Source organism: Coenobita brevimanus, chromosome 45, assembly GCF_032717465.1.
Source record: "Coenobita brevimanus isolate Jiangsu-jjx chromosome 45, ASM3271746v2, whole genome shotgun sequence".
NCBI classification, from domain to species: Eukaryota; Metazoa; Arthropoda; class Malacostraca; order Decapoda; family Coenobitidae; genus Coenobita; species Coenobita brevimanus.
The window spans coordinates 21492701-21564789 of record NC_136998.1 but is presented as its reverse complement, the minus strand read 5'-3'; the positions used below and the strand labels follow the sequence as shown (position 1 = coordinate 21564789).

Genomic DNA, 72089 nt, shown 5'->3' with positions numbered 1-72089 from the left:
AAGATTTCAGATTTAAATTCACCTCCACTATCACTTATTAATACCTCAGGTGTGGTGAATCTACAGATAATATGGTTTATGATTACCCTTGCCACTGTTTCTGCTGTCTTATCCTTAACCCCTTAACCATGGGGCGTCACTTTTGTTACGCTCTGACGCAGTGGATCATACCGCGGGGCGTCAGTTTTGTGATTTTGTGTTATTTTGAATTTGCCTGGGCTTTCCAGTGGTGGCTTGTATCATCTATCAGTACTGCCAGTGTCCAACAATAGTCAGCACTGCTAATATCATCTGTACTCCCATCCATTGTTGACAATTTAGCCATTTTTCCCCATTCTTGACTCCCCTCCCTACCTCCCTTCCATTACCCTCTCCTCTTGCCTGTCCTGCCACGCCGCGCTATACAGATCTTCCCCGGAAATTTCCACTGATTTCATCCATTGAAATTAGCCCTATGCCCTATTCTTATACAAAATAATATATATATAAAAAGAAATAAGGTAATTGATAGTGCCATACACCTGGAATTGGCTAATTATCACCTGGCAACACCCCACGTGCACTCATTCACTAATTTTCCTTGCTTATTTCCCTTTGAATTATGCCGTATGACCTATTCTCGTAATAAAAATATATATAAGAAAAGAAGGGAGAAGCCTAAGTGATATTTACATTCACCTGGAACTACCCAATTTATTATGTATTGTCTAGATTTTCTACTAATCATTTCATAGCATATAAATTAGCAGCTGTCACCACACTGACATTGTCAGCCCTTGGCTGCCCATATATGCCACATCATTCACTTCAGTGTCGTCCTTTGAGGTGAAACTATGTCGCACTCACATTCCTCCATTTCCGCCGCTTCTGCGCCCATTGCAAAGGGCCCTGTGACCTCTACCCCTACTAAACCTCGTGTGGGAAGCGGTAATGGATTAAGTGACTCTGCAGTGGAACGTGAACTGGCTGAATTATCGATGATAATGATGGATAATGACTTTGATTTTTTGGATGAATCTTGTGATGAGTCTGGGAGGAAATCGTGACAGAAACTGCCAGTACGAGTGCTTCAGTGTCCCAAGTTCATCCTAGCTCCAAGGGAAAGGAGCCCTTAATGCTCTCCCGGCCCCACTTCCCTAATTTCTTCCTCCTCTTCAGCGGAAATTTCTCCTGAGTCTTTGTCGTCGGAGTCTCCACCAGCACCTACAGTGAAGGCAGGCCGTAGGGGACTAGGTAAATCCCTGAGTCATCGTAAAAGTATAGTAGCCTCTAGAGTAAGGGCTGCTAGTGCTACACGGCAACCTAGGGTCAGTGTGAGTGACCTTGAAACAGCCCAGTCTGCCTCAAAGCCACCCTCATCCAGCCTACACCACCACAAGAGGGAGCCCTGGATGTCTTTGTGTGGACGGAAGGTTCCAATTTCGTCCCTGAACAACACCACTTTGACGAGAGTTCCTCAGGGATACAGCCTGCCTTCACTCTTGACGAGGATGCTGAGTGTGTGGACTACCTTTTGGTCTTCCTTGATGACGAAGTCATGCAGCACATATGTGATGAGACCAACTGGTACGAGTCGCAACGTGCTGCAAGTGGTGCAGGTGCAGCGAAAATGCAACAGTGGACCGTGCTTGGAGTGCAGGAACTGTATGTGTTCTTCACCCTCATGCTTCTCATGCCCCATTCAAAGAACCATGAGTTGGAAGATTACTGGTCCATGGACTCCTTACTACCCTCACCCACGTTCAATAAGTACATGGCCAGAGATCGCTTCCGTAACATCATGGGAAACCTGCACTTCACCAACAATGATGTACCTTCCCAGACTGACCCACTCTAGAAGATCCGGGAGATTCTGAACAGAGCGAAAGATAAATTTATGCCATTCTTCCACCCATTTCAAAAGGTTGTTATAGACGAATCCTTGGTTCTGTTCAGAGGACGTCTGAGGTTTGTACAGTATATTCCAAGCCAACGTCATCGCTTTGGAATCAAATTCTTTGTACTGTGCGACTGTAAGATGGGGTACATCCTTGACTTCATCTATTCAGCCAGCACTGTCGATCTGGACAAAACACACCACCTTGGCTTCTCAGGCTGTGTAGTGAAAGTCCTGCTTGAAAGGTATTTTGGTGGGAATCATGTGCTGTATCCTGACAACTACTATACAGCACCGAAACTTGCTAAATACCTTTCGGAGCACGGCATTGGCTCCTGTGGCACTGTCAAGAGCAATGATGTCCACTTCCCCAAATTCCCCGAGGCAGGAAATTCGCAGCGAGGAGACGTGCACCTACGCAAGTCTGAGAAGATGCTGGCAGTACGGTGGCATGACAAGAGGGTCATGCACATGCTCACCACTGTACACAAGGGGGAACTGAAAGACAGCGGGAAGGTCGACCATAGGACAGGCGAACCTGTGAGGAAACCTGATGCTGTCATTGACTGCAATATCAACATGCAGCTGGTGGACAAGTCCGGCATGATGAGTAGAGAGATTGACTGCCTCAGGAAGAATACTAGGCAGTACAGGAAAGTTTTTCTGCATCTCATTGACATGACGATGCTGAATGCCTTCATCATGTACAAGATGAAGGTAAAGCCACCCAAGTCCTTCTACCTGAGGTTCTTCGGCAGGACTTGTGTTCAGCGGCTGCTTGAGAGGTATGGTAGGGTGATAGCAAGAGCTCCAAGGCGCCATTCTGTTAGACTTCCTGACAGACTTGAGCAGAGGGCGTACATGGATCGGCACAGACTGGTGCAAATGCCTGCCACAATGAAGAGGAAGGCTGTGATCCGCAGGTGCCAGGTGTGTGCACATACCACCAGATGCACACCTGAGCACAAACGCACCTCTTGGCAGTGCGTTGAGTACCAGGTTCCCCTCTGCGTAGCATGCTTCTTTGATTACCACAGCCTGAAGCAGTTCTAAAACAGTGCAAGTGGAAATGTAAATAATGTGTAAATAGCAAGTGAAAGCAATGGATGTAAATATGATTCAACAGTGGAACAGTTTTATAAGATACTGCAAGTGACAGTGCATAATATAGTGTAAATAAAATAGAAGTGTAAAAAATGTAAATACAATAGAAAATGTAAATAGAAATGTAAATAATTAGTAATATAAGAATATGCATACAAATACTTGAAGTAATGACAGTGAAAGTGAAAGCTTTGCTGTCTACATAGTTTACTGAACGAGAAAGTGAATGCCTGGATTGAAAATAAACTACTATTACTGAAGGAAACCTATGGATAAATACTGTAGATATATATAAGTGTAAAAAGTAATAGGAATATAAAGTGTGAGTGTGTTTATGAATAATAAATGACAGAATACCAACGGGGAACGAGCGTGGGTGGGAAGCTCCTACGCTCTCATAATATTCATTGCCTTTACAGTGTGTGTGTGTGTGTTTTTTTTTTAGTATGGATTCCAAACTACTTGAAAATCATAGAGTAGTGTTTCTAGTGATAATATCAGGCCGTGGTAATCTTATTATGGGGTGTCGAGAAGTGTGAAGTGGAGACTTCGTTACCCAACTTCAGAAGTCTCCACAAGTCCTATGGTAGTCGACGAAGGCTCAACAAACACCCTAGGAGAAAGCTGAAGGTATGTGCCATATGCATATGTAATTATAATATTCTAGGACTAATAACTGATTTTTGGCAAATATTTTTAAAAAGTCAGTCAGAGAGCGAATATCCCCAGAGGACGTGCAAGGACCGCCTCCGACATGCCCGCGGTTTAGGGGTTAATTGGGACCAAAATCACATATCTTGAGAATCATCTGTAGCAATGAAGTGATATTGATTATTATTGTAAGATAAGGGTAACTTAAGTAACCCAACTGCGACAACGTCCCACGGTTGGTTAGGTACAGGATGTTTCCCTGCAGGTGCAGGTGTTAACATGTAGCCTTTGTGTCTCACTCGTGACTCACATCTGTCTGTGTGATTGTGTATGTCTTTGCATAATGATGGCCAGTAGTATAACGTCCTGGCTTGTCTGACTGTCTTATCTTTGCCAGGATGTCCTGCATGTGGACTATTGTGTATTGTCCTTAACCCATCGCATCTGGGGGTTGTTTTCACCATCCAAACTGTCAGTAGATGTTTTTCTTAAAAATCACCATTAAGCCATAATTTTTCAGATAACCTATCATATAAAATTATAATATGCTCATATAATATGATGCAGTAATCATAATAATAATACAGTTACAATAATACTACAAAACACTAGATCATGTATACATGCCACCCGGATGTCCCCAGGTTGTCATGTTTACATTCCACCCGGACGGGAGGGGTTAAAATGTGAGGTATCATTTCATTAGGTACCACTATTTGTCTGTTATTTCTTCTGTGATTTGGTTATCCTGCATTGATCCTATATAAGGCATTGTCAACTACTGGGAATTGTTCGAATGGTATATGTAGCTTGGGTAATTGTATTCTTTGCCACTCTCTAACCTGTATATAACTTTAGACCATGTTGGATCAATTTTCTGTGCTTTCGAGAGTTCATCATGGTTAATGATTTTTTCCTTTACACGTAATGTTGCGACATGAATTGTTGTCGGGTTCCTAGATATTGCGTCCGTGACTAAATTTATTTTGCCTTGTATATAGTGATTATGTACACTCGCACCAAAAACCATCAGTGCATTGTGGGTCCGATACCATCCGGAATTATTCAATCATGTGGCAGTGACAGCCCATTAATACCTGTATATATAATAATCCCTCCACTTTCCGATGTAATAGAGCCAAAAGTATGTCCGAAAAGTGGTCCCGTCCGGAAAGTGGGCCCCAGCCTCCTGGACTTGTACTTATGGACCCTAACCTACCCTGACTTAGAAAAACACCTATACAACTCCCTACTGGACATGCATAGCACTTATTTATGACCCAAGTCACACCAATAAGGGACATAAAAGACTGAAATAAATGCAAAAGAACCAGAGAATGAGGTTTTAGAGGTGAGTTTATACAGTATTAAACATTCTGGGTACTTACAAGTCCCTGGCTCCTGGACTGGTACTGAAGGACCCTAACCCAGCCCAACTTTGAAAGCCACCTAAATAACTCCCAACCGGACATGCATAGCACATATTTAAACCTATTTAAGACACAATTCACACCAATAATGGACATAAAGCATGAAATAAATGAAACGGAACCAAAGAATGAGGAATTAGAAGTGGCTGTACCTCAGCCAGGGTACTTACAGCACATTTGTGGCTGCCTTCTCTGGCTTTGGCAGTGGTGAAAATGCTCTTGAAGCATGTACAGCAATCCAGTGATGTGCTGCACTTACAGTAATTCTTTGCACTGTGAGTTATAATTGTTTAACACTGTACATTGTTAAATGCACCACATCAGTTTCAACCGCCAGTTTCAACCGCCAGTGTGCACTCCACAGTTAATCCTTTGCACTCTAAATTCTAATTCCTTGACACTGCACAAGACTGTAAATTCCCGTGTGGTCTAGTGGCGAGATATTGCAGTTTATTCACTGTTTATTCACAAAAAACAAGCACATGTGGCTTCCATTACGATAAGCATCTGCTCTCGATCGGAGTTAGGCTGTGACTATTGATGATGGGGTAACAGAGTTGCCAGATATTGCAACAGCCACATTACCAAACTCCTCAATATTCATTATCAGATTTAACTTTTCATTACCAAATTCGTAAAGCTTGCATTTATTCTTTACTAATTATATATACAAGTGGAAATTCATGTAATCACTCTTCTTATAATTAACAGCATGTTGATTATTTTCACGCTAGCAGATTAGGCTAGCAGATTAATCAGAGAGCAAACAATGCACCATCTCCATCCTGTGTATCCTCATACATGTGAAAAAGCCGTTTGGTATTGCATTACTCTGATTCATTACCAAACGAATTTTTCATTACCAAATTGGCTCACATATGGTAATGAAAAATATCAAATGGCAACCCTGACAGGGGAGGGGGAAAGGGGGAGGAAGGAAGGGGTGAGGGGTCCATGGTGTAATAGCTGTTCGGTGCCGCGTGGCAATTTCAAATTATGGGTGGGAAAAAATTCGGGTTTTGGGGGGATTTTTTTTTTTTTTTTTTTTTTTTTTTTGGCCATTTTGGGTTCTGAAGGTCCAGGCCCACAATGTCCAGTAAGTGGAGTGTCCGGAAAGTGGGCGTCTGGAAAGTACAGGGATTACTTATAACAACTACTGCCATTCCCTACTCATTATGGAGGACACAAGAGGTATTTGAAATAGCATTCATCTGTCGTCTGGGATGCCTGCGTGTGGGAGGACAGAACCGCAATTTCCAGTTACCTTTGTTCCGTGTGCCATAATATTTAACACATTCTGCACTGATACTTTTTGGTGCAAGTGTACATTATAATTTTCAACTGTACATTTCCATCTTGCACTCCTCCCAGAGAGGAGTTTTTCTTGGAACATGCCCACGAGTGGTTTATGGTCAGTGAATAAGTGAATTTCGTAACCATATACCAGATCTCAAAACTTGTAATGCAAGATCTATAGTGCAATTATTTTTCACTTTTTACAGGGTATTTGTCTGCTAGCGAATGCAGTTGGTTGATTTTTCCCACGCTTATCTTCTTACATCAATGCGGCCCCTGATGTTTTTAGAGATGCATGTGTGCAAATTATTAATGGTTTTGTGAAATTAGGATAGGCCAAGCAAGGTGCATATGTAAGTTTAACTTTTAATTCATTAACCACTAGTTTTTGTTTCTCTCCCAACTGAAGTACTTGCTTGTTTTTTCAGTAGGTGGAATAATGGTTCTGCTATGTGAGAGAACTGTTGTGTGAATGATCTGTAGTATACAGCTAGTCCTAAAAACTGTTTTACTTCATCCACATTTGTAGGTTCAGAGAAATCCCTTACTGCTTGTATTTTCTCATTTGAAGTGTGGATACCTTCTGCATCGAGTCCGTGGCCTAGGAATGTTATTTCCTTAAAGCAGAGTTTGTATTTAGACAGCTTAATTTTCAAACCAGCCTTGGTTAACTTGTGGAGGAGCTGGTCTAATTTCTGTAGATGTTCATCTATTGTGTGTGTTGCAGTTATGATGTTCATGTATACAAAGATATAATTTCCTAACGTTCCTGAAAATACACAATTCATTAATCGATGGAGTGTGCCTGGAGCTGTGCTCAACCCCATCGGCATTCTTTTATACTGACAATGCCCTGTATTTGTAGAGGATGCAGTGTATTTGTGCAGCTTGTCATTAAGCTCGATGTGATAACAAACATTAAGCAAACTGATTGTGGAAAATGCATTATTTTTTGGCCCAATACTTTGCAAGACGTCACTTAACTTTGGCATAGGAACCGGTCTGGGATTGTGTGTTGGTGTAATTTACGGTAATCGACTACCCAGTGCATCTCACCATTTCGTTTGGGCACGAAAAATAATGGGGCATTCCACGGAGAGACTGATGGCTCAGTAAGACCCATTTTTAACATTTCATCAACATACTGATTTACAAGGGTACATTGTGAGTGTGCTGTCCTATATGCTGGAACATATATTGGTTGTGTGTCCTGGTGAACGTTAGCTTGTGTTTAATCAGGTTAGTACAACTTAATTTTTCTCCAAATAATGCGACTGTCTGTCGATGTTTTGTAATAAATCCAGTAGATCATTTTCCACATCAAAATTTCCTGAGTGAATCAAATTCTCCTTTATGCATGCTCAGTATTTCGATTTTATCCTACTTGATGTTCCACCTATTGTTACTTCATGTATAGGAGCAAGACAAGTCTCTAAATTGCATATACAAGTTCCCTTTTTGATCTGCACTTCTCCATTCAACTGATTAATTAAGAACACATGAGTTTCCCCATCGTTATTCATCTGACATAAGGCATTTTCCACCAAAAGTCCTTTCACTTTATATGATTCATCTAAGACAATACCAATACTAAGGTGACCAGAGTCCCTCTTTTTAGGTGGGACAGTCACGCTTTTTTGACGTCTGTCCTGCTTATTTACTTGCGAGTAAATGTGCTGCTTTTTTTTTTTTTTTATATAGCAAATTGTCTTACGTGTCCCTATCTATCTAACTATAGCCCGACGCCTTAATCCCGCAAAGGGTGGCCACTGACAAAACGCCTCCAAGTCGCTCTGTCACCCACCATTTGACTACCCTCCCCCCACTCACCCCCTCCTCCCTCATATACCTCTCAATTCCAACCCACCACCTCATCCTTGGTCTACCCCTCCCTCTCCCTCCCTCCACCTCACCTACTGTACATACACCCTCTTAGTCAGTCTTTCACTTTCCATTCTCTCTACATGTCCAAACCACTTCAGTGTATTTCTCCTAATCTTCTCAACCACATCCACCCCACAACGTTCCTTCACTTCTTCATTCGTCAACCTGTCCCTCCATGTCACTCTACATGCTCCTCTCAAGTAACTCATTTCCACTGCTCTCACTCTTGACTTGTTCCCCTATTGCAAGGTCCACGCCTCGCTTCCATACGTCAGAGTAGGGATCACAATACTATCATGCAGTGATTTCTTAACTTCCATACTCACCTCCCTGTTTCTCATCACTGCTTTCAGTGAACCAACAACCTTCCTTCCCTGCTGTACCCTTTCATGCACTTCATCCCCCAAAGTTCCATCCTTACTCATCACACTACCCAAATACTTGAATGCACTCACACTCTCCATATCCTCACCATCCAACCTCACTGTACATTCTGTGACTTCATTCCTCTCAAAAACCATTACTTTACTTTTGTTTACATTAACTTTCAGCTTCCTCCTCCTACACACTGTCCCGCTTTTAGAAAATTACCATTACCGTACATTAGATATAACATGACCTTCTTTAATGAAATTATGATGGGAGTTAAATTATGCATAATCCAAACCAAATTAAATACTGAATCGTTAATATAGAATATGTAATACTAACTTGCAACTTGGTCGGCCATTCACCGTACCGTACGGTATGTTCGGAGTTTGTCAATTGTGTGAGACGTTACTGTGTGATTAGCAGTCCCAGGTGAGGTGTGGCGCTTATATATATATATATATATATATATATATATATATATATATATATATATATATATATATATATATATATATATATATATATAATCAGCAGCAGCAGCAGATGTTTGAGTATCCACTGCAGGACCGGCCTATCCAGACCAAAGTCGGGATGATACAGCCAATGTATTTCTACCAAGTGGCTTAGGCTGTCTGGTAGAGACTGTATGTAGGGTAAGAAGTGCTTGTAAGAGTAACTGTAGAGTTGGAGTGGATTTGGATGTGTGTCTGTAGTTTGTGAACCAAGTGCAATCGGCCCGCACAAGCCGACTGGGTGCAAGCATACTTGTTGTAAGCGACAGTGGTTCAACCACAGCACCCCTTATGTCCGCCAATGCAGCACGTGGCCGGATGAACACTCCCAAAGTTTACTACCCTGGCGGGGCGCGAACCCTAGTTCACTCGTGTATGAAATGCACACTCTACCACTGTACCACAGAGGCTCCATATATATATATATATATATATATATATATATATATATATATATATATATATTTATATATATATATATATATATATATATATATATATATATATATATATATATATATATATATTTATATATATATATATATATATATATATATATATATATATATATATATATATATTTGCGTGACACTGTCCCACTTTCAGCTCCAATAAATCTGGTCACTTTAAACAATACCATTCTTCAATTTACTCTTTATAGTGACATTCATATATGATTTAGGTGGATTAAGTACAGTACATCATTGGTGAGATGTGCGGAAATTAATGTTGGAAGTTTACTGTCACCTCGGTCCCTGGGGAAAGGGGATCGTTGGGATGGGAGGGCAGGTAAGAGTGCATGTGTACTCTCGTTTTCTTTGAGGTCAGATTGAATCGTTCTGCTAAGGTGTGTGATCGTTCCAAATCGTTCTGCTAAGGTGTTTAATCTTTCAAACTCTCTTATATTTTCTACAATTGTTGGGTGACATTTCTGGTGAAATTTCATCAACGAATTCGTTGTCATATTCTATCTCGTTCATGTTTGGGAATAATACGATATTATCATTCCACATGGTTCTCAAACCCAATAACACGTTAGCTCTTATTGCTAAGTTCTCTACTTTATGGAAATTAGGGGTGAATGTTTTCGCAGTCTCTGCAAAATTGATGTCTAAGTGTATCGTGCCCTTTAAGGTTATTTGTTTGCCATCAACAGCATATAAGTCTGAATTAGATTCCTCCACGAAGGTGACTTTCTTCTTATTTCTAAAAATCCTCTCTAATTCCTCTTGTGTTATTAAATTCACTGGTGAGCCTGAATCCAAGAATAATTAAATCTTTTGATCTTCACTGGAAGCTGACACCAAAATACATTCATTTCCTTGTATGCTTCCTATATGCACTCTATGATTTTTTTTTCCCTCTATGTATGGCTTTTTTTTTTCTTTTTTTTTTTTTTTAAGTGACATACCCTTCCCTTGGCTTAAAAATATATACTAATCTTTCAACTGTCTTACAGTGCACAATCCAGTGTCCTGTATTTTTATGCTGTCTGCAGTATGACAACATCCCTTTCTCATTATTAATATCTTCCGTGTGTTTGATACAACAGTCAGATTTCATGTGACCGGGATTAGCACAATAACAACATAGGGTAGCCTGTCTGACGAATGTGACCCACGAGATGACTTTCCATATTTGGTTCTTCTGTGGAACGGTTTCTCCCTGGACTACGTACAAATTTTTGAGGTTGCCTGTGGGCTGGTGTTTGCGTACGCTGTCATGATGTTAGATGTTTTGTTTGCCTGTTCTCAGGTCGCAATCTTTTTTGTTCTGTACTAGTGCTAGATGTATTCATGGCTGCCACTGTGTCTTTAATTCTCATCCTTGTTGTATTGGATTGTGATAATTCACTCACCCCTGCTTTGCTGCCATACATCTCTATCTCGTTCATAAATTTTATAAACACATTCCTGGGGTATAAGCAACTGTTTTTGCTATCTTGAGTACCCCATTAGGTAATTTACAAAATGCAACTATATAAACAAGGAGTCAACAACATGCATTGGTGACATCTCCCCATCAGCTGTTACCCAGTTTGAGTTCTCTATACTGGCTAGCAATGTTCTCTTAATTGTGGACACATCCGCTGTTATTTCACCTAAGACAGGGTTTGTGGTATGTTGTCTCATAAGATCCACGATCTTATGAAATTCTGGAGCTGTACCTGGCAAAAAATTTATACCTCCAAAATATTTCTTGAGGAATTCTGTTGTAAACTCTTCACATGTCTGAGCTCATAAGAGCTTATCAGATCTAAGCAGATCATCAGCTGTTCACCTTTCTTAGTTAATCCATGATGAAAAAACAAATATCTTTTCATACTCATCCGTTATGTGTCTTTTAACAAATAGTTGCTCTGACTCATTTAGAAGTGTTATTACATCGATGCGGTCTTTGTCCATGCCTGAGAATTTTGTGAGATTTTTATCCTCTTGATACACAAGTACTTGATGTGGGGAAGTTGACGATGTGGTATTAGTTCCGCTCGCCATTGTGTTAGTTTGTTTGGTCAGATTCACTTGAAGTCCCTTGTCGTTATGAGAAGGAATTGATGCGTATGTATTTCCGGACCTATGTATCCTATTTATAAGTTTTCATAAGTATGGTATGTCTGATCTATAATCTTAGCCTTCTGCGTCAGAGAAAACTGTCCAAGAAACGTCGTTATCCTCAACTCCTCTCACAGAAGTGCATGTTTCTTGATCTTTTGTTCGTGGAGAACTGTGTGTTAGTTACGTTTTCCTGTCGTTCTACTAACTGTGAATTGTCATCGGGTAATTCAAATGCTGTCTCTTCTGGCAATAAAGTTGTTTTAAACATCCTGTAATAACACTAATCTCTAATTAGGAGGTACATTTTGCTAAAGAATGTTGTTTAGTTGTACTCATGAAACACTTATTTTATATATGTGCTAACTGTATAGATGGCAACAATGGTTAGGAATAAATTATATATATATATATATATATATATATATATATATATATATATATATATATATATATATATATATATATATATATATATATATATATATATATATATATATATATAATTGTTACTGTTTGTACTAGCACTTAGTAATGGACTCTATATAGAGATATAATTGAAGAAGGTGTACTTATGCAAGTTTGTATATAAATGAAGTAGCGATTGTTACTAGAAAGAGTAAAATTTGGTAAAAAAAAAAAAAATAAGAATGGCTTGTGAAGGGTTGTCGGGGTCAATTGTGTTGTGTAAACCCAGGTCGTATCATCACTCACTGCCTGTTTGCCTTCTGTCTGTCTGTCTGTCTGTCTGTCTGTCTGTCTGTCTCTCTCTCTCTCTCTCTCTCTCTCTCTCTCTCTCTCTGTCTCTCTCTCTCTCTCTCTCTCATCCTGCTATCTTCAATAACCCTATCTGAAGATGTTACTTAGTTTGTTGTAAATATGATAATTGTATTTGTAATTATAAAGCACTTTTTATATCTTTGTGTACTGTACAAAGTGTTTGTTTATCATTTTTGTATTAGCGATACATCACTACAGGATAGTGGCGATATTCATTTGTGAAGTTACAGGCAAAAAAGGGATTGTATTTTTAAGCTTTCTGGGAGAAATGGAGTAAAAGTATATAAACCCACTATACCTCATACCACTTAATCTGGCCAGGCATGTATGGCAACACTGTTCCTGCCGAGATTCTGATTGGCTGGAGGTGTTTGTTCGATTTCGTTGTTGCTGAAACTGATACTCTTTTTATTATCAGATATGATACTGAATTTGTCGAAAATACAATCGTCAAAAGCAATAAGAAATCCGTTATATACTTAACAACAATGAAATTTTCGTAGGAAGATAGAAATATGAGTCAACAAAGTATTATAACAGTCCAAGTCAAGGTCAGCTTTCGAACAATTCCTTTAAATCTCCGACCCTCGATAATATAACAGAAAATTAAGGAAACCTGCTTAATCTATGCGTTGGTGTAACACACATTTAAATTTTAAGATCAGACCGTACTGTGATAATAGAGGAGATATAATGAAATAGTTTTCCTTTAGCCTACTTTGATTTTCGCAATTTTTTCAAACCTCCCTTCCCGCACAACTCGTTTTTTCATTAGAATTTTTAGTTATTCAGAGTTGTGGCACGATTTAAGGGTGCTGACTGATCTTAAAATTTAAATGTGTGTTACACCAACGCTTAGATTAAGCAGGTTTCCTTAATTTTTTGTTCCATTATCGAGTCTCGGAGATTTAAAGGAATTGTTCGAATGCTGACCTTGACTTGGACTGTTATAATACTTTGTTGACTCATATTTCTCTCTTTCTACGCAAATTTCATTGTTGTTATGTATATAACGGATTTCTTATTGCTTTTGACGATTGTATTTTCGATAAACTCAGTATCATATCTGATAATAAAGAAAGTATCGGTTTAACCAACAACGAAATCGAACAAACATCTCCAGCCAATCAGAATCTCGGCAGGAACAGTGTTGTCATACATGCCTGGCCAGATTAATTGGTATGAGGTATAGTAGGTGCACGATGATGTGATGGTTGCTATGCTGGCGTCACCATGCCCCGTCATCCTCGACGATCCAGCGTCGTGGTGATGGAGTTGCGGTGAGTAATGGTGAGTGAGGTGAGTGGTGAGTCAGGGCTGGTGAATGTAGGCTTAGGTTGTTGCTGTGTTGTCTCTCCTGTCACCACCAAATCAGTGCTTCCTCACTCTCTGCTGCGTTGTTTGTTTTTGCCTACTTCCTTTCCTTCTCTTGATGTTACTAATTTGTAGGCTTGTGATTGGTTGCCCAGCGTTTAATTGTAGTTTCTTCCTATATGGTGCGAACTTGTAGCTGATCTTGGTTACCGCCTCTCCTGCTTGTAGTTCACTTATAGGATCGTAGTATCTTGTTTTGATTGTAGAGTTGTTTCTTAACCCCTAAAGGGCGAGCAATGTTCCCAAACGTCCGCTAAGGAAAAGGCGGTTGACGTTCCGAAACACATTCCAATTCTATGGGCCTATTATATGAAACCAATGGGAGATATGGTAACAGTGCGTGTTTGAACGTGAATATATCTCAGGACACCACTTTGAGTCACTTCCACTTGATGCAATTGGCCGTAAACAACAGAGAAGGTGTGTTGTGTGCAAGAATTCAGCGAGACGCCCAGGTAGACACAGAGATGTGACTGCATGGTGCCCTGAGAGTGGTGTGGGTCTCTGTATCAGTTACTTTACAGAATACCGCACAGTAAAAACATATTAGTGTGAACAGTTGTAATATACATGTTGTATATAATATTTACACATGTAAGATTATAACTGTAGAAACGTAAGATAGGAAAAATTTTACATTATAATATAGTGTGTAGTGTTCAAAGTGCACCACGAAGACGCAGAACAGTGTACATAATGTAAAGGTAATATATTTTAGGCTGCTGTTACAAATAAGAGCTCCGGTACGGCCTGTGGACCTTCCAAAGAAAAGTCGTTTGTGGCACTTTGGAGCTGTGGATTGGGAGGCCCTCAGGCAGTGCTTCTTTGATTTTCCCTGGAATGATTATTGCTTCCATGGCCGGGAGCCATCTGAGTGTGCCTTGCGTATTACGGAGGTTATTCTTTCGGGCATGGAAGCATACATTCCTTTCTCATATCCTTTGACTAATGCAAGAAAGCCTTGATTTAATCACGCTTGTTCTAATGCTGTTTGCAACAAGGAGAGGGCCTATAGAAGGTACCGGAGCCAACCTACCTCAGAATCGCATCTTTCACACGTTTCTTCCCAGTATCCTGTTCTGTTCTTCGCTCTGCTAAAAATAATTTCATCCGTACTAAATGCTCTCAACTCTCCAAATCGAATTCTTCCCGCTCCTTCTAGCACCTTGCCAAAAACCTTTCTACCAACTTTACCTCATCATCCTTCCCTCCCCTTTTCTACTCTGATGGCTCTGTATCTATTTGTTCTACTGATAAAGCAGATCTCTTCGCTCTGAACTGTCTACATGCATTCCTCCACCTCTACAACGGGCGCGTAGGACCCGTCTAGCAGCAAACTCTCATCCCTTTTCTGTCCAACTCTCTAATGCAAGAGTTAACCGTTACTCCCAATCCTTCATTTAGGCAACAGGTCAATTCTGGAACTGTCTCCCTCTGTCTGTGTTTCCTGCTTCCTATGATCTCCAGTCTTTGAAACGCAGTGTGTCCAGGCATCTTGAAAAGATCGGATCTTGAATTTGGCTCTGTCTTGTATTTTGTTTTTCTCTTGGAAGGAAAAATAATTGCGGACTCGAGGCCTTTGGTTCCTTCATCTTCGCATAAAAAACAAAAACAAAAAAACAAGACTCTCTTGCCAGCCTGCTCTCAGTCGCGTGCCACTGAGTGACCTTGACGTGCCTCCACCCCTCTCACTCACCTCTCACCACCACACAGCCCATGCACAATTTGAAGAGAGTAACATCAAATTCTTTGTTTTTCAGCTATTCCGATCCACTTATGCATGTTTTGCCTGATTTCATAACACTATTTTTTCCAAAACAGTCTGTTCTACACGGACGTAATATTCGAAAGTAGTCTACGGTTTAAGGGTTAAAATGTTTGATTGAATGTTAATAAAGATGTTAATCGGCTTTATCACTGTTGTTTATAGTAATAGGGGTTCAGGGTTGTTGGCTCGTGTATTTAAAGTCGTAAGGTGTGGTATGGCATGAACTTGTAGTACGGTAGTTCTTGTTTTCTGTATTGCTAATGTAGACTCAACTGTAGGATTGTAGACGTGGTTCATACGATTACTGCCACCAAATATTACCGTAGCCGTCGCCGAGCGTTTCCAAAAATGCTTTAGATTGTAGGTACTTTAAGAGGAGAGAGAATGTTCAAGTCGGTCTTGTCGTGGATGGCAGGAGAAAGATAAAGGTGAGTCTGGGGTTTGACTGCAGTTTTATTCTCCAGAGGAAGATGTGTTCACAAGAGCAGTACTAAGGCAAGAGCAGTTTATGCTAGTTAACTCTGTGCCCTTTATTCTGCCTCTTCCACTGTGCCTCTTGTCTCTTTAGCCGCTTCTGCCCTGTCTCTCCAGTTACCCCTGTATATGACTAGTTGGGTCATGTGTGAGGGCACGTATGGAGGAACTTTTCACACTTGTGGAGTTCCTTATCCGGTGTCATACTGTGCTGTGTGCGAAATTCTCTAGCTAGAATGTGCACTGCTATTTCCCCCAGATCTCTCTAGCTTAGGCACGACTTTCTTTAAACATCTGTATTACATATCTACAACTTATAATTATGTCACTAGCTATTATGTAGTGTGTTATGATATTTAAGTGTCCTGGCGCGCGTGCGTGTGTGTGTGTGTGTGTGTGTGTGTGTGTGTGTGTGTGTGTGTGTGTGTGTGTGTGTGTGTGTGTGTGTATTTACCTAATTGTGATATATATAAAGGAAATGAGCTACGCTCGTGGGGTCCCGTCTCTGTTTCTCAATAAGTCAAATTTAGCTTTAAACTAAATAGTTTCACTAGCCAGTACACACATTGCAGCACCACTGACCACAACCAATGACCACACATACACACACCGTCTCATTACAGTATAGAGCAGTAGATAGCAACCTGTTTGGGAACTAAACGAGCCTAATTTTTACACCAGAATATGTTATCCTAAATTTACACAGGGTACTTTCAAGAAAATGAGGAGGAGGATATGCATTATTCAGGAAACGTGTGTGTGTGTGTGTGTGTGTGTGTGTGTGTGTGTGTGTGTGTGTGTGTGTGTGTGTGTGTGTGTGTAAGCATGTTTTTGTTTAATATCTATATACGCCATAATCCCGTTTGGGGTGGCCGTTTGTCTTTGAGTTAGTTGTTTTAAAATCAGTGAGTTCTCCTTTGTATCCTATTTTAGGTACTGCATTTCCTCGTCATCACGAGGCTCTGTAGAGTGTTCTGCACATTTGAAGCCGTTACTTTATAGTAGATAATTAATTGATTGTTTTCATTCAATGAGTTTACACTTGTAAGTAGTTATCTAAATTGCATTAATCATAGGTATTTTATTGCATTTACTGTAGAAACGGAAAATGATGGTAAGATTCCGTTCCATGATAAAATAGTTCATAGACATATATCCAGGTTCATTACCTCTGTCTAAGTGAAGAGTACGGTTACAGGACTTGGTCTTTTTCGTCCTCTGTACCCAGAATCTGTAAAATCAACTTTATCAAGACCTTGACATTTGAATGTTATAATGTTTTCTCAGACTGGTTATCGTTTAATTTAGAAATTTATAGGCTTCGAACATGTTTCCTGAATAATGCATATCCTCCTCCTCATTTTCTTGAAAGTACCCTGTGTAAATTTAGGATAACATATTCTTGTGTGAAAATTAGGTTTGTTTAGTTCCCAAACAGGTTGATTGCTATCTGCTGCTCTATACTGTAATGAGACGGTGTGTGTATGTGTGGTCATTGGTTGTGGTCAGTTGTGCTACAATGTGTGTATTGGCTAGTGAAACTGTATTAGGTGAATGCATAAGGGAGCCAGTAAGAGAGGCAGAATCCAGTCAGTCTAGCATCACAGTGCCACCGATCATGTATGTACACCTTCCAACAGTTCCACGTGTTACAGTCAGCGTTGTCTGTCCTACCTCTCCATGAACGCGAACCATGAGTTGGTTGACTCAGTAGCGCCCCGCAGAAAAAATATATTAATAATAATAATTATTATTATAATACAAACACATGGTCCTGGTAAAAAATATAATGATATAAGGGTTATAGATGATATGAAAAAAGTACAAATCATTAGTAACAATTTATCACTGCTGATAGAAATCATACGGAAATTAAGCAATAGATAAATAAAATAGTATATATATATATATATATATATATATATATATATGAGGCCCCGCGTGCAAGAGTATACCCATGCACCACCTTGTCGAAAATTGAGATAAAGCTATCCCACAGTCCCTCGGAGTATGTACTTTCATGTGGACTTGGTGGATGTGATGTATGATCCAAGACATAAGGGCGAGAACTCATAGAAGTAAGATCGGGTTTACATCGCCACCCTTTATCAAGCACAACCACTGTATTCATTAATAAGATTATTAATGTAAAACATCATTATTCCTAGTATTATTGGTGTTATTTTGTTTGTTATTGCATTAAATAGATGTAAAATGTTTATTGTTCACATAAAAACACAGAACAACGAGGACCAGGTGAAAAAAAAAATGCTGTGTATTGATAAATTTTTTGAAAAATTTATAAAACTTACTATTTATGACAATAACCAGGCAAATTCATAACCAACCACTCTACAGACATTCAACTTCATCATACAACATAAAGGAACTCACTAGCTGTTGGCCTGCGGTACTACTTTATGTATAAATGTAGCAGCATTGTATGCTAATGTGTCGATTTTTTTTTCTGGGTAAAAACAATAGTATCTTCACTAAAAAGTTTTTGGTTAAAGTAGAGACAATCAGCTTTAAAAATGATGTAAACGCCGTTATCCTAGGTATACAGTAATCCCCATACTATCCAGACGCCCGCTTTCCAGACATCCCACTTACTGGACATTTTGGTCTCGGGATTCAATATTCCCAAAATTGGCCAAAAAGCGCAAAAAAATTCGAAATAAAATCCGACTTTCCCCCCCCGTAATTTGAACTCAGCATGTGTGGCGTGGACCAGCTGTGTTTTGGTGTGTAGTTCCGCTGCCATCTGCTAGAGTGACCTTGCATCCTCCCCACTTACTGCCAGTCTCTTGTTGTGAGTGCACGCTCGTCATCATGGCCGCCAACGTGCTTGCTTTTGTGGTGGTGCCCTACCTCCTGCAGGCTCTGCTGCTGCTCTCCTGCCTCTTGTTAGTGTGTGTGATGATGGCCCCGCCGACTGAGAAGAAGAAGAGACTCTGGAGAAGAAGAGCGAGATATTGGACAAGGTGGACGGGGGATGGTCAACCTCACGCATCCTCTGTGAATTCAACCTGGCCCGATCTACTTTGTTTGATATCAAGAGATCCAGTGACAAACTCATGCAGTACATGGCTGACTTCTCATCGAAGAACAAATGCAACGTGGAGAGGAAGATGATGTTTACTCCCTGGTATGCTGAAGTCGACTGCTCCACGTTGATTTGGTACTGACAGCAACGTGCTGCTGGTGGGCTGGTGTGTGGCACGGAGCTGAAGGCTGCTGCTGAGAAGTTCACAAGGCTTCATGACGTTCCAGACTTCAAGGCATCCAAGGGTTGGCTCTTTGTGTTCAAGTTACAACATGGCCTTGCCAACAGGAAGTCTCATGGCAAAGCTTTGGACGCCAACAAGGATGGAGTAGAGGAGTTTCGGCACAAGGTGAAGGGCTCGATCGACAGGGAGGGCCTCACTCTCGGTCAAGTCTACAACGCTGACGAAACTGGTTTATTCTATCGCTCTTTGCCAATGAACACTCTAGCTAAGGAGATGGAGAAATGTGTACCTGGTCGCAAGCTCTCCAAGCAATGGATAGCTGCTTTGTGTTGTGCCAATGCTAACGGCATGCACCAGGTTAAGCCCGTTATTGTTGGCCATGCAAAGCAGCCTCGGTGTCTTCGTGGGGTGATGGATGTCCATCCTGTCATTTGGTACCATTCTTTGAAGGCATGGTTCACTGCCCAGGTCTTCAAAGACTGCTTCCACTGCCATTTCTTCAAGGAGGTCATCCATTACAAGATGAACACACTGGGAATCCAGCGTGACCAGGTAAAGGCCCTCCTTTTCCCTGATAATGCACCTGCCCACCCGTGCGACAAGGACTCAGTGGCTGAGAATGGGCGCATTAGGTACATGTTTATGCCACCTAATACGACTGCTCTCATCCAACCAATGGACCAAGGAGTGATTGTGGCAACGAAGAGGCTGTACTGAAGGAAGATCCTGGACGAGGTGATGGTTGTTCTTGAGGACGAGGACGAGCACAGGGAGGGACGGGACACATGAGGCCAGCGGACTTTGGAAAACCTTCGCTGCTACAACATCAAGTCTGCAATCTACTACTGGGTCAGTGCATGGAAGGAAGTCCTTGTCAAGACTCTAGAAATTGGTTTGTCTCGTCTTCTTCTTGGAATGGATGCGGAGCACGATTTCCTAGGTTTTGACATGGATGACTTCCATGCACGTCTACTTGCGCACAGTGACGATGTTGATGTGGACGAAGTGTGTGAGTGGTTGGATGATGACGAGGGCGATCCTGGGTATCAGACCATGTCTGATATCAAGATCGCATCTTCAGTTGCAGGTGTCAGTACCCAGCTTGAAGATTCCGATGAGGACAGTGACGATGATGCTGACTCCTCTCAGTGTGACACTACTCCAGCCATCCCCAAGCTGAGCACACTCCGGGAACATGTAGAGTTCGTTCTTGACTACCTGGAACACCCGGACTACGACAGGGAGATGGGGCCCATGGGACTTGTGGAGGAGGTGCGCGCTTTCAGGCAGTGCATCATTAATTGCCAAAATCGTTGTTTCTTGCGTCAATCAACCATTGACTTCAGACCCGTGACCCCCGCTGTGCCCAGCCCTGGCTGCACACCATTGCCCCCCAAAGACAGGCCCTCATCCTCCGAGCGACAGCCCAGCACATCAGCCACGGTGGATTCGCCACTGGACGTGAGTTTGCACCTCTCTTCAGAGTTGTCTGCAGTGGGTAGTCCATCACCACATCCCAGCGACGGACCTCTAGGCCACCTGCATCAGCTACTCTCAGACTCTGACAGCGAATAAACAGCAAGAAATCGCCACTAGACCACACGGGAATTTACTATGTTGTGCAGTGAAAAAAAACAAAAAAAACAGTGGTAGTGTTACGAAATTAGAATTCTGAGTGCAAAGACTTATGTGCAGAGTGCAACACTGATTTTATTGACGTTCAATGGAGTGCAAATTAGACTAGAGTGTGTAGTGTTAAGAAACTGGATTTATGAGTGTGAAGACTTATGTGCAGAGTGCAACACTTACTTCATTAAGGTGCAATGGAGCGCAAGTAAGACTAGAGTGCGCAGTGTTAAGAGAATGGAATTCTGAGTGCAAGTGACTAAGTTCAGTGCAAGACTTCAAGTACAATGTACTGCAGGTGCTTCAGGTACTCCTTTTTACCGTCAGAGTCTGAGAGGAGGTGGGTTATTTATTGAAATGGCCAGGGACTTGTAAGTACCCAGAATGTTTCATATTGTACTGTAATTTCCATACTTACCTCTAAAACCTCATTTCACTCCTTAATGTTCCTTCTTGTTGTGAATAAGGTCTTAGGTGCTATGCATGTGCAGTAGGGAGGTGTTTTCTGAGTTAGGCTAGGTTAGGGTCCATAAGTACCAGTTCAGGAGCCAGGGACTTGTAAGTACCCAGAATGTTTAATATTGTATAAACTCACCTCTAAAACCTCATTCTCTGGTTCTTTTGCATTTAGTTCAGTCTTTTATGTCCCTTAATGGTGTCAACTGGGTCTGATATAGGTGCTATGCATGTCCAGTAGGGAGCTGTATAGGTGATTTTCTGAGTCAGGGTAGGTTAGGGTCCATAAGTACAGGTCCAGGAGGCTGGGGCCCACTATCCAGATGGGGCCACTTTCCGGACATGCTTTTGGCTCTATTGCATTGGATAGTAGAGGGATTACTGTAATAGTTTTTGCGTTATCGTTCTTCAAAGTTGTAAAAACTTTAAACACGATTTCTGCCACTTTTAAGAAATGGTGCATGGGTATATTCTTGCACGCAGGGCCTTATATATACAGTATATATGTGTGTATATATATATATATATATATATATATATATATATATATATATATATATATATAAAATCATCATCATTAGCCGTTTTAGTATCCACTGCAGGACAGGCCTATCCCTAACGAAGTGGGGACGATACAGCCAATGAATCTCTACCAAGTGGCTTAGGCTGTCTGGTAGATATTGTACTTAGGGTGAGAAGTGCTTTTAAGTGTAATTGTAGTGTTGTAGTGGCTTTGGATGTGTGTGTAGTCTGTGAGCCAAGTGTAATCGGCCCGTGCAAGCCGACTGGGTGCAAGCATACTTTATGGTATGCGACACTGGCTCAACCACAGCACCCCTTGTGTCCGCCAAAGTAGTACGTGGCCGGGTGAATACTCCCAAAGTTTATTACCCTGGCAGGGCGCGAACCCTGGTTGACCTGTGTACAAAACGCACACTCTACAACTGTACCACAGAGGCTCCATATATATATATATATATATATATATATATATATATATATATATATATATAATCCACTCACTCAGTGTAGAGATGCCATATGATCTCTACAATGAGTGATAAGCCAAATGGTTTCCTGTACCCAGGAGACCATTTACTACCCTGGGTGGTAACCATATAACCGGGGTTTCTGACAGGGTTAAGTGTCCCCCAGATTCTGCTATCCAAAATCACTTAATCATGGCAATCGTTTCAGAGAGCCTCGGAGGGCCCAATACCTGCCCAGGGCCTGAACCAAATGGGCAGACTCGCATGGCCATGTAGAATGTGAGAGGTGTGAATGAGGAGAGCAAGAGGGTGGAAGTGGTGAATATGTTCAGGAGTGCGAGATATGCCGTGACGGCATTGTGTGAAATGAAGATGAAAGGGTGTGAAGTGGAGGAGTGGGAGGGTGTGAATTGTGTAAGATGGGGCATGAATGTGCGAGGGAGATGCAAGGAAGGAGTTGCTTTGTTGATGAATGAGATGTGGCAGAGTGGAATGAGAGACTACATATGTGTCAGCTTGAGGTGTATGTATGTCAAGTTCAACTCTGAAAAGGTGAAAGTGGCGGTAATTGTAGCGTATGCACTGTGTAAGGACATGAGTGAGAAAAAGAGGTTTTGGGATGAGCTGGGTGAAGTAGTGGGAGAAATGCCCAGGAGCTATAAAGTCATAGTGATGGGGAATATGAATGGAAGAGTAGGCACTGGTCCTGAAGGATGACATAATGGGTTGTTATGGAGTACCAGGAGAAAATGATAATGGAAAACGACTAAAGGATATGTGTCAGGAGAGGAGGTTGTGGATTTGTAACTCCAATTTCAAACACAAAGATGCACATAAATATACATGGTATAGATGGAATGGAGATCGTGTTGAAAGAAGCTTGATTGATTATGTGCTCACAGAGAGGTCGATGATGGGAATGGTTGCTGATGTCAGGGCCATTAGAGGACGATGTGGGGGTCTGTCAGATCATATGGCTGTGGTATGCAAGATCAAGCTGAGAGGGGTGAGGTTGATCAGGAGAGAGAGAGGAGCAGTCAGGGACAAAGACTGAAAGTTGAGAAGCTGAGGATCAAAGAAATGGCAGATGATTACAGGACCAAAGCAGAGTAGTTAGAATTAGTGAATTGGAATTTAATGGATCTGGACAGCCTGTGGAATGCATAGAGGGATTGCTTAGTTAGGAATGCTAATGTGGTGTGTGGTGTGGCAAGAGTAACAACAAAGAAGAAAGGTATGGCATGGTGGGATGAGGAGGTTAAGCGAGCAGTGGAGGAAAAGAGGAAGAAGTGGCTAAAGTGGTTACAGTACAGGGGTTTAGTTGAAATAAGAACTGAATATACTGGGAGCAAGAAGCACGTAAAGAGACTAGTGAAGAGGAAAATGAAGGAGGTAAATGATGATATAGGAAGAAAATTAATGCAAACTACTCTGAAAATAGGAAGTTATTCTGGAAAGAGGTGCGGAAATGTAGCAGTGAAAGTGGAAAGAAATGTGATGGTGCGAAGGATGTAGGTGGTAGATTATTAACCCATGGGGATGAAATAAGGTCAAGATGGAAAGAATATTTTGAAAACCTGATGAACGGGAATACAGACAGCAGAGCTACTGTAAACATGCTTGGTTTTGGGGTGTGCAGAGAAGGAATGTACGAGCAGGGGACGTGACACTCGCAGAGATGAAGAGTGCTGTGAAGCGGCTGAATAATGGGAAAGCAGCTGGGGTTGATGAGGTGTATGCAGACATGCTTAAGTGCATTGGCGAGAGTGGAATGAAGTGCTTGTTGGAGATGTAAGAAGGCATGGATGAGTGAAACTGTGCCTGCAGAGTGGAAAAAGGCTGTGATTGTACCCCTGTACAGAAATAAAGGTGAGCGAAGTGAGTGCAAGGATTATCGTGGCATAAGCTTATTGAGTGTTGTAGGGAAGGTATATGGAAGAATTATTATAAAGAAGTATCAGAGATCTCAGAAGTCCCAGTGAGTGATGAACAGGGTGGATTTAGGAGTGGCAGAGGATATGTGGATCAAATATTTGCGGTGAGACAGATAGCAGAGAAGGCTTGTGAGAAGGACCACAAGGTGTTTGTGGCATTCATGGATCTGGAATAATTTTACGACAAAGTGGACAGAGAGGGATTGTGGAAAGCTTTGCGCATGTATAGTGTAGATGGTAAGCTGCTAGGTGCCATTAAGAGTTTTTATGATGGTAGTGAGGCATGTGTAAGGGTTAATGGGCATCTAAGTGAATGGTTCACGATCGGTATGGGCGTGCAACAAGGTTGTGGGATGTCCCCATGGTTGTTCAATATATATATATGGATGGGGTGATGAAAGAAGTAAAAACACGACTAATGGAGTGAGGGATGACGTTGGTAATGAATGGTGATGGATGGATTATCTAAAATTTGTTTTGTGCTGGTGATGCAGTACTGCTTGCAAATACCGGACAAGAACTTAGTAGGCTAGTGCAGAGGTTTCCTGATGTCAGTGTGCATCGTGCCTTGAGAGTGAATGTTGAAAAAAGTAAAGTGATGGTTATTGAGAGAGAAGGTGACTCCCAGTGCGATGTTACAGTGAATGGAGAGAGACTGGAATTGGTGAGAGAGTTCAAGTACCTGGGTACAGTGACAGAAAAGAGAAGAAAATGTGCAAAAGAAGTTGAAAGTAGAGTGGCACAAGGAAGAAAGGTAGCTGGTGCAATGAAGGCCTTGATAAGAAACAGAGACTTGAGTTTCAGCTGCACGAGGCTTACATGAAGGAGTGTTAGTGCCAACTTTAACATGTGGATGTGAGACTATGGTGTGGCATGAAAATGAGAAGTCAAGAATAAGAGCAGTGGAGATGGGACTGCTGAGGAATGTATGTGGAGTACAGAGGGTGGATAGGATACGAAATAATGTGATTCGTGCAAGATGTGGAGTGAGGAAGTTGGTGGACATCAGAATCGAAGAGAGTGTACTGAGATGATATGGTCATGTGAAGAGAATGGATAACAATAGAGTGGTGAAAAAGGTATACCTGAGCGAATTTGAAGGAGGGAGGAGGCGAGGTAGGCCAAGGAGAAGGTGGAGAGATATAGTGCATGAGTGTGTGAGGAAGAGGTTTGGAAGTTGGTGAGGCTAGGGAACTGACAAGAGATCGAGCTGGCTGGATGAATTTTGTGAGAAGTTGCAGTATTATGCATGTTTGACTATGGACAGTGACCTCAACAGCAGTGTCCCCAAACACACATCATGACCTCATAAGTGAAGTTTGTCTTGTAGGAAGTTCATAGTGATCCATGTGATGGTAATGCAAAAAAGAATTACACACAACTAGTTACATGGGGACATTCGGGAGTTGCAATAATAATGTATCATAACCACAAAAGAATGTTCAGTCTATTAGTTAGATGTATTCACAATTTCACACAAGGTTTAGCTTGTATATTTCGCTTCCTTTTATCAAATGCATTGTAGAATGTAGATAAAATGAGTTGTAGCCTTTTGCAGACGCATGTTCTTTTTATTTTATCATTATAGCATATACGGTATTACTATATCAGACAAGTTTTCTTATATCCTTCATAATACTAAATGATTTATAAGCATTATCAAGTCAGTATTTTGTTTTCATCTGTCATCATTTTCTGTTGTTCAGTATTAGGTGGTTACAATTTCTTTTCACTTCATATACTAACATTAATTTCACTAAGTACTACCAGTTTCAATGTCCTTTGTTGGTTGTATAATCTTAGTAAGATTGTTGAATGTGTGCTTTGTGAAAGGTATGGTGCCAATTGACTGGGCAAGTGCCTGTGTGGTCCCGTTGTATAAAGGCAAGGGTGATAAGTATGAATGTACTAGCTTTAGGGGTATAAGTCTGTTGAGTGTTGTAGGTAAGGTGTATGGTAGAGTGTTAATTATGAGAGTTAGAGAGGGTACAGAGGGAGTGATTGGTGAGGAGCAGTGTGGCTTTAGGAGAGGGAGGGGATGCGTGGATCAGGTGTTTGCTGTGAGACAAGTGTGTGAAAAGTATTTAGCGAAAGGCAAGGATGTGTTTTGGGCATTCATGGATTTAGAGAAAGCGTATGATAGACAAGGATTGTGGAAAGTGTTAAGAATATATGGAGTAGATGGGAAGTTGTTGAATGCTGTGAAGAGTATGTACGATGGTGCGAAGGCTGCAGTGCGTGTGGATGGTGAACTAAGTGAATTTTTCTCTTTGAAAGTTGGTTTGAAACAGGGATGTGTCATGTCTCCATGGTTGTTCAATCTGTACATGGATGGGGTAATAAAAGAGGTACAAGGTAGGGTAGTGGATGTTGGAGTGGCCCTGGTGAGAGAGGATAGTGTCTGGAAACTCCCTGTACTGTTGTTTGCAGATGATACTGTGTTGTTGAGTGAAGACGAAGGGAAGCTGCAAGGCTTGGTGGATGAGTTTGGGAGAGTGTGTAAGAAACGGAATCTAAAGGTGAATGTAGGGAAGAGTAAAGTGATGGTCTTTGAGAGAGGTGAAGTCAGTGAATGTACAGCGAGGTTGGATGGTGAGGAATTGGAAAATGTGAGTACGTTTAAGTACTTGGGTAGTGTGATAAGTAAGGGTGGAGGTTTGGAGGGTGAAGTGCTTGAAAGGGTACAGCAGGGAAGAAAGGTTGCTGGTTCTTTAAAAGCAGTGATAAGAAACAGGGAAGTGAGCATGGAAGTGAAAAAGTTACTACATGACAGTATTGTGATACCAACTCTAACGTACGGAAGTGAAGCTTGGACGTTGTTGGAAGGTCACAAGTCAAGAGTGAGAGCAGTGGAAATGAGTTATTTAAGAGGAGCCTGTGGAGTCACATGGAGAGACAGGCTGACGAATGAGGATATAAAGGAGCGTTGTGGTGTTGATGTGGATGTGATAGGAAGCGTTATGAGGAACACACTGAGATGGTTTGGCCATGTGGAGAGGATGGAGGGTGAAAGACTGACGAAGAGAGTGTATGTGAGTGAGGTGGAGGGGGGAAGAGGGAGGGGGAGGCCGGGGATGAGATGGAGGGATGGGGTGGAGAGGTATATGAGAGAGGGGGGTGTGAGTTGGGAGCAGGGCAGTGAAATGGCGGGGGACAGGGCGACTTGGAGGCGATTTGTTTGTGGCCACCCCAAACGGGATTGAGGCGTCTGGCAATAGATAGATAGATAGATAGTATGATAGAATTGATAGGGAGGCTTTGTGGACTGTTTTAAGATTGTATGGACTTGATGGTAGGTTAATAACAGGGATGAAAAGTTTTTATGTAAAATGTAGAGCATGTGTAAGAGTGGGAAATGCTGTGAGTGATTGGTTTCCCGTGAGGGTGGGGCTGCGACAGGGATGTGTAATGTCGCCTTTTTGTTTAATATTTACATGGATGGTGTTGTAAGGGAGATGAATGCAAGAGTTTTAGGTGGAGGTCTGAGTCTGATGAATGTTGATGGTGGAGAGTGGAATCTGAAGCAGCTGCTGTTTGCAGATGATACTGCACTGGTGGCTGAGTCAGAGGAGGGATTGAGACAGTTGGGAGAGGAGTTTGGAAGGGTGTATGAAAGGAGGAAATTGAAGTTAAATGAGAATAAGAGTATAGTGATGAAGTGTACGAGGTTGGTAGATGGTAGGCGGATGAATATAGTTTTGAATGGCGAGTTGCTTGAGGAGGTAGAGTGTTTTAAATATCTATGGGCACATGTTGCTGTGGATGGAAGAATAGATGCAGAAGTGAAGTTTAGAATAAATGAAGTAGGAAAGGTGCTGGGAGGAATGAAAATAGTGTTTAGATGTCGTTTGCTTAGAATGGATGTAAAGAGAAGGCTGTATGAGGATGTTGTGGTACCGACTGCGTTATATGGGGCTGAAACATGGAATATGGGTGTAGCAGAGAGGAAAAGTTTGAATGTAATGGAGATCAGGTGTCTGAGGAGTATGTGTGGAGTGACGCGTATGGATCGAGTACGAAATGATGAAGTGCGAAGGAGAACTGGAGTTGTTCAGGAGATGGCTGGTAGAGTTGAGCAGAGGGTGTTGCGATGGTTTGGGCATATGGAAAGAATGGATAATGAACGATTGGTGAAAAAGATAACTAGATCTGATGTGAGAGGTGTAAGGCTGAGAGGAAGACCACGAATAAGGTGGATGGACAGTGTGAAGAGAGCGCTGGATGCGAGAGGGATGTCTGTTGAGCAAGGAAGAGTGGCTGTGCGTGACAAATAAATGGAGAGAAATTGTGAATGAATTAGTGATGACGCAGCCCTGAGGGGATATTCTCCCGCATTTGATCTGATCAGCTAGTCAGGTCAGGTGCAGGTAAAGGGATGGGTCTGTTATGATGTGGCAGGGGTAAACCAGTTCTGCTGTCGGGCCCTGCTGCGGATGTCACTGATTGCATTGCGCAGTTGACCCTTGTGCGGTGTGGTGCGGTGAGGATCTGTCAGTTCTCCCCTTTGGGGCTAAGATGCGAATGAATGTGTTTGAATGGATGAGTAAATGGGGAGTGTGTCGTCCTGTCTCGGCTACCTCCCTTTCCTTGGGGGAAGCAGCCTAGGTATATAGATAGATAGATAGATAGATAATCTTATCGCAACAAGAAATTCCTGTAATCAAATGTACTTTGAATAATTCGTCAATGAAACTACATTGATATTAATAACAATTTCATATGTATGAGAGCAACTGGGATAATGAATACAGGTAGTGAAGGTAAGGACAGTCATCATACAGTTTCAGTGATTAGCAAGAATTAATGTAACAACTTATGAGTAATGCTGGCAAGATTACATGGTGTAAGGTAAATCATGATATAGAAACAGCGAGTAGTATAGGAAATACAACAGAAATGGGAGAGAGTACCAGTTAGAAAAACTGAGTAGTTTTCACAGATGTAATCAGCTGTCCATTCTTCTTAACACAAATCAACACTATTTCCTTTTGATGTATTCTGTATGCGCCTTAACGTCACCTCTTACGTTACTGAAGAAGGTTACCTCTAAGTAGTTTTCAATGTTTCAGTGTTTTGTCTCGTGACATAAATTCTTGGGATCGTTTTTCTTCCATAAATTTATTACAACAATGGAGAGAGAATAAATTATTATGAGTAAAAATCCTGGCAGATGAATATGATAAGGAGCACATATAAAATGAGGAAATATCTGGATTATCGTATATATACAGTACAAGAAACAAGTACAATAGGGAAGATATTAAAGAAGGCATAGGAGAAGAATGGAGATCAAACGGGTTATACAGTGAAATGGCATGTAATCGCGAGACAATATAAGGAATTTAGAGTAAAGAATAATGCAGTACAAGTGTCAATGAGAGGTAGAGGGAAAGGAATTAGCTGGAAGGGATGAGAACGACTGCAAAATGAACAGGAATATGATGGTAATAAAGCAAAAGAACAAGGAAACAGAATTAAGAGTAAAGTGAGAATGAGCTCAGTGTGAAATCAGATGAAACTTGACTATCGAACAAGGTCTGTGGTAATATGACAGCTGTTAATGTCTAGCTTTAACATAAATTGTTGGAGAGTGATACGTTATTTCTGTGATAACACCGAATTTACCATTTCGTTAAGACTGCAGATATTTCAGTCTTATTTGTAGCAGTACTACCTAATTACAAGGGTGTAATAATATATGTAATAATACTAGCTAGTAACAAAGATGTAATCAAGGTTGCCTACACTCTGCACAATGCCATATTTTAAAAGGCTGAATTGACGGCCAGGTTGAAGAGATGATCATGAAGAGGACATGGTTGTGACCATATGGCACCAATGATGTTGTTGGGGTGACAGATAAGACACCGAAGACTTGGACACGGAACATAACTTAGAGCGATAGTTATTATCAGCAGGGGATGGTGGTAGTGCCCCAGAATGAGAAGAGGAATCTGAAGAAGTGTCAGAAAAAGGAATGGGAGAAGAAGGAGTATTTCCTGGTTGAGAAGATGAGGCATTCCCAAGTGATTACTCCACAGGTGACTCCTCCAACACTGTGCCTCTCGGTGCACGCTTAAGGTCATCGGCATGCACTCATTTGTTCACGTCTTTAGACAAATCCTTTATTTCAAATGTGTTATTCTTACTATAGATGACAAAGAGTGGACCTAGGAATTTACCATCAAGTTTTGATACGGGCTCATGGTCCTGGGCAAAAACTAAATTAGCTCCTTGGATGGTAACAGCAGAGGCAGCTGCGTGTTGCCTACATACCGTTTCTGCATTGGAGAGGGCCAAATGATCCTGAATGTACGCATGAATTTTATGAAAATCTGTGAGTTGAACTTTGAAATAATCGTCAAGATTGTAGACAAGATTGGGTTTAGACTGCAACAAAGAGAAAGGCAGTTTCTTGTCAAAGCCGTAGATGACAAAGAATGAAGTTTCATCAATTGATTTATTGAGGGATCCACTAAGTGATGCAGCCATCCATTCATCTCAGGTGGAATTCTGATCTCTTGCCATGTAATGTAAACTCTCCAAAATCTTCCGGTTCTGCCTCTCCACGAGGCCATTAGAAGTTGGATGATGGGCTACAACATTACTCTTACTAATTCCATAATGACGGCAAATTTCTTCCAGCAATGAATTGTTGAACTCTGACCCGTTATTTGTTAGAATGACTTCTGGAGTTGTGAAGGGAGAAGTGACTGAATTAGCCAAAGCATGGGCAAGTGTATTAGCAGATTTGTCACGCAATGGAGCGAGTATTACGAATCTGGAGAAATGATCGACTGCCACTAATAGACAAACGAAGCCAGATTCTGTATTTGGTAATTTCAGAAGATACAGTACAGGGTATTGCAGTATGGGTGCAGGTCGACCAGTAGTTCCTTTATTATGAGCACAAGATAGACGTGCATCGCAGTGAGCTTCTTCATCCTTTCGCATAGTGGGCTAATAATATGAAAGACGCCCCTGGCATAAGCTTCTGTCCTTAACCAGGTGTGATGCGTGAGGGGTGTCATGGATGAAATGAAGGGCAAGAGGAATTAAGTCTGTTGGAATGACCAGTTGCCTAACTTCGCAACGAGGCACAGTGCTACCTGAGAGTACTGTCCTTTTGTAAAGTAAGTCATTATTGAGGAAGAAATCAGACACAGGAACTGGTAGCATTTGGCATGGAAGAATCATCACCAGACTCAGGAAAGTGTATAACCTAACACCATAGAGGGTAAAGACGCTGGAACGCATGAAGTGCGTCATAAGTGAAGGCCAAATTTACATCACAACTAGTTGAGACTGTGGCAACATAATGAGAAAGAACATCTGCCACAACATTTGACTTTCCAGGAACGTATTCAAACGCTGAATTATAGTCAGTAACAATAACTGCCCAACGTGCAAGGCAACCAGTAAGATTACGTCCTCGAAACAGGTCGCAAGGAGGAAGATGATCTGTCTGGATATGAGCAGGGTAACCGCAGATGATGTCCCAGAAATGCTTTAGTGACCAGACCACAGCAAAGGCTTTCCAATGAATTACATGGTAATTCTTTCTCGCGGAGTTTAATACTCGACTGGCATAGGCAAGAACACGGTTCCTCCCTTCGGAGTAATGTTGCATGAGAACAGCACTGAGGCTCACCCCGGAAGCATCTGTGCATAGCAAGAAAGGTTTGGAAAAATCAGGAAATGCCAAGACCGGAGTTTGTGTAAGAGCAGTTTTCTGGGCAGTAAACGCAGTAGCTTGTTTGTCTGACCACATAAAAGACTCGTTTTTCTTTAACAGTTTAGTCAACGGCGCAGCAATTTGGGTGTACCCCTTGATGAAACGATGATGATAGTGACTAAGACTGAGGAAACTACGTACTGCATCTGTGTTGGTAGAAGTAGGGAAGTTGGTTACTGCATTTACTTTTTCATGTGATGTATGTATTCCGTGAGCATCGACGACATGTCCTCGGAACTTCAGTTTCTTATGTAAGAAATGACACTTTGACAGCTTGATTGTAAGTTCAGCTTGTCTGAGTCCAGTGGATACCTCTGCCATTTTCTCTAAGTGTTCCGGAACAGAGTGACTAGCGATTATGACATCAAGTTAAGCAGAGACTGAGTGACCTATCATGCCAGAGAAGACTGTGAATTAATGGCATGAGAACCAAAGGTGCATTTCTCAATCCAAGTGGGAGTCTATGGAACTGGCAATGACCGGACGGGGTGCTGAAGGCAGTGATTGGACAAGAAGATTCTTCCATTTCTACTTGCCATTAGCCACTCAAGAGATCTAGGGGAAGAAGACATAATTTCTAACGATTCGAACAAATCAGTGAGTACATGAATTGGGCATCTGTCTGGAATGGTTAAGGCATTTACTCGATGGTAGTCTGTGACTGGCTTTAGTTCACCACCTTTCTTTGGAATGAGAAATAACAGACTGTTCCATGGCCTGTCAGAGTGTTCGATATCATCAGATTCCAACATTTCTTGAATGAGACAATCAGCCTGCTGACGTTCACTTTAAGGTAAACGGTAGGCAGGGACATACATGGGTTGAGCATCAGGCTGCAATGTATTGGCATATTTTGGCATACTTTCCAGGACTAGTTTTGCCCATTTTCTCACCGAGTGATTCTACAATTTCACGATAGTATCGCAAAAGATCAAGCAACTGACTTCCGTACTTTGGATAATCGCCCAATTTCACATGAGATTCAAGATTAATTTGGGTAGTACTGCCAGTAGAGTGAACAACTGAGCACACTTCTGCAACAGAAAATAGGAAATCTTGGCACACACGTACGGCTGCTGGGTATACCAAAAAGTCACCAGTCTCTGTCCCAGTATGCAGCTTATGAGGGGCATTAACAGTGTTGGCTAGGTACAAATAGCATAAGCCATTGTCTGACACCAAGCACATCGCAGACTTGTAACTCAAGGCCGTAACACAACAAGTCTCAGGCTGAGAAATAGCAGTGACACTGCTAGGTGACCCAACAATCCTCAGAGCAACTTTACTATATATATTGAGGGGTCAAACCTTGCACTGTTTTACCACCGCCATGTTTATCATTGAGGACTGCATAAAGTCTGCTAGGGACAGTGGGGTAGGTAATGATGAGTTCGATGACGGCTCAGTGCCACAGGATGGCTCACCAAGATCAAACATGGATGAGTACAGTTCATCATTAAAAGAATCTGAGAACTCAGTAACTGGATCAGGCAGATCAGAGGAGGATGGATCTTATGAAGGATTGTTAGCAGTGGTCGTAATTGTATCTACTAGTGCGAGTGAAGCATGGTCTCTGATACTTGGAATAACAAACCTTGAATAGTGATTCCCCCTTTTACTGGTATCACATTGATATTTTCATCAACGAAAGAATAAATGATTGAAGAATGAATGAATGAATGAAGAATTAATAAACGAGTAAATTAATAAAGGAATCATAAATAATGAATGAAAACTAATTATACACAATGGTGTTAATCTGAAGGAAAATGAATATACACTATGAATATTGATTTAAAGGGAGTGAATTACAGGAAATAGATATTGATGGAGGGAGAGCAGACGAATAAAAATGAAAGATATAATAAAGTGAAAGAGCTAAGACACTGAATGAAACCAGGAATGAATAAGTATCACAAGATGCATAGAGAAGTACTAGCAATTTCTAGAGAAAGTGAAAGAATGATGATAATGTATAAAGTGTTACTGAGGTGAATGTTCTTTTAGAATGAGATGGGAAGGTAACAACAAATAATAATTACAAAAATATACACTGGGAGGAAGTTCCTTTGAGAGAGTAGGGTGACACAGTCTTGACGGGGAAGTTAAATATTCCGGGCAGCGCCTCATAGTAGGGAATGGTTACGTAGTGCCTGGGGGCTTTTACCAGGCAGCGACTCTAATGTGAGACAAGGGAATTCACCAGTGTTTGTAATAATTTTTCTTAGTATTTTCCTATTGCCTCACAGACGATGGTATATAATCACTATTTACAGTAGAGACGGTGCACGCACTCTTCGGTTCTGTACAGCGGAAGGCAGTAAGTGTAGGCCTGAGATAAATAGTACTCACACTAGTGTAGGAGGTTGTTGCAGGGCGAGTCAGGTCTGTAAGGGTGGCGTTGACAATTTAATATTACTCACACAACAGGCCGGATTTGAAGTATGGTTGATGACAGGTTAACCACACCGTCAAGATACAGGACACACAGAGAAGAGCATCACACGGCGAAAACTCGTAGGCACTGGAAGTGTTGTAACAGACAAGTGCAGGTTCAGGACAGGCAGGCCACGCTCAGTGTTATGGCAGGACAGGTAGTGAGAATAAGTTAGGCTAACAGCTGGGTAGAAGCGAGCAACCATAAGACAGGTTTCCACGGTGCAGAGGGCTGGCTGGTGGAGAGAAGTGGCAGTGGCGTGGAGGTTGGGTCAGCAGGGTTTGGCAGGGCGTCTTAAGTCCAAGATACGTTATAAATACAACTCGCTCTGGAGAATGCGGCGCTCCGGTAGGTGAGGATTACGATTTTTTCGCTCAGAAGTAAGGCTGGATCACACCAGAGTGCGCAGGACACAGTGGCAGGGCAGGAACACACCAGAAATGCGCAGGACAGGTTGCAGTGGCAGTGAGTCACAGGGCAATTTTCCACGCGTGGTAGGAGCGATGATGGTTCTGTTTTATTTATTTATTTTTTCCAAAACAAGCCGGACGGGGGTAAAGTCGATGATAGTTATCGCATCGCAGGTGACTGGTAGGTTGGAGGTGGAAATGCTTGGATTAGGTGGTAGAGGGAGCCGGGTGGAGTGCAGGAGATAGGGTGTGGCGGGGCAACGCCGCACAGTACAGGGCTTTTCTCGGCAGCAATTTTACTGAGAATAATTTGAGGAGATGTGCTTATATTCCTTCACTGCTGCTGACATTAATGAAAAAAAGGTTAAAAGGCAAGGATAAGCTAAAAATCCTCGCTAGTTTCTCTTCTTGACTAGCTGCAACAGGTGTGCCCTGAATGACGCCCTGGGCCCCTATTCAAAAACGTTCCTAGGAAAGTCCTAAGAACTGCTCTCAGCTGGGACCGTGTCTTGGGAATCGATTCATAAACACTACCTAGGACGTACATGGCAATTCCTACCCAGGAATTTTCCCAAGTCCCAGACTTAGGAAAAATGCTAACCGTAGCAATATTTTTTTTCGAAAATGCAGTTTTTGGTCAAGATAGAGAGATATATTATTTAGTAAAATACTCTAAGTCACAAAATGATTATAGAAATAATGTAGGTGGATTTCTTGATGAATGTAAGTATCTATTTTCCAGTTACATTTTCTTTTTTCTGTGGACGCTAGGCTATCGTGTATTGTAAACATACAGTCGGCGCGGGAGCATTCAACCTCCTAGAAGAATGCGCCCCGGTGGAACCTCTCGGTTTTCAAACATTCTTTTAAGTCCACATTCATTGAGTATCCTAGCATCATGCACTGACCCTGGCCACTTGGCCAAACAGTTAATAATTCTGTACTTGGCATCAAAAACAACTTGTACATTAATGCTATGATACCGCTTTCTGTTCACATATTCTTCTTCAAACTCTTTTGGGGCTATTATTCTCACATGTGTCCCATCAATTGCTCCACCCACCCCGGGGAAGCCAGCAATCTCCATAAATTCGATTTTTTTCCTTTGTAGTTCTTGGGGGTCTGTGGGGAACTTCAAGAATCTACACATTATTTCACGTCCGTAGAACGCATTTAATGTCTGTGAGATAAATCTGCTGACTGTAGGCTGTGAGGGTCCCAAATCATCACTGCAGCATAGTTGCATTTTACCTGTGGCCAAATATCTCAACAAAATGATCACTTTCATCTCCGGGGTAAGTGCCTGGTTCCTCTCAGATGGACTTTGCAGGACATCTCTTACCAAGTCAGTAACAAAAATAATTCCTGCACGATCCAAACGGTATCTGCTTATCAGTTCTGCATCACTTAATTCATTCAACACGTCCCTACGTGGGCGAAAAGTTCTCTGCTGACGCCTCGGAGCTTGTTGTTGTTCAGCCATTTTCAGGTCCCAGGAATATTCCTAAGTCGTAAGTCACCTCCCTGGCTACACCTAAAATCTCCGTGCCTTAGGACCAGTCCTAGGACGTGGGAGCGTTTATAAACAAGTCCTGCGACTTGGGATCAGTTCCTACGACTTGCGACTAGTTCCTAGGTCCCAGGACCTTTTATGCATACGGGCCCTGGTTTGAACTTCCAGAGAGCCGGGCGCGCCCCCAACCCCTAGCTTTCCAAAGATGCTACATAATCAAAACCCAAGCAGTGGCGAGACCTAAGTCAGCGAAATCAGTCACGTAACCCTTCTCACAGCTACTCATAGTTACACAGAGTTACATATTACCCACATAAACATGTACATAATAATAAACTATGTTAACAATATATATAATGTCCCTTTAGTAAGAGATCATTATATATATATATATATATATATATATATATATATATATATATATATATATATATATATATATATGTGTGTGTGTGTGTGTGTGTGTGTGTGTGTGTGTGTGTGTGTGTCCGACTCTGGGCATAGGCTTCACAGCCTGCTATCAAGGCCCAGCAGTCCTCCTACATACCATACACCTCTACATGTCACCACTTCGGCGCTAACACCCACCGTCCATATTGAATACATGCTAGGGCTGTCTCATACAGGACTGGTGTATTGGTATTAGCGGGGTATATATATATATATATATATATATATATATATATATATATATATATATATATTTATATATATATATATATATTGTTATGGGGGTATATATATTACGGTGCACTCTTAACCCTTAATTAATCACCAAAAGGGGTAAGGTAAAGTTCACAAGAAAACTAACATAACTTTACTATACACTACTGTATAACATACACACACCAAAGAAAAACCCAGGATTCGTTTTTACAAAGGGGTATTCACATAGGCCTCAGAGTACAAATATAAAACGAGTTATTTCTTACCAAACCAGATTGCAGTCAATGGAGGCTGCGTACTTACAGAACTCGAGGAACTAGGAGAACTCGTTGATGATGTAATCCAGATATAAATCACACACTAGTGAAAATGGAGAAGTGAACCAAAAATGCGAATACTGCACAAACAGTGTTTTGTAATCAAGGTAATGTATTAAGTAATGTGTGAAAATATGAGGAAAAGTGTAACAAAAAGTGCCAAAAGTGTAACGTGATAGTGACTAAAGAGCGACTGAAAAGTAGTGTCGCTCCTGCTAGTTCCCGGGCTTAGAATGTAGCCTTACTCCGCCTCTTCTAGCTAACTAGCCACTAAGCTGTCTTAAATGTAATCTCCAGCCATTCACAAATAATGGAGGCATCTGCTACTGTACAAATGGGAGCCTTACCTAACTCGCACATAACCATTAGTGGGCCACCGAGCAAACGTTGTTAGATGTCTATTCGCAAATACTCTCATTTTGTCCCTCTCACATTATAAGTCACACCCACATATGGTCAAAGACAAAATGGATTCTGCGTAATTTCTGGGAAAAACAACCCGCATTATCTGCCCAGAAGGCAGGGAGGTCTAAGGTTATACCCTTCAGAGACAGCAATATTGATAAGAAATATTATTTATCGTTCATAACGGCTTGCTCTCTCTCCTTACATTATCATCTCATCTTCTATTTCATCCGTTCACTACTGGGGTATGGATACTGTACAATTTTAAGTTCTGGACAGGTAATCTGGTAAAACATTAGTAACACCATTTACCTGTCTCACATCAAGGGAGTATTCCTGCAAAAATAGGGCCCAGTGGGTCAATCTAAGATTTTGGTCCTTAAATTGGGACAATAATTTCAGAGGGTGGTGATCAGTGTACACTACCACATCACCTGACCTTGGACCAACATAAACAGAGAAGTGTTGAAGGGCAAGTTTGAGTGCAAGGAGTAATTTCTGAATAGCTGAATAATTTCTCTGGGCCTTATTGAAGATTTTGCTAAAATAACACACAGGCATCTCAAAACCGTGTTCATTATCATGAAGCAAAACTGCTCCGGCCCCTAGGCCACTGGCATCAACAGCTAATTTAAAGGGTTTATCAAAATTGGGAGCTTGAAGCACTGGGTGACTTGATAGGATGGCTTTGATTTTAGAACAGGCATCCTCACATCTGGCTTCCACTCATACTTGACACCTTTTCTTAACAAATCAGTGAGGGGAGCTACAAGATCAGAGAAACTCAGAACAAAACGTCTGTAGTACCCTACCATACCCAAGAATCGTTGCAACTCTCTAATTTTTGGGATGGGGGAATTGCTATGGCCTGAACTTTATAATCAGGAGGACTAACTTTCCTAAACCGACCACATAACCTAGGTACTGCACTCGAGCCCTTACAAATTCACATTTAGTTAAATTAAGCACCAAACTAGTGGAGGACAGTCTCTGCAGCAAGGCATCTAGTTGGCTGAAGTGTTGTTCCCAGGTGTTGCTAAAAATAACATCATCAATGTAAGTCTTACAACCTTCAACATCATTGGTGAGATCATTCATCAGCCTTTGGAAGGTGGCAGGAGCATTCTTCATACCACAGGGCATGACCTTACATTTATAAGTATTGCCACCAACCACAAAACAGGAAATTTCTTGGGCCCTATCTGTGAGTGGGACTTGCCAATATCCCTTCATCAAATCTAATTTTGTAATAAACTTTGCACTGTCTATCGGATCCACACAGTCATCTACCCTAGGAAGTGGGTAGGTGACAGTCTTGGTAAGGGAGTTGACTTTACGATTATCAATACAAAAGCGATGTGACCCATCGGATTTTGGAACCACTATGACTGGGGAGCACCACTCACTTTGATAGACTCAATTAACCCCTCCTGCAGCATGTACTATCACGATCCAAAGTTTCTTTACCCCCTTGAGTGGAGGAAGGTCGAAGCCAATGTTGAAGAAATGACGGGCCACCGAACACAGGTCAGTTCATGATGGAGGGGTTCAGTAACCTGAAGCTTAGGATAATAAGAATCAGCCGGATGAAACACACGAGCCTATTTATGAATCACGGTATCATGAACCATTATTAGTCTTGTATACTGGCAGTGTCCGATCATCTGGTCTTGCTACAACCTTGGCTTCGACCTTCTTCCACTCAGGGGGGTAAAGAAACTTTGGATCGTGATAGTACAGTAGTTCATTTTCTCTTGAATGACTGTCTGCTTCTGAGGACTAGCCCGGTAGGGGGACTACTTTACAAGTCTGGCGTCTCCAACATCCATGTCGTGCTGTGCCACTTCCATCCATCCTGTGGTGTCTTGAAAGACATCAGGGAACTTCCTGAGAAGGGCAACAAATTCGGCACACTGCTGTACAGTCAAATGGGAGAGTTTATCAGTTAATGTACTCCAAGCATCCCAGTCTCTCCAACTGGTCATCTGGTCCAAAGTCAAAGGGCAGCTCTCATCCTCCGCCAACTCGACAGCCGACATCACGTATGGAGCACTAGGGGTGGTCCACGTTTTGCCTGTGGTACTCCTTCAACATAGTTACATTGCACAATCTTCGTTCCTTCCTCCGGTCTGGGGTTAAGATAACATAATCGACTTCACCTACCCTCTTCTCTACTACATAAGGGCCTGCAAAACTTGCCTGCAGAGGCTGACCATGAATGAGAAGCAAAACAAGAACTTGATCGCCTGGATGAAACATTCTGTTCCTAACTTTCTTAGAGTGGTCATACCACCTCTTCATCTTCTCCTGAGATGACTCCAAGTGTGCCCTGGCAATTTTCGTGCTATAGGCCAATCTTTCTTTTAATTTTAGCACGTGCTCCAGCAAGTTTATTTGGTCATCATCCTTGACCCAGTGTTCTTTGAGAAGTTTAAGAGGACGTCTTACTTCATGGCCAAAGATTAACTGAAATGGGGAGTAGCCCAAGGACTCACTCGGTGCCTCTCTGGTTGCAAGAAGTAGGAAAGGCAAATACTTCTCCCATTCCTTTTCATCCAAACTCATCTTTTTAAGCATACTCTTCAGAGTTTGGTGATACCTCTCTAATGCACCCTGACTCTGAGGATGATATGCTGAGGAAGTGATCTGGGAGATTCCTAACTCCTTAAGTGTTTGTTTGAACAGTTTGAATTAAAATTACTGCCTTGATCACACTGAACTTCCTTAGGGAGACCAAACGGGTAAAGAAGGTCAGCATCTTTACAACCAATTTAGCTGAAATATTTCTCAAGAGAACGGCTTCGGGATATCTGCTGGCCATATCTAACATTGTGAGGATGTACTGGTGTTCTGAGGAAGTTTTAGGCAAAGGGCCAATAATGTCCACAAGGACTCTTGTGAATGGGGCCTAAGACACAGGTAGAGGAATCAAAGAAGCTGCAGGGATGGGCTTATTGCTGTTACCGACCAGCTGGCAGGTGTGACGTGACCTACAGAAATGGGAGACATCTCAACGGATTCCAGGCCAGTAAAAATGCTGCCAGATGCGGGAGAGAGTCTTCCTCATGCCTAAGTGACCTGGTAAGGAGGAGTTATGAGCAATGGACATAAATTTTTGCCCAAATGGTCTTGGAACCACCACCTGATGTACAGTCGCCCACTCGTTATCATGAGCAACACTAGGAGGTCTCCATCTTCACATTCAGACGTTGTTTGGCCTTAAATAATAACAGTCTGTCAATTCAGACTCACATTCATCTTCCTTAATTGCTGAGTTAATTACGGTGGCAATCTCCAGATCAGATCTTTGTATATCAGCTAACTTTGCACTTACATCAGTCTGGGGAAAATCATCAACCTCTGGGTCATTTAACTGGGTGAAAAAGGTATCACCAAGCCCAAAATCTTCATTGGTGTTGCCAGTGCCATTATCTGTCAAAATTCTCGTGGCTGGCTTTTGCCGTCATAGCTCTAGTTACAGCACATGCGGGAAACACTTTAGGACATACAACTTCCAACTCTTTAGTCGTATCCTCACTCAGGGGAGTTTTTGACATGCAGGGAACAGCACTCACCTGTCCTCCCGCCAAGTCATTACCCAAAAGGAAAGTGACCCCTTGTACAGGTAGCTGGTTAACAACACCCACACACAGTGAACCAGTAACTAACTCTGACTGGAGCTTCACCTCAACTAGGGGAACAGATACAAACTCAGCTATACACTGCAGCAAGACACTAGGGTCAGCTATATCAACAATCCCCTTCAACATTACTGACTGTGAAGCTCCTGTGCCTCTACATATAGAGACTTCCTTACCACCTTTTCCATCAAGTGAAACTAACCCCTTAGATATGAAGTTAGCAAATAAATGATCTGGGGAGGAGTCACTTTGTGTACTGCTTGGGGGAGGACACTCTGATGGAGTCTTATTACCACTCTCACCTGATCCTGATGGCTGCACTGCTCCAGTCTTAATAGTGTCTAACAGTGGCTCTACAGGAGTCTGTCTATCAACCACTGACAGCTCCACTCTGGCCTTATCAACAGTATGCACCTACTGGGGTTGTGTCTGACTACCGCTAACAAAATCTATGGGTGGCTGCTCTTTGTTGGTGTCAAAAGATCCCCAAGAGTTTACCAAAGTAATAGGTTTCACATTGAAACTTTTCCCTCATTTTTTCCAGCACCAATCCTCCAAGTGCCCCATTTTCTGACAATACTGGCAAAATCTGACACCATTTCTAGACCCTCTGGCAACAATGTCCTCACTTACTTTTGTGGAACTAACATGCTGTGGAATTGCAGTGTTCCCACTAGTGTCACTTGACATTAACTTGCCATTACCAGAAGAAGGTTTACAAAAACTGGTTGATTCACTCTCCTACCCTTAACAAATGACTGAGGCTTACGTTCATGCTTGTGAATTATACTGTAATTATCTGCTACAACAGCAGCCTCAGCTAGGGTATCTACGTCTTTTTCAACTAGGTGTCTAGAAACATCCCCAGTGAAGTTCTCCAAGATCATTAACCCACTGCCTCCTGGCCGATTTTTCACCAATGAGCCTCCCCAATAACGGCAGATTTTCGAAAGTCTTTTTTTGAGAGGAGGGGCTAAAACCTCCGCTTTTTATGAGAAACAATGGAAAATGCCACACAAAAAAGGTGCTCAGCTGAGCTTATAAATGCATTATACAGGTGTCCCTCTGAATACCTGGTACTGTTTTCTGTGGGCCCTGCTCCATAAAAGATGTTTTCTGTGGGAGGAGTGACTATTCCAAACCATTCAAAATTGGTTTATATTTATTCATTTGGTAAGAAAGAGAGAGGTGTAAAGATTAGTAAGAGAGAGTAAGAAGAGAGTGGATGAGGAATTTGCAAGGAATTTGACTGTAAAGTGGAGGGACTAAGAAAATGTTCTGGAAAGAGGTGAAAAGAGTAAGACAGGGTGGAAGTGAAGTCAGCAGGGGAGTGAAAGATAAAAATGGTAGATTACTAGTGGAGAAGGGAGAAAAAGTGAACAGATGGAGAGAACACTTTAAGGAATTGTTGAACATAGAGGATGGAAGTAAAGCGAGTATAAGTGGCTGGGGAATGGCTGGGAGGAGGAGGGAGGTGAGAAGACAGGAAGAAATCAGTAGGATAGAAGTTGTGGAAGCAATGAAGAAAGTTAAATCGGGGAAAGCCCCAGGAATTGATGGAGTGTGTGGTGAAATGCTGAAGCATGGGGGAGAGATAGTAGTAGAATGGATGTGGAAGATGTGCAGATTGGCCTGGGAGGAAGGTAGAGTCCCGGAGGATTGGAAGTCAGGTATAATTATTCCCTTGTACAAAGGAAAAGGGGAAAAAGAAGTGTGTGGTAATCATAGGGGCATTTGTCTTCTTTGTATAATAGGAAAAGTGTATGGTAGGATACTTATTGACAGAGTTAGAGAAAGAACAGAGAAATTAGTTGGAGAAGAACAGGGAGGCTTTAGGAAGGGAAGAGGTTGTGTAGCTCAGATATTCATTCTTAGATCTTTAGTGGAAAAGTTTCTAGAGAAGGGAACGAAGTTGTATGCGACTTTCATGGATTTGGAGAAAGCATATGACAGTGTGGATAGACAAGGATTGTGGAAAGTGTTAAGAATATATGGAGTAGATGGGAAGTTGTTGAATGCTGTGAAGAGTATGCACGATGGTGCGAAGGCTGCAGTGCGTGTGAATGGTGAACTAAGTGAATTTTTCTCTTTGAAAGTTGGGTTGAAACAGGGATGTGTCATGTCTCCATGGTTGTTCAATCTGTACGTGGATGGGGTAAAGAAAGAGGTACAAGGTAACGTAGTGGATGTTGGAGTGGCCCTGATGAGAGAGGATAGTGTTTGGAAACTCCCTGTACTGTTGTTTGCAGATGATCCTGTGTTGTTGAGTGAAGACGAAGGGGAGGTGCAAGGCTTGGTGGATGGGTTTGGGAAAGTGTGTAAGAAACGGAATCTAAAGGTGAATGTAGGGAAGAGTAAAGTGATGGTCTTTGAGAGAGGTGAAGTCAGTGAATGTACAGCGAGGTTGGATGGTGAGGAATTGGAAAATGTGAGCACGTTTAAGTACTTGGGTATTGTGATGAGTAAGGATGGAGGTTTGGCGGGTGAAGTGCTTGAAAGGGTACAGCAGGGAAGAAAGGTTGCTGGTTCTTTGAAAGCAGTGATAAGAAACAGGGAAGTGAGCATGGAAGTGAAAAAGTTACTACATGACAGTATTGTGATACCAACTCTAACGTATGGAAGTGAAGCTTGGACGTTGTTGGAAGGACACAAGTCAAGAGTGAAAGCAGTGGAAATGAGTTATTTAAGAGGAGCCTGTGGAGTCACATGGAGAGACAGGCTGACGAATGAGGATATAAAGGAACGTTGTGGTGTGGATGTGGATGTGATAGGAAGCGTTATGAGGAACACACTGAGGTGGTTTGGCCATGTGGAGAGGATGGAGGGTGAAAGACTGACGAAGAGAGTGTATGTGAGTGAGGTGAAGGGGGGAAGAGGGAGGGGGAGGCCGAGGATGAGATGGAGGGATGGGGTGGAGAGGTATATGAGAGAGGAGGGTGTGAGTTGGGAGCAGAGGAGTGAAATGGCGGGGACAGGGCGACTTGGAGGCGATTTGTTTGTGGCCACCCCAAACGGGATTGAGGCGTCTGGCAATAGATAGATAGATCGATAGGTGTCCCTCTGAATACCTGGTACTGTCTTCCAGTAATAAATGTTTGAATAAGTTCTAATACTTTTTTTCTTTTTTTCAGCGACTGTGATTATGATTCAGAAGAAAGTGAAGAGGAAAATGTAGAAGAGAAGAGGTAGGTCTTGTGATGTTCTTTTTTTTTTTTTTTTTTTTTTTTTAACTATGAATGGCGGTATTAATTTGGATCATTTAAAAAGTTGCCATCATCACCACACAAACACTACCACATTGACACCATTACCATTACAAGATTTGCATCAGTGTTAGAGGAAGGTTTGCTGTGTGACTTTTTAGGATAAGCACCCATATACTGCGATGTTAGTCTGACGTCTCTCTTGCTCATTATGCATTACTTGTTTAAGAAAATGGCACAGATTCTCGCCAGTGCACCCACACGCCTACTTGTAACTGTACCTTAAAGTGTTACTGGACGAGATAGGGAGGTTGTACGTATATCCATCAAAATATCTGAATGGTAATCATGTCAGTCAGCGGCCATTCAGACCCAGAGGCCAGTTAGGCCAGTCTGGACCATGCAGATCACTCTAGGTCCAACCTTGCACTTCACGTCCATCTTGGTTCAGTCAAGTTGTTTCTTACGAGTTTATTTACAGTCAGGTCGAGTTAAGTTCATTAAGATCAAGCCGGTTTCATCGATGCCAGTTCACGTCCAGTCAGGATCTTCACGCGCATTTTGGTCCAGCCAGGTCAGGTCCAGTTAGGCCTAGTACGGCAAGTTAAGGTTCTTGACCTCTGTTCAAGATCAGTTAGGTCAGTTCACGACAAGGCTATTCAAGTTCCAATGAGGAATGTTAAGATTTAGTTATAACCATTCGTCCGTTGTGATCCAGTCGGGCTGTTTATGACTCATTTTAACAAAGTCCTTTTAGGTGCAATCAAACAACTTTAGACGTAATCAGACAATGGTTATTCAGCTTCAGTTCTATTTAGGCAACTTTAGGTCCATTCACCCAACCTTGCTGTAGTTCCACATCGATAGCTTACGCTTAATGTAGTCAATTTACATTTCATTCAAGTCAGCTAGATCAGTGGTACTAACTCAGAGGCACTTTCGATAAATTGTGTGGATTGAATTATCTGTTTACATTCGACACTGGAATCCAAATAATAACTGAAATCTATCTTGATTCACAGTATTTCTCTGTCACATGCTAGTGTCTTGGAACCGCAGTCAGCAGCCATGAGTAAACATGCTACGACATCTTGCATAACGTTCACTACCAAATCTTCACTTACGTACGCAAGTTTCTGAAACAGAATAATTATACGCAGTCGTCTTCACCTTCAAATTAACCATTCTGCTCTTCAATACTAGGCCAAGTTCACCAACAACATTGTTATCCTGAAATTATTTTACTTCTGTTTCACATTCCATTATGCCACGCTGTCGGAATACAAGTCTCAAATATCTACCCCCACCTCGTAAGCACCTTGCAATCCATTTGCACTCTAGAGCTTTTTTTAATCGCGGCCTTCGACCTTGATTTACTTACTCCCGTCACAAGATTCACTTGAAGTATCTTGAATACAATATTGTAACATAGTACCATAATCTTTTGTGGAAATTTCTTAACATGATTTGGTTGCCGCGTGCTACCATAATTTTTTATGAAAAAAAAAAAAATAATAATAATTTGATACTTCACACTACTATCATTTTATGTGGAAATTTCTGTAAATAACTTTAATGTTACTTGGTACCATCCTTTTTTGTTGGAATTTCTAACATTGTCAAGTTTTTATTGGCTGCCATCATTTTTTGCGGAAATTTTTGATATTGACCACTTCATTACTATCTAGCATAGTTTTTCGTTGAAAAATCTATAATTGATCAAAATGTTAGTTACTACTGTCCGTGAAGGCCTCCACGGATTGGAACGCTGAATCGTGGCCGAAGGACAAAGGAAAAACCGCAGATCTTTGATTATATTAGTGCTTTTCCTTTGGCCTTCAGGCACGATTCAGCATTCCACCCCGAGGACGTCCTTGCTTGATCCTTCAGTTATCCTACACTGCCTATTTTTTTCATGAAAACTCTATTTCGAAAACCATTGTTTTTCTTCATAATATATGCAGTTCTTTTAGTATAATACATGTGTTCACTCTAGTCAGAATTGCTAATTGCAATTTGCAGATTTTTTTTTTTTTTCATCAGCAAACATTTTCATCACCAAACAGATCAGCTAACATCTATATACTACCTTCTAACACTATGTCACACTCTATGATTCCTATCCTCACTTTCAACTCCTTAACTACTACATTCCAGTGTGTGTGGGGGGGGGAGGCGGTGGCTGAATCGGTAGAGAGGCGGCCTGCTGTCCTGATGGACCCAGGTTCGAATCCTGGCTGGAGCAGGGAACGGTTTAAGGATTTGAATTTCATAAAAGCAGACTTTCCTAATCTACCAGATGACCCGCCGACATGTCATAAAAGTACCCCCGCTAATACCAATACGCCAGTCCTGTATGAGACAGCCCTAGCATGTATTCAATATGGACGGTGGGTGTTAGCACCGAAGTGGTGACATGTAGAGAGGTGTATGGTATGTAGGAGGACTACTGGGCCTTGAGAGCAGGCTGTGAAACCTATGCCCAGAGTCGAACACATAAAGAAAAAAAAAAAGTACACACTGGATAATGAGTGTGATGTAATACACCATAGTTGTAACTGCTGTTCACAGTTAATTTGTTACTAGTTTATTCTCTACCATCAGATACACCTCATTTATCTTTTCTATTTTCTTTACAGATGGGATGACATCATAAATGCATGGATTAATGTTTATAAGATTCATCGGCCCAAGCTCCTACAGAACATAGGGGAGTTGATGAAAATAGCACAGGAAATGAGAAAAACCAGTTGGGATGTAGCAGTTGCCCAGACCACAGGAAGTTCAGTTGGTCTGGCGTCAGGAGCTTTAGGACTGGTTGGCATAATACTGACTCCGTTTACGTTTGGTGCCTCTCTCATTGTGACTGGTGTAAGCACTGGAGTGGGTGTAGCTGGTGCCGCCACGCATATTGGGGCGGGTATAACCAAGAGAGTCATGTTCAACAATCGCATTGACAAAGCTAAGATGATAACAGAAGAGATTAATCAATCTCTTGCAGATATAAACAAAGCACAAGAAGATTTAAAGGAACTCTTCATACTCCTAGATGCAGGAGAAAATGTTTCTCGGCTTGAAGCTTCCTCAGATTCATTCCAAAAGGAAGAGGTATTTCAGTGTGATGCAAATCAAATAAGGAAACTTACACAGTTGGAGAAATTCCTACCACAACTTGCTAAAACAGCAGTTTCTGAGGCCGTAGAAACTGCTACCGAAACTGGCGCAGCCGTGGCTAAATCATCCCCTAAACTTGCCTCCTTGGCATTTAGAGTAGTTGGCAGTGTAATGATTGTTTTTGCAATGGGTCTTGACATTGCCAACATTATCGATAATGCTAAAGTATTGAAGAAGAGTTACCAGACACAAGCAGAAAGGCAGATTTGCGAGAGAGTTGAGAAATTCATAAATTATTTAAAAGAGATTGATGATATCTATGAGAAACTGAGAAGCCAATAAAACCTCAAAGAGCATTGTCAATCTGATTTTCAGAATCTCTGTCTGTCTGTCTGTCTGTCTGTCTCTCTCTCTCTCTCTCTCTCTCTCTCTCCTGTCCTCTCCTCCTCCTTCTTCTTCTTTTTCTTTCTTAACTTCATCTTCTTTCTTCACTTCTTTTTTCTTGACTTCATTCTCCATTTCCTTTGTCTTCTTCATCATCATCTTCGTCTTCGTTTTTTTTCGTCTTCATCTTTATTTTTTTAATCTTCTTGTTTGGCTGCTTTGATTTCGCCGTCTTCGACTTCCATGGATTCGACTTCGATGTCATCTTTGGTGACATCGTTTCCGTCATCATCATCATCATCATCTTCTTCCTCTTCTTCTTCTTCTTCTTCTTGTCATTGCTGCTGATGCTGCTACCACTGTCATTGATGGTGTGGTGCTGCTGCTATATTTTAACAAGGAAAATGAAAAACCGAAATTACCACCAAAAGTCACTATTACATTCACCTGTCTACAAATCAGTGTTGTTAGGTCCTAGTGTGCTTTCATTATCTCCTTACATTTTATTTGCAGTAATTTTATGTACATGATTCTGTAGACCACCGTTTATTCAAGCCACTGCCCAATGTGGCTTATCAACATGGTGGTTTCCTAGCCCATACCCGTTAGAGAGATGGGGCGTAGGACTAACCCCTTAACCGCGGGGCGTCACTTTCGTGACGCTTGGGAGCAAGGGATCATACCGCGGGGCGTCGCTTTTGTGATTCTGTGTTATTTTGAATTCACCCGGGCTTTCAAGTGGGGGCTTGTATCATCTATCAGTACTGACAATGTCCAACACTAGTCAGCACTCCTAATCTCATCTGTACTCCCATCCATTGTTGACAATTTAGCCATTTCTCCCCGTTCTTGACTCCCCTCCCTACCCCCACTCCATTACCCTATCCTCTCGCCTGCCCGGCCATGCTACGCTAAGTAAATCTTCCCTGGAATTTTTCACTGATTTCATCCATTGATATAAGCCCTATGTCGTATTCTTATACCAAATAATATATACAAGAAAGAAATCAGGTAAGTGAGAGTGCCATACACCTGGAATTGGCTAATTATCACCTGACAACACCTCACGTGCACTCGTTCGCTAATTTTCGCTGTTTTTTTCCCCTGGAAATATGCCGTATAATCTATTTTCGTAATAAATATACATGTAAGGAGAGAAGGGAGAACCCTAAGTGATATTTACATTCACCTGGAACTACCTAATTTATAATGTATTGTCTACATTTCCTGCCAATCATATCAGTGCTACACAAAGCTGTTTCAAGATTTAACATTGGTAGCTCTGATTATATATCTCCTAAGTAGGCCTCTAATCTATTTTCGTAATAAATATACATGTAAGAAGGGAAGGGAGAAGCCTAAATGATATTTACATTCACCTGGAACTACCAAATTTATAATGTATTGTCTAGATTTCCTGCCAATCATATCAGTGCTAGGCTTAGCTGTTTCAAGAGCTACGTTGGTAGTGCTGAATAACCCTCAAGTAGGCCTCTCAACCCGGGCCGGCCCTCCTAGCAGTTCTCTCTCAGATTCCGAAGAGGAGGTACGGCTCATCCTCTTGCTGACTTCAGGGCCTTTTTTCACCCCCATGCAAGGGCCCTGTGACCTTTACTCCCTACTAAACCTCGTGTGGAAAGAGGTAAAGGGCTGACAATTGATAAAAGAGTGACTACGATCTTTCTATTGAGTAAAACAGTGCAAGTGGAATTGTAAATAATGTGTAAATAATGTGTAAACAGCAAGTGAAAGTAATGAATGTAAATATACGTGAACAATGGAAAATAGTTTTATAAGTTATTTCAAGTGACAGTGCACAACACAGTGTAAATAAAATAGAAATGTAAATAACGTAAATAAAATAGAGAACGTAAATAGAAATGTAAATGAGTAGTATTATAAGAATACGAGTATATACCCTAGGAGTAATGAAAGTGAAAGTTTCACTCTAGCATGTCTGAATGCTATGAGTTATGAGAGTGAAGATGAAAGTGACATTCACTCTCAGTGCCAGTATACAGGACGAGAAAGTGAATGCTACGTATTTTACTGAAAGAAATTGAATCCCTACAGTGACAATAAACTAATACTACTGAAGGAAACTTATGGATAAAGAATGTAGATATATATAAGCGTTATATAGTAATAGAAATATAAAGTGTGAGGGGTTTTATGAATAATAAATGACAGACTACCATGAGCGAACTAGTGCCAGTGCGACGATCAGACGCGCTCGTAATTTCCATTGCTTTCACAGTGTTTTTTTTTTTAGTATGGATCCCAAACTACTTGAAAATTGTAGAATAGTGTTTATAGTGTTTGTATCTGGCTGTGGTAATCATATTACGGGTTGTCGGGAAGTGTAAAGTGGAGACTTCGTTACCCTACTTCAGAGGTCTCCACAAGTCCTACGGTAACCGACGAAGGCTCAACAATCATTCCAGGAGAAAGCTGAAGGTATGTGCCATAAGCATATGTAATTTTATTATTCTAGGACTAATAACTGATTTTTGGCAAATATTTTTTGAGAGTCTGTCGGAGCCCAAATAACCCCGCGGCACACGCAAGTCATTGGTAAACAAGCCCGCGGTGTAGGGGCTAATGGTCCGGTGTTGCTGAGGCAGAGGAGTGTAGACTTGATTAGACAGAGAGTTGGCACTTCATTCAAGCTACAACAGAGATCCGGGATTGATGCTGCTCTGATAATGTCACAGCCAGTCTGGACTAGAGTTTTTCACGTAGAGCCAACCCAAGTAACCTAAAGAAATCCTGTGGAGCGAACTCTACACGGTCTACTTTTTGTATTCTTCCTTGATAATTTTTCCCTTTGATATGCTGCCTCCAGAAAAAGTCTGTGGTGACACATTACCACTGGGTCAAAGATCCTAACGTTAATCAACAACCACTGTCCCAGTGTCCGGAAACCTCCTACACTGACATACTCTCTTGCCTCGTTTGATATGTTAGTTGTTCTTTGGATGAAGTGCCCGCTGTTTCGAGGCAACAAAGCTGGCTCTGGGATGACATTATGACATACTTCTCGTAGCATCTTCTCAGCAAGGCCACATACAGATGACTACTGTTCAGCTTTACCCGCTAGTAGTGAGAAAGAGGATTGTGGCACATTGCAATTTGTGTGTGTGTGTGTGTGTGTGTGTGTGTGTGTACCCAACGAGTGTCTAGTCTCTGAGTCAGATGATGAAGTACGATGCCATATCGTTGTTTATAATTATTATTGGTGATGTGAGTGATAGAGGTTTATGGAAGTTTTCGTGCATCCATATGGTCATTTGTAAATAAATCGTACAAACTTTTAAGAATATACGCACCTGATTATGATTTATGTAATATGGCAAATAATTGAAGCTGTGTCTCTCGCTTCGTCCGCTGTTGATCAGAAACTATCTATTAGTGATTTCGAGACTGTTCATATCTAGCTGAGATTAAATTCCAGTGTTTGTTGTATATTAAAGAGGCACCGACTTATTCTGCTCTGTTTAATAGGGCTACAGTTTCTTAAAATATTCTATGGGTGATATATATCAGTTCTTTTCTAGCAGACTCATCAAAACTGACTCGTATAAGCGCCACACACATTACAGTTGTCATGTTTTAGGTCCATTAATTAAGAACGACTAATATACACCATTAGCGCAGGAATACTGTATCACTTATTACATAAAAGATTTAAAAAAATTTCTGCCAAACCTTATCAGACACATTACCTGTTATTACTAATATAATCATCGATATGGCATCATATTTCACACACACACACACACACACACACACACACACACATAGCGGTGTGCCTCATTTTCCCTTCCTCGCTTCTAGGCGATAAAGCTAGAACTGTGGCGAAGCGTACTTCAGCGTGTCAGAGGCACATAAAGCCTTCCTTCTTGCAGACCGTTGCATGGTTTGTTTCAGAGGTGATAACAATGGCACAATGCAGAGGTAGATTTTCTATTAGCAACCTTGTCATACTGCTGTGAGGTGTGCAAAATACTGTTTCTTGAAATAGAAGCCTGTTGCCTTGAAAGGTAGGCCCATCAACTAATTCCTGGTCCTGACTTCTCGTGTCAACTCGATATTCTATTATGTGCTGCTAATGGCCATTCTGTTTCGGGTCTCGCTCTTGGCTTATTTCTGTTCTACAGTACGTTGTTCTGCTGCTGTTTTGGTTGGTTTCGTTCATCTCCTTCCGGACCATTCTTTTCTGTAATAAATATTCCGTTATCCTGAGAGTTTCTGTGCTCGTGATCTACCAGAGCTGCTGGATTTCTAGTACTGAAACCTCTTAGTCGTGGCTGAAGTGTTAAAAGGTCCTTTTCTAGGATGGGTACGTTGCCATTAGCCAATGGAGGATGGAATTATTCGCTGACAGCAATCCCCAGTGGCTGCAGCAGCGGATTTCCAGTATATCAGAGATGGTCCTTATCATGAGGGACCATTTATTTTTTACTCTGTTTTTAAAGCAGTGTATGCTTCCTAGGGCTCGGTTTTCTTGTGATTGGACTGTAACTGTTCCTTCCACTGTTAGAAGTAAATCTTGATTGATATATATAACTTCTTGTTGTAGTACTTGCTCCATGATTTGTTTAATGCTTTGTGCACCTTAATTTGTTTAGTGTCACGTGTACCTTGATTTGTTTAGTGTCACGGTTACCTTGAACTGTTTAGTGTCACTTGTACCTTGATTTGTTTAGTGTTACGATCCTTTGTTTTATTTAGTGTTTCGTGTACCCTGATTTTGTATGTTAAAACCCGCATTGATTCGTGTACTTTGAATATATGCCTGGAAGACAATATTCAGATGTCGTGTGATAGTTAAAGCCTGCGGGTACCGTACTGGCGGAGCGAGGAAATGAGGGGGGGGGGGTAGTAGAATCAGGCTGACATTTGGAAATAAGCACTGACAGGAAATACAAGATCTAACCTTCCCTCCCACAGCTGTATAGAAAAGCCTGTGGAGGTTTGACATACTCGTACATTGCCAATGAATTACAATTGTGTGTGTGTGTGTGTGTGTGTGTGTGTGTGTGTGTGTGTGTGTTTGTGTGTGAAATTCACCGGGTCGGTCAGGATCACGTGACGGGGGGATGATCGTCAGCTTTGACCCTCTCGGAAGAAAGCTGAGAGCTCAAATAGTCCGATCTATGGGCATGGATTGTGACCTTCACACACACACACACACCCATCCCCATGCTCAAGGGGGAAATAACCATCCACTTCGTCAGTGAAACTTGTCGCAACCGGAGCGAGGCGTGAGCTCCCGTCTACCAGATGGCAAGCGAAAACGTTACCACGAAACCAGCGAGCGGTGTGTGTGTGTGTGTGTGTGTGTGTGTGTGTGTGTGTGTGTGTGTTGTGAACTCATTTACTCACCTGCCTATTCATCAGCTAGTTTTGCCTGACATGCTCAACTCGTCTCCTTCTCAGCTTAACCTCACATGTTTAGCTTACAAAAACAACTGGGGATATGCACTGTCTGCAGATAAAACCGCACCACTTTATTTTATGCATGGTTTATTTTTATACATTTTTTATACGTAGGGTTTATAGTATTTTAATTATGTAATCAGTGCACATTTTCCTTTTTCGCTATACATTTCTCTTTTACTGTTTAGTTATAGTTTGTCATGGTTAAGGGAAAGCCTACCTGTAATGTTGATTTTTAATGTTTTTATGTACGTCAACACTGTGTAGACTTGATTCACTGAGTTCGTTTTGTATGTTATTAAACATGCTTGTTGTCAGGCATTTCTACATTCTTTTATTCTTATAATCCCTGAATACAAAATTTGCATTTCCATATTGCCCTGGAAGTAGTGTTTTCAAATCAAAAGCTGACATCTACCCAAGTCTTTGTCTTGTGGCTCATCTTGGAAATCCATGTTTCTAAACTTAGCCTTTAGATGTCTCAGGCTTTCTGTTAGTCTCATCTAACAGAGCAAGCATCAGGAGCATTTCACGCGATTCTTTTCCAGACACTAACAAAACATTACGACCTTTAACAGAATCATTACAACAGCCAGCAGATCTTATATTTATTAGTGGAAACACGAAAAATGTTAATCTACAACTTCTCACCACAGGTAAAGCAACTCATCAAGGACAGAAGTATATTACTGGTAAATATGAAGATTCATTCAACCACAGCAGAATTATAAACCTTGCACAAGCAAAGTAACAAAATAAGAGAACTGATTAAATCGCACGAGCAAGAAAACTGGGAAAACTTTGTGAATACTCTCGATCCTAGATCTAGCAACAACATAATATGAAAAGTTACAATATCAAATATATATATATATAAAAGTTACAGTATCAAATATACTGTATATATATATATATATATATATATATATATATATATATATATATATATATATATATATATTTATATATATATACTGTACAGTACATCCCCCTAGTATGCACCTACATGGGCGGCAGAGGATGTCACGTACTAGGAATTCACGTACTGTGAATACATGAATTTATAGGAAAAATTACATATGTGCAGCCCTCCCTCTCATGGGCAGCCCTTGAGATGCCTTTCAAACCTAAGTATTGTACTATACAGGGAAACTATCTAAGACATATTACCTAAGATAAAGTAAACCAACAAGATTATAGCTTTACTAGGTAAATCAACAAGGATATGGCTTAACTAAACCAACAAGAATATAGCTGCTCACCTTTACCCGTTATCGCTCCTTGGGGGGGCAATGTCGCGTACTCGGGGTAACCCTGGATTTGGGCCACCCTTCGCTGCCCGGCTCGCTTACAAGGAGTTAAATTCGCGTACTAATAAAAACTACACTAAAAAAAAAAAAATAGGTCTGCACTTACAAGGGGGATCGCGTACAGTACTCAGAACTCGTGTACTGTAGGGATGTACTATATATATACATGCATACAAATATATAGATATATGCAAGAAAGAACGAACCAAAGATCAAGAGCCCACAAGATTGTTTCCTCCAAGGAAAACAAAAACAATATAACAATGAGCCAAATTCAAGATCTGTTCATTTCGAGATGCCCGGACACACTGCATTTAAAAGATTGAAGATCACAGACAATAGGAAATACAGACAGAGGGGGGACCATTCCAGAGATGATCTGTTGCATACGTGGAGGACTTGGGGTATCGATTAACTCTTGCATTAGAGAGCTGGATAGAATAGAGATGATTGTTGCTAGGCCGGTGCTATACGCCCGACATAGTGGTGGAGGGATTCAAGCAGACAGTTCAGAGGAGCAGTGACCATTGAAGCAGCAACAGAAAAGAGATAAATATGCAACAGTGCGGTGAAGAGAGACTGAAGGGAGCCAGTAGGAGGAGAAGAGTTAATGAGACGAAAAGCCTTTGACTCTACCTTGTTGAGAAGAGGAGCCTTCCCACATATGAAAGCTGGGGCCAATAAAACCCGTGTGTCAAGTCAACAACTGTACAGGGGTAAAAAATCACGCAGAGTCGCCTTATCACACCTAATCTCTTGGAAGCAGATTTTATAAGAGTATAAATATGGTCTTTCCAAGATAAATCCCGAGAGAATGAAACCCCAAGTATGTTTAAAGATGATGCAGGATTAAGCTGGAAATTGTTAAAAATTAGAGGACACTCCTGTGGAAGACTGTCAGGTCAAAGATGTAAGAACTGAGTTTTGATGGATTTAAAACAAGATTATTTTTACCCCAATCAGAGATATGAGCCAAGTCAGACATAAGGTTGCCACAGACTCATTCATTGTTTGTTGAAGTAACTGCTGAGATATGAAGGGTGGAGTGATCAACAAAGGAGTGGACAGTGTTAGATGTACAGCTTAGAAGGTCATTGATGAGTAGAAGAAAGAAAGTTGGTGATAGGACAGAGCCCTGAGGATCACCACTATTGATAGCTCTAGGAGAAGAATGGTGGCCGTCTACAACAGCAGCTATACAATGACCAGAAGGAATGCTAGTGATGAAGGCCCAGAGAGAAGGATAGAAACAGTAAGATGGCAGTTTGAAAATTAAAGATTTATGCCAGACTCAATCGAAAGTCTTTGAGATGTCAAATGCAATGGCAAAGCTTTCGCCAAAGCTTCAAAAGGAGGATGGTAAGGAGTCTGAAAGGTAGGTGAGAAGATTGCCGGTGGAACCTCCCAAGCGGAACCTGTACTGACGATCTGAAAGAAGGTTGTGATAGGAAAAGTGCTTTAAAATTGTTCTATTAAGAATTGCGTCAATAACTTTTGATTTACAGGATGTTAAAGCAATTGGGCGATAGAGGGATGGGAATGGTCACCCTTCTTTGGGACGGGCTCAGTGAGAGCAAACTTCCAGCAAGAAGGAAAAGTACAAATTGACAGGCAAAAGCAAAATGGTGTAAACACAGACGCACAGTTCTTGAGGACAAAATGTGGGACCCCATCAGGCCCATATGCCTCGATAGGATTGAGGCCAGTGATGGCAGAAAATACATCAACAGAAGATATTTTAATGTCATCCATGAGGAAGTCAGCGAGGGGAAAGGATGTAGGAACAGCACCGGAATCGTCCAACTCTAAGGAATTGCAGGAGAAAGTTTGCGTGAGGAGTTCTGCTTTATCAGCAGAAAAAATAGCTACAGAGCCATCAGAGTGGAAAAGAGGAGGGAAGGACGATGAGAAATGTTGTTAGAAAGGTTTTTGGCAAGGAGACAGATGGAATAGGAAGAATTTGAATTGGAGAGTTCAGAGCATTTAGTATGGGTGAAATAAATTTTAGCAGAGAGAAGAACAGACTTAACACGACTCCAGGCAGAGATATAAAAGAGATGAGATTCAAAGGAGGGTTGTCTTCTCTACCATTTGTAGGTCTTCTTGTTGGGGACAGCATTGGAATAAGAGTGATTAAACCAAGTTTTCCTTTTTTTACATTAGTCAAAGGATATGAGAAATGAATGTATGCTTCCATGCCCGAGAGAAGAATACCCTCTATAATGCTCATGGCGCACTGAGAGGGTCCTCGGCCATGAAAGCAATAACTATTCCATGGAAAATCAAAGAAATACTGCAAGAGGACATAAACATTCCATGGAAAATCAAAGTACTGCCTGAGGGCTTCCCAATCAGCAGCTCCAATGTGTCACAGTCGCTGCATCATGGGAGGATCTACAGGCCTTACTGAAGTGATAAGACAGGTTAAGGTGATAAGGTTGTGATAGGAGAAGCCCAGCGGGGAGAAATGACTACCTGCGAAAACAGAAGGATTTGATGTAAGGAAGAGGTCAAGAATATATATATATATATATATATATATATATATATATATATATATATATATATACATATATATATATATATATATATATATATATATATCTATATATATATATATATATATATATATATATATATATATATATATATATATATAATCACTATTAGCCATTGCAAGTCCACAGCTGAACAAAGGCCTCCCCTATCCTTTTCCACGAATTCCTTGACAGAGCCAATCTCCGCCACGTTTTGCCTGCAAACCTGTCTGTCTCATCTCTCCACTTCCTCTCTGGCCTTTTTCTGCTACGCATACAGTCTCTCGGAGTCCAATCAGTTGGCCCTCTTGCTCCATCGGTTATCTCATATTCTTGCTACATGACCTGCCCAAGTGCCCATCCCCACTTCTGTTCTTTATATCCTCCATAATGTCTTTGACTTTCGTCAGCTCTCTCATCCAATTTGATCTTTTCCTACCTGTTAAAGATATTCCCAACACTAACCTTTCCGTTGCTCTTTGAGAACGGATTAGTTGATATTCCATCGATTTTGTCAGTTTTTATGTCTCACAACCGAACGTCATAGATGGGATTGTACATTCGTTATATACTTTCGTTTCATAGATACTGGCAAGCTATTTCTCATGATGTCTCTCTGTTTGCCGAAAGCTTTCCATCCAAATGTAATGGGTCTTTTTATTTCGCTGTTTATTTCGTCGTTCGTTAGTTTAGTATTTGCCCCAAGCAATTGTTCTCCTCAACTTATTCAAGAATTTCTCCGCTTATTCTGATGACTCTCTTTGGTGTTTGTGGATTAAACATTAGTTTTACTCCGGTTCATCTTTTGCCCTGCTTTGAGACTTTCTCTGTTTAGGTCATTTAAAATATCTTGCAATGTTTCTGTTGTTTCTGAGAATAGGACAATGTCATCTGCAAATCTTAAATTGTTTAGGTTTTCTACATCTATTTTTTACTCCTTTGTTCTCCCAGTCTAGCTTTCTGAAAATGCTTTCTAGGTATGCTCTAAATAATTTTGATGAGATTGTATCTCTTACGCACTCACTTCTCACTCTAAATTTTTTCGGAGTCTTTATTGAATTTAGCTGTAGAAGTTCCCTCTTTATGTATGTTTTCCAGGAGTTTTACAATGTTTTCATATACTCCTTGTCTCGCAGTGAGTTTATAATTGCTATGTGCCTCACTGAGTCGAAATTCTTTTCGTAATCAACAAAACCTTAGCACAGTGGTTTATTATATTCTGCAAATTTCTCAGTGAGCTGATTCGTTGTGTGTAGATGATCAGTAGTCGAATACCCACTTCGGAATCCTTCCTGTTCACGAGGTTGGTTTTCTTCCAACTTTGGTGCTGTTCTGTTTGGAAAGACTTTAGTGAAGAGTTTGTAAATAACTGGTAAAAACTAACGGGTTGGTAGTTGCTAAGATCTTTTGAGTCGCCTTTTTTGTAAAGCAAAATTATTTTTGCATTGCACCATGTTTAGGGAATTTTTGTCTTCCTTATACACTGAGTAAATAAGTGGGCGAGCCTGTTTTGTACTGCTGCTTCGGCATCCGACGGTAAATCTGCTTGACTTTCATCTTCTTCTGAGGCCTTCCCTCTTCTGCTCCTGCATCCGAGCGTAAAGCTTCTTGTACTATATCTTCTCCTGATGCCTTCCCGCTTTTCATACTTTTAAGAGAAATGTTTACTTCGTCTGGTGTTACCTCAGGTATTTTACTTGTGTCAACTTAATAGTTAGCTATTGGTATTATTGTTCTTGGCGCATAATGTTCTCAGAAAAACTCTTCAACTCTTCCCCATCCTGTCTCAAAATTTAATGACTTCACCATTTTTGTCTTTCAGTGACATAAGTAATTGCTTTCCTAGTGCCTATGTACTTCCCACCTGTTCCATACTTTTTCCTTTTTTGATGGTTTCTTTGAGCTGATCCATGTTTCTCTTTATTTTCTCTTTCCACTGACTCCTGTTGATAAGCTTGTTTAATTCCGCTCTTTCCTTGTTTTTACTTTCATTTTTTTTGTTTTTTTCATGAGCTCAAGGGTATGTTTTGAATACTTGTTGGCAATGGCAGAATTAGCTTTCCCTACTACCTCCGCTGATTTTCTTAGCACTTTTGTTAGTCCATCATTCAACTCATCAGTGTCGCGCTCAGCATAACTTACAGCCTAAAATCTGTTCGTTATTTCTAACTTAAAGGCTGTTTTGTTTTTGCTTGATTTTATTGGTCATGTCTAATTATTTTTAATCAGCTTCTTTATTTCACTTCTTGAATTTAATCTGGCTGTGCAGTCCACCGTTCTGTGGTCACTTTCTATATTCACTTTGTTGATAACTGTGACATTTCTGATCGTGTTATTCTTATCTGCCATAATCTCAATTTCATTTTTTTTTTTTTTTGTCCATTTGGACTTCTCCAGGTCCATTTTCTTCCTGTTCTTTTGTGAAAGAATGTGTTTATTATTCTCATCTTAAACATCTCAGCAAAATTTACGACCATTTCACCTATGTCATATCTGGTATTTTATTCTATGATGATCTGGGATATATATATATATATATATATATATATATATATATATATATATATATATATATATATATATCATCATCATCATCCGGACCTCCTTTCCCACCCTACGGCAAGATGAAGTGTAGCAATGTCCAGACAGCCCAAATTTGTCCACTCCAATGGGCCACACTTCCATTCACCACACTTCCGTTCACTCATTATTCAAGCCCTCGGAATCCTGGGTCTATCTGGTACGCCAAAAACATTCACCACGTTTTGTAGCTTCACATAAACGTATCCGATACAGTCAGTCCGGAGCTGTCACGTTAGGAAGGGATGCCAAATCGCTAACCATGCGCTTCTCCTCACAATTTTCATCCAGCCAGCTCGATCTCCCGCCAGTCTCCTAGCCTCACCAACTTCCAAACCTCTCTTCCTCACACACTCATCCACCATATCCCTCCACCTTCTCCTTGGCCTATCTCGCCTCCTTCCTCCTTCAAATTCGCTCAGATATATCTTCAACCACTTTATTCTCCATTCTCTCCACTTGACCATACCATCTCAGTACACTCTCTACGATTCTGATGTCCACCGACTTCCTCTCTCCACATCTTTCACGAATCACATTAATTCGTATCCTATCCACCCTCTGTACTCCGTATACATTCCTTAGAAGTCCCATCTCCACTGCTCTTACTCTTGACTTTTCATTTTCATGCCACACCGTAGTCTCACATCCATATGTTACAGTTGGCACTAACACTCCTTCATGTAAGCCTCGTGCAGCTGCAGCACTCAAGCCTCTGTTTCTTATCAAGGTCTTCATTGCACCACCTAGTTTTCTTCCTTGTGTTACTCTAACTTCCACTTCTTTGGCACATTTTCCTCTCTTTTCTATCATTGTACCCAGGTATTTGAACTCTCTCAATCAATTCCAGACTCTCTGCATTCACTGTCACATCGCACTGGGAGTCTCTCTTTCTCAATAACCATTACTTTACTCTTTTCTGCATTTCCTCTATGGCACGACGCTCAAAGACATCAGCAAAACTCTGCATTTGTCTACCAAGTTCTGGTCCGGTACTTGCAAGTAGCACTGCATCATCAGCATAAAACATATTTGAGCTATTCCATCCATCACCATTCGTTACCAACGCCATCCCCCTCTCCATTACTCGTGTTTTTACTTCTCTCATCACCCCATCCATATATATATATATATATATATATATATATATATATATATGTACGTATCTGTCTATCTATCTCTCTTTTTTTTATGCGAGGAAGAAGGAACCAAAGGCCATGAGGCCGCAATAACAGTTCCCTCCCAAAAAAAAAACAAAATACAATAGAGAGCCAAATTCAAGATCCGATCATTTCGAGATGCCTGGACACACTGCTTTTGAAAGACTGGAGATCATAGGCAGCAGGAAATACAGACAGAGGGAGACAGTTCCAGAGTTGACGTGTTGCATAAATGAAGGACTGGGAGTAACAGTTAACTCTTGCATTAGAGAGTTGGACAGAAAAGGGGTGAGAGTTTGCTGCTAGACGGGTGCTACGTGCCCGTCGTAGAGGTGGAGAAATGCATGCAGACAGTTCAGAGAAGCAGTGACCATTGAAGTAGCGATAGAAAAGAGAGAAAGATGCAACAGTGCGGCGAAGAGACAGAGGTTGAAGGGAGTCAGTAAGAGGAGGAGAGTTAATGAGACGAAAAACCTTTGACTCCACCCTATTGAGAAGAGCTGTATGTGGGAAGCCTCCCCACACATGAGAGTTGTACTCCACACAGGGGCGGATAAAACACCTGTATAGAGTCAACAATTGTGCAGGGGTAAAGAAAGAACGGAGTTTGCTTAGCACACCTAATCTCTTGGAGGCAGATTTTACAAGAGATGTAATATGATCTTTCCAAGATAAATCCCAAGTAAATGAAACCCCAAGCATGTTCAAGGATGATGCAGGATTAAGTTGAATATTATTAAACATTAGTGGGTATACCTGTGGAAGATTTTGTCGGGTTGATAGATGTAAGAACTGAGTCTTTGATGCATTAAAAACAACCAGATTATTTTTACCCCAGTCAGAGATACGAGCCAAGTCAGACATTAGGTGTGCCATAGCCTCATCCCTTGTTTGTTGAAGTAAATGCTGAGATGGGCGTTGCGGGAACCGAATGGAAAGGTGAAGGGTGGAGTCATCAGCGTATGAGTGGATAGGGTTAGATGTACAGCTTAGACAGCTTAGAAGGTCATTGATGAATAAAAGGAAGAGAGTTGGTGATAGGACATACAAATATATAGATATACTCGTATATTCAAGAAAGAACGAACCAAAGATCAAGAGCCCACAAGACTGTTTCCTCCAAGGAAAACAAAAACAGTATAACAATGAGCCAAATTCTATCTGTCTATCTGTCTATCTATCTATACATCTATATCTATCTATCTATCTCTGTCTATCTGTCTGTCTGTCTGTCTGTCTGTCTGTCTCTCTCTCTCCCTCTGTCTCTCTCTATAAATATGGAACAACCATGGAGACATCACACAACCTTGTCGCACGTCCACAACGAACGTGAAGCATTGACTTAGATGCCCATTAACCTTTACACATGCATCAATACCATCATAAAAACTCTTGACGGCACCTTGCAGCTTACTGTCTACGCCATGTATGTGCAAGACTTTCCACAATCCTTCTCTGTCTACTTTGTCGTATGCTGGTTCCAGATCCATGAATACCATTAACACCTTATAGTCCTTCTGACAAGCTTTCTCCACTATCTGTCTCACTACAAATGTTTGATCCACACATCCTTTGCCACCCCTAAAGTCACCTGTTCATCACTCACTAGAACTTCTGATATCTCTAATACTTTTCTATAATAATTCTTCCATATACCTTCCCCACAACATTCAGTAAATTTATACCACGATAATTCTTGCACTTACTTCGCTCTCCTTTATTTTTGTACAGGGATACAATCACAGCCTCTTTCCACTCTGCTGGCACAATTTCACTCATCCATTCCTTCTTACATATCTCCAACAAGCATTTCATTCTGCTCTCTCCATAACACTTAATTATCTCTACATACATCACATAAACCCCAGCTGCTTTTCCATTTTTCAGCTGCTTCACAGCGCTCTTCATATGTGCGAGTGTCACGTTTCCTGGCACTGCATTCCTTCTCTGCACACGCCCAAAACCAATCATGTTTACAGTGGCTCTTCTTTCTCTATTCCCATTCATCAGGCTATCGAAATATTCTTTCAATCTGGTCCTTACTTCATTCCGATGGGTTAAAAATCTACCACTACATCCTTCACACCTGCACATTTCTTTCTGCCTTCACTTCTACACTTCTGCACCTCTTTCCAGAATTATTTCATTTATATATATTGTTACATAGCCTATGATTTCATCATCCTTTGTATAATTCTAACGTACAGTATGCTGCATGTTTGATCACGATTCGCCTCGTGGCTTCCATAGTGACCAGGCTTGCGTGTTCTACCTCACTCCCCCTTCTCCCCCTTATAGTAGAGTAAGTCGTTCTTTCTGTTGTTCAGAGCAGGATTGTCAACTCTTTGTCCCCTATGGCTTCATTTGCACGTCCTTCTTACAAGTTGTATCAAGCTCTGCCGGCCCCTATATAATGAGCTCAGTCTCTGCATTAATGGCCACATAGATCTACTCCTCAATTTGTTCACATCTCTGTCCTCCCCTGTATAGTGTATTATTATTTTTGTTAGTGCTCAGGAAGTCTCCAGCCATCTAGCTGCTGTATAATTTGAGTATAAGTGTTTTTACCATTTTTCTTGTACTGTATGGCCTAAGACGTTAATTCATAGGCCTGAAAAGGTTTTTTTGTGATTCATGTAGAGTTTTTAATGTCAGCCATTATTAATATTATTTTGTATCTAATAATATATCTTGCTTTAACTGAACATTATCCGGTTTTCTCATTTATCAGGGCTGACTTAGATAAATTTGCTCTTGCTAAATTCATGTTAATAGAGGCTATTGCAGTTAAGCATATATGTAACCTGTTTTGCCATTACATTATCCTTATGAGTCCTGAATGTTTAGTTGTTAGTTTGAGCATTAAACTTTAACTTGTAATTTTACCTAACTCTTTTGTTTTGAACCTGGAACTTTGCGGGACAGTAGTGATTTTAGTATTCTCACTTGAAGTGTTCATGATCTCTCTCTGTTCCTTAACAATATATATATATATATATATATATATATATATATATATATATATATATATATATATATATATATATCTGTCTATCTACTGTATATATATATATATATATATATATATATATATATATATATATATATATATATATATATATATATATCTGTCTATCTACTGTATATATATATATATATATATATATATATATATATATATATATATATATGTCTATCTACTGTATATATATATATATATATATATATATATATATATATATATATATATATATATATCTGTCTATCTACTGTATATATATATATATATATATATATATATATATATATATATATATATATATATATATTTCCATCTAATAATCTATCTATATATCTATCTATCTGTATAAATGTGTGTATGTGTGTGTGTGTGTATTATAACCCATAGAATATATATATATATATATATATATATATATATATATATATATATATGAATGTGTGTATGTGTATTATTACCCATAGAATATATATATATATATATATATATATATATATATATATATATATATATATGAATGTGTGTATGTGTATTATAACCCATAGAACATATATATATATATATATATATATATATATATATATATATATATATATATATATATCGTTTTATTTTTAAAAGCTCCAACATGCTGGTATGCGTCAGCCTTGGTCACCTAATGGTGGCTCTCCATGCTGCACGATCCATGGCAGCCTCCCTGTTCAGTCCCTTAACCCTGAGGTCACACTTAATGACCTCGTCCCATGTCTTTCTCGGTCTACCCCTCATAACCCCACCCCCAGTATTAACACTTCTCACCTTCCTCACCCAATTATCATCCCCCATCCTCTCCACATGTCCAAACCATCTCAATCTACCTCTCCTTATCACAACACCAATACACTCCAGACCCATCCTACCTCTCAACTCTTCCATCGTAAACCCAGCCCCTCCAGGCCTTGGACGCAGGGACGCACTACACATCCACTTAAACATTGTCATTTCTGTACGTCTGAGCCGACGAATATCCTCCTCCTTCACTGCCCAGGTCTCACTACCATACAGCATTACACTCCTAACACATGCTGGATACAAAGACCCCTTAGCACGTAGGGAGAGTCCTCTCAATGTCAGGAGAGGCAAGAGCTCCCTGAACTTCTTCCAACCACATCTCACCCTAGCCACAGAGCTAGCTCCAGCCCCACCTCCAGCACACAACATGTCTCCCAAATAACAAAACTCTTCCACACACTCAAGAGATTCACCAGCAAGTTCAATCCTTTCACGTCTGACAATCTCCACCTGCTCTCCCCGACACGCTGTACACATAAAATCAGCATTATCTCGCAGTCTACCTCTGATACCACTACATCTCTTATGCACCCATTTATCACAAACACCGCACAAGATGGAATTACTTCCCACGCCCTTGTGGCAAACTGCACATGGCCACTCTCCCTTGTCTTTGACAGTACTGCCACCAACCCTAGATATCATCACTTTTGTTTTATCTGCATTTACCCTTAAGCCCTTGTACCCCATACCATCTCTCCACTTCCTAAGCCTTTCCTCTGCCTCCCTTTCGCTCTCTGCAATCAACAACAAATCATCAGCATACAACAACTCCCACAGGAGTCCGTTTCTAAAGCCACGTGAAAGGGCTTCAAGTACCATGATAAACAACATGGGACTCAAAACTGACCCCTGATGCTCACCAACATTCACGGAAAACTCATCACTCAAATCTCCATTCACTCTTACCTGGGTGTGATCACCCACATACATAGCCATAACCACCCTAACCAGCCACTCCTCCAAGACAAGCTTTCTCATTGCCCACTTCACCACCTCTCTAGGGACTCTGTCAAAAGCCTTTTCCAAATCAACAAAAACAAAATAAAGATAACTTCTCCTACCAATATATTTTTCCTGAAGCTGTCGAACAATGAATATGGCATCAGTGGTCCCCCTACCTGGCATAAACCCAAACTGCATCTCATCAATATTCACTCTTTCTCTAATCATACCTTCTAAAACTCTCTCCATTACCTTCATTATGTGATCTAAAAGCTTTATACCTCTATAATTTCCTCTTTCCAGGGCATCACCCTTCCCTTTATACACATTTACAATTACACTCTTCAGCCAATCATCTGGGACAACACACTCATAAATAATCCTATTTGTCAGGTCAGTGACTAACCTCACCCCTATATCACCTGAGGCCTTCAACATTTCGGCAGTCAGCCCAGACACACCTGCTGCCTTCCCCACCTTGATCCTACCTATTGTTTCACTCACAGTAGCAGCATCAATTAAAGGCCAAGGGCCAGACACTGGATCTGCTGGCTCCAAACCTTCCCTATCCCAATAAACTCCTCATTCAACAACCGGTCACTCTTCACCACTACCCTTCCTTCATCATTCTTCACACACTGCTCACCTATAATATCCCGATTATCCCTCTTCACCTGACCTGCCACCCTAAATATCATATTTTTCCTTTCCTCATGATTTAGGTTATCAAATAAGAGTCTCCGTGACTCAGACTTTGCCCTGTATAACTCTCTTCTAGCCCTACGCTTGGCAGCCAAATATTCCTCTTTGCTACCACCCTTCTTCCATTCCCGGAAAAGCCTTCTTTTCTCCTTAACTGCAGCTTCTACACCCTCATCCCACCACCAAGTTACTTTATGCCTTGGTCGTCCTCTTGTCCAACTGCATGTTACATCAGTAACTCTCAAGAGATTGTTCTTGAGGGCTCTGTACTGTTCATTAACGCCTCTGTCTACAGCTCCCTGTTCAGCCACCACTCTCCTCAACTCGCTATAGAAGGCATCCCTTACTACTTGGTTTTTCAGCTTCCATATTTTCCTCCTAGGTACATAAGTCCTCTTTTTCATCACTCGTTCTTGAAGCACTATATCACAAATCAATAGTTTGTGCTGCTGCACACACTCCTCACTTCCTATAACTTTAACATCCTTCACTAACCTCCTATCAGCCCTCCTAACCAGAAAATAATCTATCTGACTGCTATTTCCCCCAGACTCATACGTAATTAACCTACTGTCTCTTTTCCTAAAATATGTGTTGCACACAATCATGTCAGTTGCCTCCCCAAACTCAAGTATCCTTTCCACTTCTGCATTCCTTATACCATACACACATCCCCCATGCACTCCTTCATAACCTTGTGCTGCTTCACCTACATGACCATTTAAGTCCCCTCCCAAAACCACTGTGTCATCATCCCGCATACCACCCACTACACATATTAAATCATCCCAAAATCTATCTTTCTCTGCTTCATCCAATCCTGCCTGTGGAGCATATGCCAATATAATCACAGATATCTTTCTACCGAACAGAATTTTCACTACCAATATCCTATCGCTTACTCTCATAACATTCATAACATATTCCACCCATTTCTCCGCAACCATCATACCAACACCTCCATATCCGCCTGTCCTCCCCCTGCCAAAACAACTTATAGCAACAGTCCTTCCCAACAATCTTTCTGGCTGATCCACCCCTGTACTGGACTTCCTGCAAACACGCCACATCCACCCACCTCCTACTGAATCCCTCTTCGACTTCCCCCGCTCTTCCCCTCAAACTTCCCACATTCCATGAACCCACCCTCATCCCCCTGGGTGATTTACTGTCCTCAGGCTTGCTTTGAAACTTATTCATGTGTTTTGTCATATTCAGTATTAATAAAGGGGGACAGACATACCACAGGCCCCACTCACTGCACAGTCCTAGGTCCAGGAAATGGATCTGGGACCCCTAGCCCACCAGCTTACCAGTGGCTGTGGTAGTGGCCTCGGGGCACCCTGCCAAGATAGCCGCAGGGACACCCTCCAAGTACGCCTTGGCACTGCAACTATCCCGCCATTATTCACCCACTGATAGGGCAGCCTCCTGGGGTGCTACTCACAGGTTCTGGCCCCTCTCTATTGGGTGGAAGCGGCAGCCTGGGAACCGCAATGCCCTGTATCCTCTAGCACAGGCCTGAGCCCCATCTTGCCCTGGACCCACGATCTATGCCGGTGGAACCCCTGTCACACCTCCCCCCAGAAGTCCGCCATTAGGTAGCGGGGACAAAGTTGTCTGGCCGCACGCCCTTGCTGGCGCCAACCCCTGTAACGTTGTGGGATATATTGTGTGAAATGTAAAGTGCATGTGGTGTAGTGCATAAGATAGAGGAAATGTTTGGGAGAGTATGCTGGTCTACTTTCCATGTTACTGTTTCACTGAAAAGGTCAGCACAGGGGGATGGTTAGATAGCTATATATATATATATATATATATATATATATATATATATATATACATAGATATATATATATAATATATATATATATATAGATATATATATATATATATATAATATATATATATATATAACTATCTATCTATCTGTATCTATCTATCTATCTGTCTATCTATCTATCTATCTATCTATATATATATATATATAATATATATGTATATCTATATCTAGATCTAGATCTATATCTATCTATCTATCTATATATATATATATATATATATATATATATATATATATGTGTGTGTGTGTGTGTGTGTGTGTGTGTATGTGTTTTCTGGTGCCGGACATCTTTTTCATGATCAGTTGGAGTCTCACACTATTTTTACATATTACATACAGAAATGTTTATTCATAATTAAAGAGTGTGTAACATAGTGTGAAGTTAATGAACCAAACACAACTACACTGTATGTGTGGCATGGGAATAGGATGGCCGCCCAGACCTGCAAAGCCAGCATTTTTCTGACATAAACAGTGAGGGTGAAGGAGGGCGATAGAAGTATATGAAAGTGCGTATGTTTATGTCTTGGGGAATCCTGTTGATATATTTTATGTAATTAATACTGTCTTATGGGGATGTATAATGTGCATAGTAGGGTTGAAATACGTGCCTACTTATGTACATTCTCTCGTTGTCTTTGAGAGAAGTGGCATCTCTACGTATGCTGACTTAAGCCCGCTCCCAGTGTGGGGGGTAGATTGAAAGCAGCAGATTACACTCAGCCTTCATAAGAGAGAGCTGACGTACAACTCTGAAAATACTCTCTTGTCACAGCTGTATCTTTCTGTGGTGAATAAAGAGAGATAAAACACATCTGCCCCAGATTCTGTTCACCTGCACGGTACCATTCTTCTACTACAGGATCTAGTCCAATATTCCCGCCACCTGCCGTGAGGGAGAGTCATTGTGGGAAGTGCCAGCTGGGAACTTAGTGACTTCCATCTAGTGGGAACATAATATAAATTATTGGCCTGTTGTGGAACTAAGTGGAGTCATGCCTGAGCGTCTACATAAAATTGGTGGTCCAGTGTTGGGATACGAAAAGGTGCCAAAGGGATTTTATTAGTGCAGTAAAACCCTTGAAAAACCGCACGTGATCCTACAGGTGGATAACGGATAATCTTACTTTCAGTTTTGCAACGGGACTAATTGTGGAGTGAGATAAAGTGGGAGCAGAAAAATATCGGAGTAGTGAACTCGTTCACTCAAGATTATCTCTACCTTTAACCGCGACTGGTGAATTATCTCACTCTCGTGTGCGAGAGATGAGATCTTGGCGAGACTCTCTTGGCTAGATAGACTGAGGCCAGGGTGGTGAGGGGTGGTGTCGTCTGAGCACATCTGGCAACCCTGTGAGGCAGAGCGAGAAGAGAGTGTGAGGGGCTGTGAGCGGCGACCTGAACCAGTCACCTCATGGCGAGACTAGAGGCAAGACCTTAGTGTGGTTGGAGAGACGAAAACCTGGCGGAGTGTGTGGAGTTGCAGTACGAATCTACCTGGAACTTCAGCATCATCTGACACCTAGGTAGTGTACATGCATAGTATACCACAAGACATACACTCTTTAAGCAACACACGTTAGTTAGGCAATGTAGGTAAAAATAAAGGTTTCTCAGTTCCCCCTTAAATAGATGTGTTTTCTGTGTATCTTATTTGTGTATCGTTCTCTATTGCTAAATCCATAACTAACCTATTTGTGTATGTCAGTTAACTTCCTGTGACTGGGAAGGGAATAATTTCTGACAGGGATTAGATGAATACAGTGAAATTGTGGTGACGAAAGATAAGGGGAGATACAAATAAGCCTACCATGGAAGAAGGAGCTGTTTCCTTGGAGTCTATTGAATTAGGCTCAGAATTTTGTGAGTGGAGAGAGACATTAAATAAGAGTATTCAAACCTTACATGATATGAGTGAGGGACGTCTTGGGATTGAAGGTAGCCAGGACACTTTTAGGGAACTGGATAGTGAGGACTTGACAACTTTACACTTGCATTCTGGTCATACTTATTCAACAGTTCCTGAGCGTCAAATTACCTCCAAAATGCTCACTAGTCTCGCTGAAGGCACACCCAGTGTAGAAGAGACTTTGGATGTTGAACAGGCTGCAACAGCACTCTTGGTCACTCAACCAGATATGCAAGGTCCACTAACCTCTGATATTAATGCAACCACTCACATACCTACATACACCACAGGCATGTTCAGTACACCATTAACCTTTGGACAGCAAGGACAATACCATTTATTTGCTAATGTTCCTTATCCTAATCCATGGGGCATGAATGCTAAGAGTATTGACATGTAATCCCAGGATCCTCATGCTAATCCATGGGACATGAGTACTAACAGGATTGGCATGCAAACTCAGGTGTATCTTCCTTCTGCATGGCATATACCTAACATAGCAACCACTAATCTCAACCAGGCCAAGGCTAAAAACCCAAAGGTGCAAAGATGGTGTGTCATACACGGGTAGTGTCCCCATTCTTCGGGCTGTTGCCCCATTGTTCTTGCCAATAGGGAACAACTGAGTAGTAAAGCAAACTCGGGGGAAGCTCAGGGCCACACGCAGAAGTAACCCGAAGAATCATACAGTCCACCGACGTGTATGTGGCAGCTATAAAAAAGGTGGATCTGCTGTCAATTCCATGGATTATAGGGAGAAGCCAGGTGTCTTTGACAGTGGACACTGGGGCATGTGCAAACATTATTTCTAGTAAAGTGCTGGAGAGGCTCAAACATTTGATGCCTCATACAAATTAGATGTTATCAGCGCCTGATGTGATTCTGACAGGTGTGACAGGGAGTAAAATGAAGATCGTAAGCCAGGTACCGCTGACCCTGAGAGCAGATAAGCGATCTCCTGTATTACGTGCAACATTTTATGTGGTTGAGGATTTCCCTCTGCCAGCCTTGAATCCATGGAGGAGTATAACGTGAGTATACACCCTCAGAGGCATTCCATTTCCTTTAATGGGAAGGAGTTTGTGGGCCTTATTCCCTCGGCAACCAAAGCTGGAGATAGTGGCGTCCTAAATGGAGCCATTCAACCAGTTGTGACCCCGACAAGTGAAGCGTCAAGGGAATCAACAGACGAACACGAAACGGAGGATATGGAGTGGAAGCAGGTCAGGGCTATAGTGAGTGGGAATCACCACTTATCCAGTCGGACTGTCTGCAAAATTCCTGTCCGAGTACCTGATGTATCAGTGGGAACTGACATGGCGTGCTTACCGGAGACCATAAAACATAAGGCATTGTTGCTGGAGTCCACCCTGAGCAGTGTCAGGCAAGACCAGATGACGCCCCTCTTCATTGCAGATATGAGTGGTGGCGCAGTTAAGCTCAGAGATGGTTGTTATGTAGGCGACTTGATGTGCTATGGTGCCCCCGTATGGGAAGTCGATGAGGTACCGATGATCTCTCCTGTAGTTTCATCACAAACAATGACTCAGTCAGAACCTACACGTCTTGGGAGAGGAAATTTGCCAGAACAATAAGTGAAGGTAACAGACAATGTTGACCATAAAATGCGATTGCTAGCATTTCTTAACCCGTTGGCTGCGGTATTTAGTTAAAA

The 72089-nt window shown here is 41.3% G+C and overlaps 1 protein-coding gene across 1 annotated transcript; it reads left to right on the top strand.

Annotated features, from left to right (window-relative positions):
- Positions 1–33373: 33373 nt before the first annotated feature.
- On the top strand, positions 33374–48091 carry LOC145398456 (uncharacterized). Its single transcript, XM_080271337.1, has 2 exons — positions 33374–33567; positions 47275–48091. Exons 1-2 carry the CDS (start codon positions 33374–33376, stop codon positions 48089–48091), a joined length of 1011 nt encoding a protein of 336 aa, XP_080127463.1.
- The last annotated feature ends 23998 nt before the right edge of the window (positions 48092–72089 follow it).

Bases quoted from the DNA above. Each gene is read 5' to 3' on its own strand.
- LOC145398456 (XM_080271337.1), top strand. From the start codon at position 33,374: ATGTTTATCATTGAGGACTGCATAAAGTCTGCTAGGGACAGTGGGGTA. The intron at 33,568-47,274 runs GTTAGCAGTGGT...TTTTCTTTACAG, and splicing joins GATGGATCTTATGAAGGATT to ATGGGATGACATCATAAATG.